This window comes from Opisthorchis viverrini, assembly GCF_000715545.1.
Source record: "Opisthorchis viverrini unplaced genomic scaffold opera_v5_19, whole genome shotgun sequence".
NCBI lineage: Eukaryota > Metazoa > Platyhelminthes > Trematoda > Opisthorchiida > Opisthorchiidae > Opisthorchis > Opisthorchis viverrini.
In genome coordinates, this window is record NW_008751675.1 from 851,707 (window position 1) to 923,654 (window position 71,948).

Genomic DNA, 71,948 nt, shown 5'->3' on the forward strand with positions numbered 1-71,948 from the left:
AGTGAGCGTAAGTCGGAGACGTAACACATTTGCATCAGCGCAATTGCACAACTGCGCATTTTTATACACGAGTCCGACAGAGATTTGGCTACTCCAGTGGTCTGTCGTGCAAAACAAAACATGATATGAGGCTGACCAAAGAGATTGCGTAGAATCTCCCGAGCCCTGGAGTATGCCACTTCCTGCAGGAGCATCACACATTCTTCAACGGCCGCCTTCGCGTTACCTTGACAGTGGTGGATCAGATAAAGGATCCTCTGACCGGCGTCCTGCACCTTGCTTTCAATGTATAACTCTAATTGGTGGGTGAACCTCCAGTAATGACACGAATTGCCATCAGAATATGACGGTTCCACCTTTGGTAGGTCCATAGTGGCTAACAATGGAGTGAGAGAAACGGCCGGTTTTGGCCCTCGAGATGGCCCTTTGATATCACCAGCATGTCCTAGAGGCCTTTTATCTATCTGGCATTGTTTCACGTACCCCGTTAATGGTTCGTTTGAGGCCACTGCTTCCCAGACTTCATCAAGTGAGTCCTCTTCAGCCTCTAGCTCAATTTTGGCTGACGCGGTTTTGCTGTGCCCCTAAGAGAGCTCGCTGGTGCTCGACCTCTTAACCCGATACTCCTAGAGATGAGCGACCCTTAAAGCTTTCGTAGCTACACTACTTTTACGACTAGGCGCACAAAGTGACTTACAAGAACCGGGGCGCGAAGCTTAATGCATTGCAATTATTTCCTCCGCAGCTTCAATCGTATCCGCGTACATGGATCCCATTTCCTTCACCATCAGCGTCCTGCTGGAAAAATCGTCCCTCTGCTACGAGGGCCTCAACGGTCGAGCGGTATCTTCGAGTGACGGGTAACACCGGAACCTCCGGGTAGGCAAAACACAGTCGGAGTTGGGTTTCTATACGGCATTATTAGGGTAAGAGAAATTCACAATTTATACAAACCTCGACAGTAGACACGCGTCCAGAACAAACAGTCTGCTGGGACCGCAAAAGTGCAGAGCAAGGGAGCGAACAGGCTCCCACGTGCGACAGTCACACGTGCAAGGTCAGATACAAGTGGCCGGATGACCTCGAGGCCAAATGGGCGAAGTGGTAAGGGCAAACAAACATCAGTTCATATATACACACTAAACGCAAAAGTGGGGCGGGGGTTACAAATGGGGACATAGTGAACGTGGGGACTTTCATTGTGCACACAACAAATGATTCAAGGACAATTGTAAGTCGTTGTTGCTGCGCAGGGCAGCAGATTGGTAGTCCGGCTCTTGCCTCTAGACAGCTTGGCGGAGCTAGACTGGTCGTGTAATATTATCCCTTCACAAATCCCATTCAACTGATTTTTCGATGACAAGGTTCGGACGCAAACGCGGACGTTCGGAGAACGCTCAAAACTGCACGGCACTGCCACCATCTAAAGTTAGTTATGAACTATCAGGTGACTTTTGAGGCGTCTGCAGTGGTAATCATGAGTGTATACGTTTCAGATTGATGTCGCCCACCAGTGATCAATTTTGAATCTCCCATATTATTCGAACGCAGCCTCTATTACCTCACGTTCACAAATGTCCAAACAGGCCTTCTTGATCATCTTGACCTGAACTCTTCGGGGACGCTCAACGCCATCACAAAGGACCATCAAGTGTTGGCCAATGTAGAGCACGACAGTTCTGTTCCGACCTGGGGGCCAAGTTGCTCCCGAATTTCATGCAGTTTACAGTTTCCAAACTCCGCGATGCCCCCAATTCTGTGTGTCCTTCAATTGTACGCCGCGTATTGCCACATAGAGAATAGACCTTTTCGTAGTTTGACAGCTCGCGCACTTCAAAGACTCACAGAGACATATTGGGGGTTTCCCCGCGACACAGTTTATCATACTAGTTCGGTAAATGTGTAGAGACTTGACAAATAGTCTCTAGATCCTCCAGGTTTTGGGGTGAAACATATGACGACCTGATCCCTAGAAATAGTAATGCATTTCTCAACAAAAACCGCTGTCTTGCGGTTAGGCTCCTGAGCTTAAGGCTTTGGTCGGTGACCCCGATCGTCCTCCCGTCCAGGCGAGGACGCAATGACATACAAACACGCCTAATCATGGCCCTTGACACATCGGTCGTCGCGTGGCGCGATCAACCAGATCAACTTCCTCCTAGCATACTGCAAGATAGGCAGGCGTGAACGTGCTATGGCTAACGCCGCCCTTCTTACTCATTCACATACTTTTCCTCCCCCTCTTCTCATCCCATTGATAACTCCCCCTGTAGGCCAAGCACCAAGGATTGATAATTCAGTCCGGTTTTGCGTGCAGCATCTGCTCGTCAGATGGGGCCAATATCCTAATGTTTCTCGAAATCATGCTTCAAGCCTCGACGCCCAGTATACCTAGCCGCCTTTATGTCCGCACTCTGAAGCAGGCTCTTGCCCTTACAGCGGACTCGCCCAGTATTGATGTGTGCTGTGTCTCAGAAACGTAAATACAAGATCCAAGCGCAGTGATTGAGCTAACCGCTCCATCATTCTCCAGTCACTTCCTGCTACGCTCCTCTGGTGATCCAAAGGCTGCCGCGACGGGATATGCCGGAACTGGTATCGTCCCGAGTCACTGAGCGGGATATCCTTGTTTGATGGTACCCGTTGATAGCCGTCCCTGTTCGGTCTGTCTGGCAACGTGTGTGAAGGAGTCTCATAAGCGGGAAGTTGGGAGATGTCTGTTTGTCGTGTCTGCCAACGTTCCAAATGACTGTAGCAACGAAGCCGTCAAAGACAGATTTTACGACCCCATGATTCCTCTGCTGAGGCGAGCTAAAATCTCAGATATCGTAGTGGTCTCACGAAAGTGGCCAAGTTTGGCGTACCTGAGACTCAATTAGGAAGTCGACGTGGTTTGGAATTTTACGTACGGACAATAGGGAACGATCTCTTCAGCTGTGTGCTGATCGCAGGCAGTTTTCACGAGGCACTAACTGATCTCTGGCAATTTTTATGCTGTGCAAATTTCCAAAATAGCCGAAGTCGTCTGGTCACATGGTGTCCTCTAACGTCGTAACGACCACAAATTCAAGTCGAGCACATTGCTGTCAGTTACCGAGGATGAAGATCAATAACTGGCTGTAGTCGTTCTGGAACACGCGCTTGTTCAAAGTCGCTTATGCCTACGTTTTCCAGGGCCACGTAAGGTGGGGACAAATCGCTTGGCAACTGAGAGACCGGCAGATCCGGATATTAGATGAATTAAGCAGAACCGCCTTCTGGAGTCTCTTCTAAATGCTTCACTTACAGATGCGAACGTATACAGGGACGAATTTGGCACCTGTTTGCTTAGCGCTGGTTATATCGCCTGTGGTGCGACACCTCCAGGCTCAATAAAGCACTGGATTTTAGACCAATCGGCTGCACGGCTTAAATCTCGAAGGACTATCATAACTAGTGCTCAACATAACCTGATGTGACAAATTACCAGACGCCAGGTGAAAGTAGGTGTGCGGGCCGATCGTGAAGAGTGGTGGCCGCAGAAGCTCAAAGAAATGGGAGGGCCAAAAAGGTGTGTACTACCCGAAGATTGATTCATGTGAGTGGTCCCAGGAAACCTTTTGTGAGCGAGACCATTAGGAATCGGGAAGAAATCATTATGTTGAACAGAGAACTCCTCGACCGAACCGATTGCTTCGAACAATAATTGTCATGGCCACCAGTTGTCACCCATCTGAAGCCCCCGGTTGACTTGGAACCCTGAACAGTGAACGCGGAACCGCTTACGGACTCGGGGGTTTGGTGACTGGGTATAATGATAATACTGACAATGATAATGCTTATTTCATAACTTGTAAGTGACATACCTCAGGTACGACAATAATTTTACAGTCAGAATGAAAGCATGAGGGGCAGGGATTTTGGCACAGGTAGTTAGGGAAAACGATAGCATCATTGGCGGTGTGAATCATACGAAGTAGGCATGATCACCACTAAACCGGCATAGGAGCGCCATGAAGCCCTTCGTTTTGACGACCTCCCACCCTCGTTGTTCGCAAAGGAGAGCCTGTTCGAGGTTCTCTCCAAAATGAGCATACTGACTGCGCTTCCCTGCCCATGCCGGTTTAGTGGTGGCTAGGTCTACATCAGATAAGGTCAACCGGCTATGACGCCGTCCCTTTTCGAAAAACTCCCAGCACCCACGATCCCCGTCATTCATTCTTTTATTCTGACTGTAACCTTATGATCATGGCTGACGTTATGCTTCCCACAAATTATGAATATACGTTATTATTATTACCAAAACTATGTTTCCAAGCATTCGGCAAAAGGAGTATTCCACATGCAAATGAGGAGAGACGGTGTTAGCGCCCATTTCCAAAAAACGACTCGTAGTAAGCGCGACAACCACAGAGGAATAAGCCTGAGCCCGGTCGTAACGAGACCGCTGGCGTCAATTTTGCTCTGCCGCCCTATGGTTCCTCGTGAAGCACTGACTCCATAGCTGCAGGCAAGATTCCGAACTAGTAGGGGTTGCGTTGACTAAATCTTCGCACTTCGTCATGTGCTAGTACAACGCCATAAATATAAGTGACTTACTGTTCCAGTATTCCTAAGTTTCTAAGGCGCATTTGACTAGATTGACCGGTGTGTTTTTCTTGACACGCTTGCTAACCAAGGAATTCCCGGGATGTACGTGAACACAAAACGCTCCCTATATTGTCAGACTCCCGGGCGTTTGGGTATATACGCTGAGCTCCCCAAAAGCTTCCGTGCATAAAATGGTTTACGTCAGGGATATCCACTGTCTTCATTGCTATTTAAATTCGCGACCGATAAAATCATGAGGCAAACAAAAGAGGGTCTCGAAAACCCCGCTGATCAAGTAGCTTGTGAAAAACTTCTTGATCTGGAATGTACAGGAAAACCTTTCGTCGTCTTCAAAGAGGAGGGGAGGCGCAGGTGTTTTTGGATGAGCTGACCAAAACGCTATCGTCCTTTTGTGTGCAATCAGTGCTCAAAACGTTCACTGCCATGGTTCTGAACGTGTTGTCACTTAAAAAGCCTCTTACGATCCAGGGAAAGGTCCCGCTCCCCATTCGCACAATGAGATTGATTTCTCGAAATCTACGGCATGTCCAGACTTGCCACTTCATGGTGTAGGGTGTCTATGTATAAGGTATATGTTCCGGTATCATTAAAAATCATTTACTTTGACGATTTGTTTAAGTGAGCGAATGCTCAAGGTCAATAAACACACTGAAGACTCCCGGCGGTAGTTGTATATATCCTGAGCGGTAAGAATGTTGCCGAATTCGTCTGCCACAAAATGCAGCACCTCATGTGACGGCGTTCCGTATTTCAGAAGGGCTTCGCATGTGCCCAACTCGTTTTCAGTTAGGCATCGATTTACTGGAAGCCGATCATACAGAAACTTTGACAATTTGTGGTTGTGTTCAAGAAAATGAAAGGTCACTGCCAGTTGGTTGCTTTACCTCCGTAGACAAAGCCGCACTGGAGAGCTAGTGCTACGCGCGGAGGGCGTCTGCAGCTTTTTTAGTATACCCATTCTTAACGCAGAACAGCGTTCGTGCTTTGATTACTCGGTGAACGCACCAATACCACAAAGTTGTCCTTCATGTATTGATTCAAGGCCTTCTCAAATGCCGTGATGGATGAACACGCTGCTCCTACAAATATCTCAACAAACGATTGTGAAGCCACTTCCAAAGCCATAGCACACGAAGCTCAAAGCTGGATGTGCGCCGATAATTTTCAAAAGAGATCGATTAAAACAAATAGCAAAATGAGACGGCAGATGAGGGAGATTTCTGGACTGAGCACATGCGAAGAAGTGCAACATTTTGACGTTAAAGTTTGTATTTCACCCACAGGGGTTTTGCAGAAAAATGCGTCGTGCGTCGAAGGCGTTGTGGGAGAGACACTGCCCGTTGTGGAGCATTTTACCAACCACGGATCTCCTCCCATACCCTCACCTTCCCAAACTTTGAACTTCGGAAGTGCCCGCTTTGGGCGACCTGGTTAGCTTATCTCCACTCCAGCTGGCCTACGATCTACAACTCCTGGATCACCAAGCGGAACAAGAAGACCTACAATCCCATATCGGTTTCGTTTCAGCTTGTTTCCTCCACCAGGCTGAAATGAATACAGCTGCTCTATGAACTGCACACCCCCAGCTGAATCATCTCAAATGTGACGTCCGTCGCGGGGCTGTCCAAAAACTGAAACATGTCAGGCCAATGATGGCACGGCACTGCTACACTCACTTTCATGGCACACCCGCAACTGTTCCATTCCTCCTCTCGTTCGTGCTCTCTTGCCTACTCGTCTCATTGACCCCGACGACCACCATGACATTCATTCCAGCCTATTGGACTACTCGTTCGAATTCAGCCACCTCTGTGTCCCCAATCAACCTCACTCCTACACCTTCCCAGCAACAGTGCAACCAGTGAGTCTGATTGTTCTCAGATTGCACCATGTTTTTGATACTAAACTTGCCGTGTTCACCCAATTCGAATTATCCCATCTCCACGTCTACTTTTGCCCGCTATGACTCCGGCCATTTATCCAACCGCCCAAGGTCACTTATGGCCAACAACGGTTTTCCAGTTTTAGTTCATGTCAGCCGACTGAGTCTTTGAATTAGTCGGACCTCATGCCTATTGTTCCCTACAAGTTGCAAAATAAACATATTATTATTATTACTTAATCGAGTACCTCCCACTGTTTATGACATTGTCCCCTTTTCGCGCAATCACCACTACCCGCAAATCCCTCTATCAATCCCCCAGCCTGACTGTGAACGCATGATCATGCCAGACGGTATGCCACCCACAAGTTGGGAGTATACATTACTATTATTATTATTAGTAGCTCTGAATGTGGTGGGATACATGAGGTCGATGTACGAATTTGCAAGGCCTCGGGCGTGTTTGTCAATTTAAGAAACCTATGGCATCAATTGTTTGACAATCGTTGTGGCAGCAAATTCGTACAGATGCAACTGGAAACCAAGTTTTTGTATGTGCAGAGGTACTTCTAATAATAATACTAACGTTTATTCCCAATATATGGATAGCATACCGTTAGGCATGGTCATACAGAAGAATGTGTTTAACATAAGAAGCTACTTTGGTTGAGACATGTGTTGCCCATGACAACTATTGTTTGCCTAAGAGTGTTCTGTTTTCCGTGCCCAAGCCAGAGTGGCGAAAGCTGAGTGGTGGCCAGCCCTTGACCTAGGAGAGGGGTATGAATTTGATTACGAAGCCTTTGAGTTGTGTCGGTTTTACTCACTTTTCAGGATAGAGACTGCGTGATTCCCGCTGCGCTTGGTTGGCGACGCCGCCAGATATGGCTGTCGGACGATGTCAGTGGAGTCGTTTTTGTCGTTTTCTATCCAGATTGCTTGAGTGAGTGGCTGGTGTAATAGAAATTCCGCGATGATTGTGGTAATCCGGTGCTAATTCCCTTCCCCATCCCTATCTTTTTTCCCTTTACACCAAGGCTTTCAAATAAATCACGGTTGTACCTCAGCTAAACATCGGTGTTTAACACTGACGCCACAGTGACATATGATGATGATTATTATTAAATCATCCCTCATAATTTGTCACTAACTACTCAAGTCCTAAACACTCCTCACCCGCCGGCTTGCAATGCGAGACGTGGAGCCCACTCAGATCGTGCCCCCATAAGCAGTACTGGTGTAGACAATGCAGGAACTCGAGCCACAAAGGCGTTTGATATCGGGTACGCTCACCCGGCATGCCCCACGCACAATGAAGCGGCAGTCACGCCTCTCGAATTCAAAACCGGTGTGCTCCGGTTCTGGATCATTTCAACAGTCTACGTCACACCGAAACTTCCTCACTGTCTCAACTGATGGCCTCGCACTCCGCCTGTAGTTAGATACTTTTTCAAGCGTTGCCATTATGACAAAAATGTTTTGGCACATGCTTGGTTAGCTGTCAGTCCGACAGTCCCACAAATCCACGATGAATTTCGGCAGCTGTTCCGCAAAGCTGGAGCTGGCTTACTCATTCCCGCAAGTGGAAGTTGCGCCGGGGTCTCAATCTGTACTGGCCATCAACATGCACAAGGATTTATGCGAATAGAATTATCTAGCACCATGCGTTATGGTGGCCCTGCGATTTTCCAACAGCCGATGGATATTGTCCTTTCGGGCATTCAAAGTGTGGTCGCCTACCCGACTTGTGCGCTGAGTGTTGCCGGCCCTCTTCATAGGCGGTGCGAGCAGACCGTAATGGTGCCTGAATGTGTGCAGGACGATTGCCTTCGCCCCCGACATGGAGATTGTTAATCCCTAATGACAGCCGTTAAGCGCCTCAGGCTAAGCTCTGATGCCTCCGGCAGGCATCCAGATCCCGGAAACGTGCGTGAAATTCAACAGATCCCTCCCTCACAATCCCACTACGCCTCGCTCTCTCTTAAGCCTAGTATGCCACTATCAAGGATCTCTGCCGGTTGCGCACAATGCCCCGCCGTTGGTGAATCGCCTTCCGAAGTAGGACTTTCCTTGGTTGTGGCCAGGGGAATGCAAAGCTGCATCCCGTTAGCTGACGTCCGTGCTGATCTCCGAATTGCTATTGATGCACCACGGTCCAAATCTGCCGTGATAGCTTATATTTCCGCTTACGGTGTTGGTGCTGCTATGCTTCATGTATTTCCCGGCGAAATTGAGAGGGCAAACACGCACGCGCATCATCAAGCATAACTAACCTCAGCGAAATCGCGCTATGACCAAACTGAGGAAAAAGCGTTGGCGCCGGTCTCTGCCTTTTACCGTTCCGATGCCATGAAGATGTCGATCCAATCTTTTGACCGATTACGGACGTATTTTCAAAAACCATACTGCGGAGGAATAAGACTGCGTTATTGTTATTCTGTCCGACGATGACCACGTCAACCAGCAGCCTTTTCTAACAGCCCAGGTCTTACCGGTGAATATGCGGAACAACCGGCTTACGACTTCGGCTGACCCAACACTGCAACAGGCTACCTATTTCTCCAGGATGCACTAGCCGGCAAAGTTCTTGAACGACAATTTTCAACCTTTTCTCATCGTCGGGATTCCATGTCTTTCTTTGGCAACTGCCTCAGCATTTGAGAACGTTTTGTAGTGCCGCGTTTGGTACGCCTTTGGTTCCTGAAACGGTTCCATTTTGAGCACCGTTGAGTAAACCGTAGTTTCGTTTACCGGCAACACACTATCATGACATCTCAGACTACGTTAAAGTCTGCTCGCAATGTCAACACTTTGAAGGAAATTCTTTACGCCTGCTGCTTGGCTATGACCTGAACAACATTGGTCACTGGTGCATATTGATAACGGTGGCTCTGGCGATAGTATAACCTACTTCATCTTGGTTGACGCTTCTTCTGAGTGCTTGTGGTTCGGCGAACGATTGCTAACATCCTGCTTGCTGTGTCTCAAATCTTCAGCCAGCATGGTTTGCAGGAGACACTGTTGGATAATGGATCATGATCTATGTCCAGTTGCTTCCGGGAGGTCTTTAGAAGAAATGCCGTCAAGTCGGCTCCTCAATTACCGTCCCACCCGCAGTCAACCCTTATGACCGAAAGTTTTGTTGATCCGTTAAGGCAGACGCTGCTAAAACCCCGTAGAAAGGAGATATCCATCGAAGTTCTCCAGAGTTTTTTTGATCAATGTGACCGATCCCGACGATACTTCGTAAAAACCGGAAGTCACCAGCTGAAGCACTCCTGGAGGAAATATTACGGACCACTAACCGGTCTATTTCTCCCACACTGACAATTCGTTCTTGGCTATCGGTAAATGCATAACAACCCGGTTCGATATGGGTGTTCAAATATTTTAGAAACTATTGGCCAGCGCACGAATGCTAGATCCAAGTCTACCTTATACGAAAATGCGGGAGCACAATGTATATAGTTTCTGTCGGCCAAGACGCCCCGATGCTACGCAAACAACTCCGTCCCCGCCATCTTTCGGAACAACCAGCGAAGCACAGTAGCCTACAACTGAGCATTCTTGTCGACATTTTTTAAGTACAGCCAATCACACCTGAAGTAACGCTGCCAAAAACGACAAACAACTGATCAGTCTGGGACTCAAAACTTCTCATAAGAGGATGAACCGATCGCTTCCGACGCCAAACGGTTCATTCCAAGACTGAAGCTAAAATTACCCGCTACTGAATTTCCATCACAGGTAGGTATTGGGGTACCGTTATCTGCAAAGACCATTGACTTGCCAAGGTTTTGACCGTTTTTTTTGAAAATTTGGATTTTTTTCACTTTTTGTGCCGTTTGCTGGGGCATGAGTAACGCATGCTCAGGTTGCGCCTGCCGAGCCGCTTGTCGTTTTTCGGAGTGGCATAAAACTGGCAGTGGACAGGATTCAAATTGGCGGTAGCGGATGAAATTGGTTCGAAAAATTTTGGGCGTTGTTGCTGCAGTTTCCCACTAACCTTCGCTGTGCTTTGCTGGAGAAAGTGAGAAATACGGTAGCTATTCGTCGTAATGGCGTCCATGTTGTCAGACGCCACCCATAATACTTGCCTGAGGGCAGGCATGTTGGCGGATGTAGTTTAAACGATTGACTAGATTATGCACGTGTGATGCGTGCGGAATCAGTACCTATAAAATAGGCTCGGCAGGAGGCTGCTTCCTCGTGGGACCCGGGATGTTGTGCTTTACAGTATAGACTTCATCAATACGGATACATGTCGCCTTAGTTTCGTCACCATTTACCCTACCTAAATGACAGTCGGCTTGATTTTTACGGAGTCAAAAGTTGAGACAGAACCTTGTGAGTGGTATGATAACAAGGCAAAGTATACTTTGCTCTGGATCACGTAGGGCTTTTTGTGCGTCCATTCTGTGTACCCAACGCCAAAGAGCCTGGGAAGTTGCGAGCACATTGTGCCTGCGAGGGATTGGATTCATTGTTGACAGATACCTCAAAGAACTAGGTAGCCCAAATTTACTAGAAGAATTAAATCTCAATTAGTGCTCAACTAAGCTTACTGTCAACTGTTGTGATCACAATTTTTTAAAAAAACATAGACTTTCGACACAAAGATTTGCTTTTTATTTGTTCGTTTGATGTAGTGTTTCCTTACTCAGAGCTGCACACCTAACAGCTAATAACCACTGTAGATGTTGTCACGTGTCTACTGTTCGGCTTAACCCTTTCATGGCACGTTGTACCGCCAGTGATTTTGTCCACCTCTGGAGAAGTGATGGTGCATAATTGGACAGTGATGACTATAAGTATGTCAAAAGGGATCTCCTAGACGTGACTTTTCCTAGTCGCGTGTCTAGTACCATACTGTTGCACTCTTCACTAAGTCACGCCATCTCAGAGCTGAATGTATCTTGCCTTCAAAAAGTTAGAAGAAACGCTTTGCTGGTGTAAGGCCAAATTTTGCGCGCTCTACTGGCATCACCATCGGAGATAACTTGAAGAGTGCTTCACAATCTAGTCCTGCATTCTAACCGGCACTCGGGACCTGACCAGACTAAACGCATGATATTGAATACGCTACAGCACGTAGGCTTCGCGTTTATGGATGTAAATGGAAAAAAGCGTAATCCATAACAGTAGTGTGTGGAAGGGGATAGTAGCATCTCCGTCAGGCGACCTGAAAATGGATCGAGCTTGGTAGACCCAGTGCAGAATATACTTGAAAGTTACGTGGTTTTGGCTGTTTCTGAGTAAGCTAGACCATTCGCATTAAATACGGCTAGAAAAAGGTCTGTTTGGAGGCTGGTAAAGCGGAAAAAACAAATGACTGCTAAAACACCATGGGAACTTTCTGAAAATTATCGTTTACTTAAATAATTAAGTGACCATTAAAGGAACCTATCGTGTTGAAGGAAACTAACAGCGATGCAGGGCTTGTATGCTTGATATGGGAAGCAGAAAAATGAGCAAAAGAGGGCTGGGACACAACTTGGAGAACTGGAGTCACGAGAGACCATGGTGCACAATAAACGACATAAGTGGCATGCAAAGTAAAGCTTTTAATGACCACAATGGCGTTTTAGCGATACGTTGAACGTTACTGAGCGTGGCCACGGCCCTCTCCGACAGCCTTCGCCAGACGTTTTCTGATGACGTTGGCAAGGTGGCAAACCTAGCGTACCTCTATAATTCTGTGGGTTGTGTTGGCTCCGGCACCGATCTTCGTGGTACAACAGTGTCACGGGGTCAGAAGAGAAATGATCAAGCCATTTACAGCACGCTTGTGGCATTTCACCCTCAAAACCCGGGGAGATGAACCTCTAACAAACTCCGACCGAGGGATGTCGTGGGTTCCCCATCACCTCAGAGCAATGCATCCTGACACATCATTTGCATAGCCTACTTCATTCACTTTATTTCTAGATTCAAAAGCAGGAATAAAATACAGTCCGAAGTAAACCGACCCTCACCGCGGCAAATTAGGGAATGTTGCTTGTGAAATGTCCTCTGTAGTTACAAATAAACCACCGTCATCTTTTTCATTACGAACTCTCAAACTGGAATAAGCTGTCAATGTGTTGCGTGCAACTAACGATCCTCATTCCTTGTGCTAGCTCTACGGTGGGCAAGCTTTATTAAGGAAGCCTTTCACTTCAATACAGGGTGCTGAGTTTGGATCAGTATGGATTGGTAAAACTCTGCCGGTGTACACCGTTGAACTCAAGACACAACAATATCCTGCCCCACTCCTGGGCGCTTTTGCTTATCATGCGGTACTAACAGACAACACTTAATAAAGCTGTTATATTGAGGAGGGATGCGTCAACGAGTAAGCTACGGCCGCAAGAACGACCTCAACATGCAGTCCGTACCTGCCTGCATCGTTAAAACACATCACCTGGCTCTAGAATGCAGTGCAATTGGGAAAAGGAACCTAGGGAATCCCAGTTTTCAGCATTAGAGGAGATCCAATTGGCACATAGTTACACTTGGCACTTACTAATCTCTTAGCGTTTAGTATCAAAACTAGATATATATCGCTCACACGTTCTCATCTTTAACTGTTCCCTGTGCTCATCCATACGACACCAATGGACATGAATACAAGCGAGAGCCTTTATACGACTCATACCTGAACGTCAACTGTGAAACTGCTAAGAACGGTAGCTAAGTTTGGTGAAACCAACGATTTGGGCACCAAATAGAAGACAGTCGCTGACAACGGATAAAGAACTCCGTCGTTGAAAGCTTTGCCCACGTCCTACTGATGCACAGGTTGCTTGCCAGCTGGTTTGGTGGTATGGTGATCCTTCTGACCATTGTACATTAGTACTTTCTTTGGAACTTATCATTACTCAAATTGTACCACTTTCTATCGCTCACTAAATCTCAGCTTATTCCTCTTCTCTTCATACCGAATAACTTTTGTTTAAGTGAAGGCAAAGAAGTATGAATGCATACAGACAATACAAATTCTGTACTTCGTGAAAGGCGTGTTCCCTTCTTACTGTGTCGAGTTACGCTGTCAGTGAATTAACGAGCGGTGATCTAACGTGCAGACTACGACGGGATAGAAAGCATCTAGGAATATGTCAAGGAAGATTCCAGGAAGGAGCTCGACTTGGATTTATTGTGGTTATAATAAGTAACTGTACCAACGAACCGTAAGTTGTATCATCTCGCCCACTTCTACTCAGTTGATTTAACTGCTTTGAACTGGTATTTGCTGGCGTTATCTACTACAGTGGTATTTCATGACCTTCCATAGTACGCAGTCATTTTTGTGACATGGCTGACCATGTCAAAAATCACGTACAGTTGAACTATGGTCTCTAACATCACATCACGGACTTCCAGTTCGACAGCAACAGTCGCCGTGACGATATCTTCTTCCATGCAATTCTAATCACAATTGTCAAGGTTAAGGAGAGTTATCCTCAGGCACCAATCCATCGACGAACCTTGCTGATAAACCCTGCGGAAACTTGATTGGCAGCCCACAGAAGGGTCTGATGTTTTAGAGTTTTGCAGCACATCACAGCCCAGACCATTCTGGAAGGAGTGCCGGATCTCGGTATGTCGCCCAAACCCGAGTCCTGGTATGAGGTGTTATCCATAGAACCCTCCGGTGCTCTTTTACCATTCAGGCTGTCGCACATTGAAATGAGAGCGAAAAGACTGCAAGCTTGGTTAGTTTTAGCCTATCGATTTCAGCACCTATTGGACATCTGCAACCTGGTGTTACGAATGGAACCTAGAATTGAAGTCAACTTGGTCTCCGTGAAGGGAGAGGCGTGGGGCATCGCATCACTTTTGCGCTGGTGAAAGTTCCAACATGCACTAATGTTCATCTGTGTACGCAATGTAAGACTCCCATACATCCATGCTCAACCAGAAACTGTCTTTTTCTACTTATGCACCCTGGAAGCTGGATAGATACCGCATTGTTAACTATGTATTATGCCAATTTCGTGTTTAGCTAGCTGAGCCCATACCGCCCACTAAAAATGTTTTCATCCGGCCGCAGGGTTACTTTCGGTGACACCAATGAGTCCATCCTGTTCTACTATTCCCCATGATTTTGTACTGCTAGCTGTCATTTATCCCAATTTGCAAATTCCTTCACCTCATCAAACCCACTTACACTTTCCGTGACCCTGGCTGTTAACACAAATGTCCAAAGCCATGAAACCTTAAGACGGGTTTACAGTTTCAGTCCACGTTTGCTGGCCGGGTCACTCCTGGTCCTCCAGATTTTCAGTCCTGTTTTCTGTAATTTGCAGTTTCCACGTGGTAGACGGAACACCATTGTCTAGCCTTCCCTCTGCCTCGTTACTGTCCACCATCCTCGAATTGTTACTGGCCGATTTCGCTTTAATTTGGTATGTTCCGGCGCGTGTTGGATGATGCCTATTATATTTTGTTACTGCTCCTACTGCATTCACAACTGGTGCCAGTGTTGCCTTTATGCCAAATGTACCATTATGATCATGCCTGACGGTATGTGACCCGCCGGTTTGGAATTGCAACTTCTCAGATTGGATATCGTCCCAATCCACCAGACGAGACCTTGCGCCAAGCTGGTCTAGATCTTTAGTCCACGTAAGTTATTTTTTATTTTGGCACTTGGACAGCCCAAAACTGCTGTCGAACCGAAATTCCGTGCTGGATAAAATGAACATTCCGCCAAAGCATTCAAATACGCACAAAGCACAGTCCAGCAGTAGCTATTTTTAACTGTAAACTGCTTTTAGTTCCCTTATCTCAGTACCTTCGAAAGCCTAACGTGAATAAAATCCAGGGTGTAGGTGCTCCCAAGAGGATAAGCATTGACAGCGAAGTTATTTTCATTTCCTGAAGTCCTGGCTTTTCCAGCCGAGGCTTCATTTAGGTGGTGAGGTAAGTCTAGGCCGAGAAGCTGACTATTTCCTCCTCATGCAAACAGTAGCCACTGAACGAACACAAACCTTGGGAACGCACAGACCTTGGGAATTTGTACATTAAAACAACCTCTGATGTAAAAGATGTTCCAAACTCTGTTGAAAAACTAAGGTGAAAACTTCGAACTCTAATAAGAAGACTTCGTTTCCGCATGAGACGGCTTTGGATGCACCATAGACCCAAGGGTATAGGTTATTGTTGTATGTGTCATGGAAACTTTGGCAGCTGCAATTAAGGGACGCGTTTATTCGTGCGGAGCACATCTACCTGGGATCTGACTTGCTCCGCGTGTTGGCTGGGCGCTGCATCACTGGACTAAGTGTTTACCGTGGATGGTATCCATGGTATCTTACATCGGTTTCCCACTTCCACGAAACTGGTGATATTTTCCTGCCGTCTTTGGAAAGCGATGCATGATCACGGGACTCAAACTGACGTTTTGTTGGCAGTCGCCGTCCGAAAATGCTTGTCAGAGCGGGGTAAAATGCGACCGCCACCGGTGGGGCCTCTCGCGAGTGGATTAACCTTTGTGCTGAGTACATTCCAATGCGTCAAATTTCAGATGGGATATTAGTTACCATTAGTTGGTCAAGATGTCCTTCCCATGGAAGTGCGATTGAATCCTGTAGTTGTTCAAGTGAGATGTCATTAATGGGTTGCTTCAAAAGTTTGAGGTCACTGCTTCGATCCAGGCTCCGGATATGCAGATCTGTGTAACCGTCCAGGCGACAGGCACTACTGGCCTAAGCTTCATTTGATTTCGCAGCTTTCCGGCGATTGTCCAAATGCTACCAACCTCACATTCTGTAGTTTTAACTGAGAGATTTTAAATCAAATTTTGGATTAGTCTTGAGACGAACGTGCTGTCATACCTACACAAAGTTAGAGGCGGCCAGCCAGCTGGTGCGTGCAGTCATGCAGTTGTAGTTCGGGCGGCCTCAATCTGATTGCAGCTGTAGTAGCAACCAAGGGTTTTTTCATCAGATAAGCGGTTGCTAGAGCCTTTTATCATGTCTCCGCGTCACTTACGCCCGCGCACTTCTTTGATGCATCCGTCCATTCTGTAGTTACAATGGGGACGTCAAGCAAGGGATGCCATTCCTTACAAAACCACAAGGGTTATCCAAACTAAGTTCTAACGGGCTTGTAATCCAGCCGTTGTCCTGGTAAGCACAGCCTGGTAATTAAGAAGAAGTATACCAGGATGTGTTGAGCGCATCCAAGGGATGCCCGGCGAAGGTGAAAGTAAAGTAACATGAAAGTGATAATTCCTTGCTTTAGATGAGATCCGCCAGAGAGAGCGTGGTGAGACCGCGATTGCCATTTGAGATACCCCGGTGGCTAATCGGAATCGCTGGCTGAATGAGGAGTGGAAGCGTTTCTCAAAAAAGTGTTTACCAGGTGATTAGCTGTTGAGAGAGAGACGTTGAAATCGTTTGTTATCCAAGTTATGAATGCTTCATTGGTAAGACAACTCAGAGTGTCTCTGTCAACTTGGAGTAGTTAGTTATTGGGCTGCGTGGAGGATGGAGAAAGCTAGCAGCTGAGTGGTTTTTTCGTAAGCTAGGAATAGGTCACAAAATAGCGTTCCTTAAACGAGGTTGTTGCTGCAGTTTATTGCTTTAGTGTGAAGTAACTTCACCGCTTTAGGTTGTTTACGATAAAGAGTGGGCAACAGGCACACTTGTGCCAGGGGTATCTGAATGTCGGCAGGTTTCGTCAGAAACTACTGGGGTCCCGGGCGATTCACTAGCACGGTGTCAGTTTTGTAACCTGTGGTGTGCTGGGCGGTCGGGCATTGGGAGGTGGGAACTCTTGTGCGACTGAGATCAGCTGGCTCTCTGTTGCTGAGCCAGTAGATGCTTGCTTTTGATGTCATGAAGTGAGTTGCTCACTGGTGGGTGGCAGTGGTGATCTCAGGGCGCCATCGGATAGTCTGCACGAAGTAATTTCATACAACTACCGAAGCAGATTCCATTGAGGAAAGACTGTATTGTAAGAGCACTGGCTTTTTGAGTCTACACCACCCCTATAGCACCGCGCTTACCAAGTTCTTGAACGATAGGCCAAACCACGGCTTCGTGGCCCGCTGTCATTATATTGGGCCGATGTTCGGAGGCACGAGTAATCGTTCATTTTATCTGACTGAGATCTCGGATGAGGCTTCGCTTATCGTGCTTGTGCTGGCTGATCAATTAGGATTATTTTGCTAAAGATGGGAACGGATCTCCTGTTTACTTCTATCCTGATTTAGGGCGTGATCCCCCCTTACTAGCTAGTAAGATATCGGGGAGATGGGTTGTAGTTATGTCAAGATCAAGCCACAACAACGCGCTAAAGCACCACACGAAACGGCCCCGCTGGAATACACTCAAGCTATCTGCCGTCTGCAAAACTTCTGCCCGCATAAGATTTGAGTTCTCTAATCGGTGAAGCAAGTGTCTTTTCAATTTTAACACGATCGGAGGGTTGTGTCTCTTGGTCTACTGGTAGCTGCTTTGGGAGACAAAGTGTGGGGCATAGTGCCTCTCAGCTCCGGAGGTCCACTAGCAGCAAAGAAAGGCATATCTTTCGAGCAAATTCTGACAAAGCAATTGGCTGTGGAGGCTTCTGTGTAGCGCTGCTGCCATCTATCCTTGTGACTGTTCGCGAGGAGGTCGCAGTAAAATATAGCTGTATTGGCACCGTTTGTCCAAGAGTCAGTGCTGCATTATCCTGAATAAATTGGGAGATCATCTGACTGGTTTTGTCTTCAGCATTCTCGAATTTCTCTTTGAGGTACGCAGTTAAAGCTGATATATATATATATACGGTTGACTGCTTTTTAGGTAAATATAACAGAACAATGAATTTCTGATATGTGACAGATTTGTGGAAGTCAAACTGCTCAACATGGAATGAGGCCATTCCATAAATTGGGGAGACCCGAACTTGATTGCACCGCCATTTTGCTGGGGCAGTGGGTGGTTTAGTTGTAGCTGGACACTGCCGGGTCCTGTGGTGATAGTACTTGGCATGATGGCAATAAAATGTCTTATTTTCTTAGAAAGATGCATTTAGACTCTGTACTGGAGGCTGGTTGAGCTAGTCAGCTATTTGTACGGAGTTGTTTTTTAAAACTGGAGCCCATTAGCCGAGTGGAGTAAAACTTTTTGCGCCAAAATGTTGCATTCTTTTGCGTATGTGCTCAGACCCAAAACCATTCTGATCTACATTCAAGGTTTTGCAGCTCATCAAATTTCATCGTCCACTAAAACAATTGTACCTCTGGTGGAAAAGACTGGTGGAATAAAATCCCAGCATCGTTGAGACACCGCGATGCCTAAATGGGGCTTACAAATTCGGACTGGTACACTCAACTCAATTGCCTGATTACTTTAGTTCACCAGGGACACGTCATAACCTTCGAAAATTTCATTCCATTGTGTGAATACTGAGCGCCATTTTTGGTAATTCGTTTGGTTGTAGCGTGGGACGGTATTCGACGTTCGAGAGGATGTAGCGACAGTACACGTCAGTTCTGAAATGTGCAGATATACGGACTGGTATTAATGAGTTCATACGGTATACACAGCGCACATGCGCACACGTCGGGCGGGATAGAAGAGAACACCAAAGTGTGGTAACGACACACGCGTATTCAACCGAAACCGAAACCGGAAGTCGGGATTACAAAAAAGCTAGGTCAAGGTCAGTAGGGGGTGTACAAGCGGCTACTGTTTCTTGTCCGGGGCTCCTGGTGGTTCGATTATGGTACCTGAAATAGGGGGAGAGAGGGGGAAGAGACACATAAGCTCGATAGATAGACGTGCATGCAGATACAGTCGAGTTTTAACTGCGTTGCATGGATATAACTTGATTGTTGCGCCACATCTTCCGGGTTTAGTATTCTTAGTTCTTTTGAGATCCCGTCAGCGTTAAGCAGCGTTAATTCCAGTCTTGCGTCCATAACATCTGATTTAACGAACAAGATCTGTAGGTATAGAAAGCATCCACCACCGAGACTGTTATCGCTACTGAGGGGAAGGTTGTAAATTCGTCAGCTGGCACCAGTGCACAAATTTCCGCATAGGGAGATTTTCGCACTCAGTCCGCGTATTCCTGCACCCAGGTGCAGACCCACCATGGGGTTGAAATAAGTTGCTGATCTCAATCCTTACCTCAGAGTGAAAATGGTGCAGACGATTCCGCACCAGGGTCCAGCAATCTTCCGAACTCAGTACATGAATTTCTGCGCCCAGTCCGCACTTAGCGAAAATCGTTCAGTGCGCAGATTTAGTCCATCGTAGGCATTTATCGATCCCCTCAGTACAATTTTGCAAACTTCTTGAACAGTATGCTCCCGAGCCCTGATGAATCAACTGCCCGCAATGCCTTCCGTCAACATAATACCTGTCTGGTCCGAATTGGTCTACACTACAACTTTTGGTACAAAAGAGGTAGAAAAGTTTTACTGGAGATCTGGTAATCGGTCATTCTTAGTGACTCTCCGCAACCGTTTTCGAACCTCCTGCAGTTCGTTTTCAAGCCAGTGGTGGACATTTCCCACACCTGCAGAGAGCTTGAAGAGCTTGGAGTGACCGCTTCTGCATTCTACTCAACTAGATCTTACGTCGGTCCACGGGTATGCGGAATAATCGTAAGTTCTTTCGCCCTAGAGGGAAACAGTCTCCATGCAATTTAGCCAAACTCAAGTAGGAACCGTATTGCACAGCCGTATACCCTCTTACCACCAAATATTCAATTCCTGGATTAATTTACTTGCTTTAACGTTATACGTTCCACTAAAATATAGCGACCAGTTGGACTAGATTAAAGATTAAAGACGCTGAATCCACCCGTGGCACCGTCGGCAGTCTTTTGCCCACAGCATTAAAAAACATGGACGTCGAGGAACATATACCAAAAACGATCAGAACGATGGGATGCAGTGACCCTTTTCCCACCCCGAATTGGAGTGTACAAATCAATTTATTTGGGAGTGAAGTTGCAACAGTACAATGGAACTGAAGCCGGATGCTTGATTTTACCAAAATGTCAACCTGAAGGACCTTGCTTGTGGTTCCTACCCATCACCATATATAAATCAACCAGGTAATTGAATAGAACAAAATGTTATAAATGCCTCTTGTAAGAGTTGGATTGAGGCGGATCAGCATTACAGAATAATTTGACTTCAAACATTGCGACACCTATGTTAAGTTCTGTGGTCCGGCTGACCCGGCATTGCCGTCTTTAAACATCAGTTCCACTGAGAGAGTAATTTGGTATCTTCTCTCATTTGCCTCCAGACTACCTCGGACCTTAATTCCTTTGGCGCTGAATGGTATTAAGGGCTTTGGAAAGCCATGTCATTTTTCAACCGGGCGGCGTCCCTCCGAGGGAAATTTCTGGAAGTATTAGAGAGGGCAAGAATCCCTGGAACCGATCTCGGTGTCTGCTGAGGTGTTGTCTATTTAGAGGCATTTAACACCTTTATACCCACCAACTACCTAAATGTGTTTGTTATTGGTGACGTTTACCATACTGCGTGACCCCGGTGAAAATGTTGAGTTTTCAGTGAAAGCATGCACCGGCAGTGGGATAAGATACTGCAACATATGGTTGCAGCTTGTACCCGGTTGTGTTACGATCACGTTGCCTGTGTTTCAACGGTGCCCACCAGAGGGCTGAGATACTCATGGGATGCTCACGTTTTCTAGCTTTAGACGATAGGTTGAAACGTCCCATAAAGTTTTAGTTATCCCTGTTCAGCGTAACGCATCCATTTTACGCGCACACCTATTCTACAAATAGAATGCAAAGCATAAATGAGAATGTCTAGGTCAATGGGCAACCGCTAAGATCCAAAAGCCACCAAAACACAACAAGAACTGAAGCGGAAAGAAGTCTGGGCGTTTGTATGAAACCTTTTTTATTGGCCCGTTGGTCAACGGGACTTAACCTTGCAAACCCGTGTCATTTTGTGAACCCAATGATCCTTTTACACTGGGATTCTTCCCCCTCGCCACTTGCGCATGCTATCGAGGATGTCCCCATTAAGCCTTATGTTAGTCCTCCCTGTTTATTTTATCCATGTCCAACCATACCATAGGTTCGCTGGGTTATCACTTTAGCCCCTCATGAAATCTCCATGAAAACAGGAGTGACTTGCGCATGAACTTTGCTCCAAGGTGTGAGGCTGTTCAACAAAAATGACACGGGTGAGTCACAAACGGTAAACAGAATCCTGTTTTGAGGCTTTTATGGCCCTTGAACTAAAGAAGCAGTCGTGGGACTGCCACCAAAAGCCTTTCCCATCATAGACAGATGGAAATTGTACACTAGTGGTATGGTGATTCTAGCCAGGACATCTTTTCTCAACGCAGACCAATTTCGCACTGGTTTTTGGACAGATAATATGTTAAGTGACATGGCCGAGGCTTCCAGACTCTGTTTCACTTTCATTATTTGGAGTGAGGGCAGTGGTCATTTGTGCATCGCTCATATCCGTTCCGGCCGGCCTCTCCCTGTCCGTTTAATATATCGATCACGCCGTCGGGCTTGGAGGCGAAGCAACTCAGAGGCTGAAAATGAACCGTGCACTTGACCAGATGATCTACTGAAACCTCACTGACCAAAATCACTTTAGCAGTTGGCAAGATTGTGGGTAAAAGTCAGGTAAAACTGTCGCTGTCCGTTTAATATATCGATCACGCCGTCAGGCTTGGAAGCGAAGCAAATCAGAGGCTAAAAATGAACCTGGTACTTGCCTGGATGATCTACTGAAACCTTCTCACTGACCGAAATCACTTAAGCAAGATTGTGAGTAAAAGTCAGGTGAAACTGTCAAATGACGGTTCATCTTCCGTTCTTTTGTAAAACATCAGTGGGACTTGAACGTGTACTTCTCCAGGAAGATCGTCTTGAAAGACGAAAAACGATTTCATTTTCCCAAGAGACTGCATTCTAGGAATTTAATAGTGGAGTGAACTGAAGGAACCATCTAAAATTGGTCTCCTATGTGACAAGCAGGTTGAATAGCTGACAAAACTACAATTGATGTCCCAGAAGTCGCGATTTGAACGTTTGCAGATCACTTGTTTGAAATCTCACCGGCAGTGATTCAAGGCGATCTCCGTAAATAACTGGGCACATTTTGCATTCAATGAACTCACATTGAGTGAGGTCAAAAACTTTCAAGATTAGAGTTGTGGGAAAAGTCTGGAAAAATATGTAAAAGGCAGACAGCATGAATCTGTACTAAGGGTTTACAATATCCTATATCTTAAACTGCAGAAAGTTATCCCCCAAAATAACGTACAAACGCGTCCCAGCCTCAAGAAACTCTAAGCAAAAGTTTTGATTGAAGAGACTGCCAGGATAAAAAAACAGGGTATTACATAATCGAATCACCACGATTCCTTCAAGTCCCCATTTCACACGGATGAATGGTCCTGTTTATTTACCTATCAGAAGAAGAGGCGCTTGTCACTTAAAACGCAAGTCAGTAGTACAGAGCGGCACATAGCAAATTCATTCCTCATCCTCACTCATGTCTCATCCGGCACAGTCTATTTTCGGATGTTTCCGTGTTTTCCAAGCGTTCCAGGGCTCGATTCAAGTAGTCATAGCGCAAAGTTATTTCCATATTATGTCCCTTCATCAAATCATTAGTCAAATGTTTTGCTGCGACAGTCAATGAGCTTGTTTAATCAGGATGTTTTTTTGAAAAAGAAGCTAGTATATTCTCGCTGCAACAGATAAAATGGAGCTTGGTTGCGGAGATTGCGATACAGTACATATGTGCCGTTATACCAATATGAACCTAAACATGTATCGATGTATATTGGAATAACTCTGTTTTTTTAAATTAAATTCTGCCTCAAATGAAGACAACATGTACAGTAAGTGAGCTTACATGGACGTTGCATTTAAACTTGTGTGTGAAGCCTGGTGAACAGATTTGAAGAACGATTCGGCCATGGAAATATAAAACTAGCCATCTCTAGTAACTTTGGTCACGTGCAGAATTGAGGACTAACCTTAGCGAATTCGGTTTGATGTGGCTCCTTGAACGATTTTCTTGTCATTATTTTGAACATTTTTTTACCGGGGTTGGTTAAACAGTGAGGGAGAAAGGAACAACTACCTTTCACAATGTGCAGATGGAACTTACAGTCAACAACAGGCCAAGAACTACTCAACCGAGACTTCCGGGAAGCCAGCTTGCACGTTGTTTGGGAATGTATTAGGTAGTTTGTCACTTTCGCTATTGAAATTATAGGTCTCGCTCACACCTGACGTTTTATCTCCGAGCTTGCATATATTGACGTTCTAGGGTTAACTAAATTTGATGTTGTGTCCTCAGTGAAAATGAACCTGAAATCCTCACAGACAGTAGGCAATTCAGGATAGAGTTCGAGGGTAACTAAACAGAGAAAATTATTCAATCTAGCTAATCTTTAATAGCTTTTGGTGTTTTTTCCGCGTTGGAAGGAAGATACTACAGAACAGTTAGTTTATCTTGCAGGAACTGTCGTCATGAAGGAGTTGCAATTTTTTTTTTGCAGGATAGGTATTTTGTTCAGAGCCACACCACTCTCGTTTGAACAGCCGTNTGTTCCTGTTCTGGCGTAATTATTCCGGTGAGTCCACACCAAAGGGAAGCACTGGACTCGAGTTTCGCTCTTATTAGAGCTCATCAGCAGTGCATATCCAATGGCCGCGCCGAGATTTGAACCCCGGACATCTGACAGTTACTGGATCGTCGTTCGATGAGTCGGGCACACCAATCACATCGCACAACTGTGAACACGTTTGCCCGTTCAGAGGTGCAAATTCAGATGCATCCAACGTGTGTTGGTGGAGTAGTGATTGCACGCTCGCGTCACATGTCAGATGTCCGGGGTTCAAATCCCGGCACGGTCATTGGATATGCTCTGCTGATGAGCTCTCATAAGAGCGAAACTCGAGTCCAGTGCTTCCCTTTGGTGTGGACTCACCGGAATAATTACCCCAGAACAGGAGGACGACCATTCAAACGAGAGTGTTGTGACTATGAACAAAATACCTATCCTGCAAAAAAATTGCAACTCCTTCTTTATCACGGCACTTCCTGCAACGACACTTCCTTTACAACGCGAAAAAATCACCAGAAGCTATTAAAGATTAGCTAGCTTGAATGCCTCTTCCTATTTGGTTACCCTCAAACTCTGTCGTGAATTACCCAGAAAAATTCTGCGTCTCAGGGCAGTGCGCCGGCCAAGTTAAGTCAAAAAGTGTACACCGCTATACTGTGATATTGTGACTACCAAGGGATTACGAAGCCTGGAACCACGAATGTGTGTGTGTGTGTGTGTGTGTGTGAATCCGGACACCGTTGGTGAAACCGAAAATTCAATGTGATCATAACTTAATTACAACGCCGACTGTTTTAACTTGGTCAGAGATTGTCAGGTCTCCGGGAACTGATAAAAATATCACTCAGAAATCATCGAGCCATGAGGAGTACCTCTTCGTGAGGTTCTGAAGGTTTGTTTCTTTGGAAAGACCCCGATCGACAAGTGGTCTTCTCCACCAAATTTGTTTCCGTTTGCGTCTTTCTCAGATGGGGGAAGCATGCTTCATAGTTCCTGATTATTTCGCATCTAACGTCGATAAAATTGAAAGGTAGGAATTGGGGTGTTTCAGACACTTATGAGGGGCTTTCTACATTGTAGTCAGTGGTGTGGTGATGACAGGCAAAAAACAGTTAGTAAATGCTTGAATTGGAGTGACAGCTGTTTTGAGATCGATACGGCCAGCAAATAACTCAAAGAATTGTTGAACTACTCGGTTAGATAAGCAACGAGCATCGAAAGTTCTACTGATTAATCTAAACTTATGCGCTACACCTCAACCAAACTTTCCGAGATCTTAGTTACTAAGCAACCCTCGTTGTCTCAGACAGGTTAACTATTTTGTAACCCCGACGAATTATATCCATAGGGAAGATAGTAACTGAATCGTAATTTCAGTGAAAAGTCGCATTTATGTCCGAAACCCAGTTTAGTATCCAAACCCATGACAATGAATGGTTGTTACTTCGCCTGATGTGACTATCAGGTTGGTCCCCACGTGTGGCATGTCAGTATCATGTCTGTCAAACTATTTGTCTCAGAACCAGGATCAGTGACTTTTGTGTGGTCGCATTATTCGCCTCATAATGATTTTACATTTGTCTTGAGGTAATTCTGAGCACAAAACCACACGTCAGACGTTTTTGTCGGTTGCGCTGGTGAATGAGCATTCAGTTCAGCTCCGGAATCCTTATTCCCGACAAAAAGTAACCTTACAACTGTAGTTTACTTGAGCTCAACAGATGTGTAATTTGCTGATTCTATGAACACAACTAAAAGGAGTATTTTGGGTAGTCAAAACAGATGGAAGTTGAAAACAAAGATCTTTCAGGCTCATCTTGAAAAGTTTTTGAAATAAGTCACCTCTGGTTTGGTAAGTCTTTTGGTTGAGATGTTACGGAGATTGGTTGAGAAGTCGCGAAATAAGCACACAATGATGGTCGCCATAAATCCGTGGTGGCTTCTCATCATCAGGTCAGATGAAACGTCGATTGACAGTATAAGGTCGAGACCAAGTAGTGGGAGGGGAGTTCGTACGGGAAGAGTCTACGGATAGATAATCAAGCCGTAGATGTGAATTGTCGTGAATTTTTTTGCTCTGAAATGACTCGACACTACCAGTCCCCAATGGCAGTATCCAAAATCAAGGCAGACGAGAAAGACATTTTGTTAGGTAGCTAGGAGAGTCCAAACTAACTGTTTTATAACATTTGCTATAGCACGATCCGAATTCATAAATTAACGTGGTTGTTACTTGTACAAACCGTCTAGATGTGGCCCAGCTTACCGCATTGGGAACATCAAATTTGGAGCTCCGAAACGTGTTTTGGCAGCAAGAATGTAGTTTACAGCTAGAAGTATACTTTTCAAGGACTTGATTGCTATTCCTGGCTGATGATTGTTCACATTCTTGTCTTACTACTGTGCTTATCACTATGTGTATTAAGAACCACTGAGTTTTCTCCACGAACTTCAGGTGCTTTGGATACAATAGTTGAAGGAATATCTGGAAATTTCTGACGATAAACGTCAGCCAATCAAATAACACCGACATTAAGCGGGAGGATTCCGCGTTTTGGAGATGGATGTCTAGTGCCAACAATGAGTCCATCTGACCATCGATCGCAGTTTGTTTCTGCGGTCGTAGAATTGATTCCCATACGTACCAGGGAGTGGAATTCAGCAATTTCAGCCACATTAAAAGCTGTTGTGAAATCAAATCAGTCAAATTAAAGTTTCGTGTGTTCCACAACGAACGGAAAATAAATGGCAAACTTCTTTTCCGATAGAACTAGGAAATGTAGCTTGCTTCTCATCAGAAAGATCCCTCTGCCTTATATATCTTATTTAAGTTTAGTTTAAGTTTATCGTGAACGTCTCCAACAAAGGAATCTAAGTCGAATACCTCAAGACTTCTCGCAACTCCCTCGAGATCGGATGTAATATTCAGGAGGAGTTGTAGACAATCCCATCTTTGCTTGCTTCTCATCAGAAAGATCCCTCTGCCTTATATATCTTATTTAAGTTTAGTTTAAGTTTATCGTGAACGTCTCCAACAAAGGAATCTAAGTCGAATACCTCAAGACTTCTCGCAACTCCCTCGAGATCGGATGTAATATTCAGGAGGAGTTGTAGACAAATATGTTCCATCTTTGTTGAATTAAGATTAAATGTCGTACAGGGTCTTGTGGGCCTGCTAGATCAAATCTAAATACTTCATACGAAGCACAAACGTTCAGTTATCCACAATCACTGCAGCACTTTGTAGTTTTTTTTAATGAATGATGTACATGAATGAGAACAACTCACTGTCGGAGATGTCTTCGCGACGAATGAGCAAACAGACAATAACGAGAATGAAAGACTAAAATCCTTTGAGTAAGGTTCCACAGATCGATTTTTAACGCAGTTCGCAGACTCGCCGTTTTCTTAAAAGAAGGCTGACAGAAGCTAAGATTGCCAGGTCACAATGGACTGCAATAAGTCGGACTGATTGGCTAACTTGGAAGTGGACTTAAGAGATCCTCTGTGTCTTCAGTTATCTGCAAAAGTACACATGAACGTACGTATCAAGAACGCACATGGCAATGACCGTGTCGTGCCCAAATGAGCCAAAACGATCAGAAAACAACCAGCGTAATTTTTTGAATAAGCCTGATGCGATCAACTTAGATGCCTCATCCAATTTGAGAACCCACGTCTTTTTCTCGTTCACATGTGCCTTTTCCAGTCTTTCTTCAGGTTGATTCGTCTCCATGATTCACTGAATTACTGGAGGATGTTCAAGTGCCCGAATTATGTCTTGTGGGCCTTGTTCGGGGCTCTCATTTTTGCCTGTCACTGAGTAGGAAAACGGATTAAAGCCTACACAAAACCTACGTTCTGGCAAGCAATGCTCAAGTTTGTGGATAGCACATCCATACCACAGTTCTGCTAGGTGTACCGGAGTGCGGGAGTGAACGGGCGCGGTAGCTCACTTCTTCGTTTCACGGATTTGGCTTTGTTGCACACGGATTCTGGTGAATCTAACGCATCTTGGACAGACTTTGTCCATCGCTGGTAAGAGTTGCGACTGAGCACTTCAGTTTCTTGAGAATTTAACGCATCTTGACCAGACTTGGTCCACCGTTGGTAAGAGTTGCGGCTGAGCACCTCAGTTTCTTTAGGGAAGAGAGTAATGACATCCATAGTACTGAGACCTTTTGTGCCAATTTGTACAGATACTAGAATGGATGGAAGCTGTCCATAGTGAGGGCATTGTGTGTGCAGAATGGTCAACCGGTCCAGTTAGAGCCCACGTCATGGGGCTCAGTTGTTTGCTTGATTGTACTGACCAAGTGATGTTGGCCATACAGGTGTGTTCAATTACATTCCTAGCATTTTCTGTTTCTGGTCCAAGTGACAGACGGCAATCCACCTTCATTTGTCGAGTTCGCTTGGAGTAACAAAACCACCGTCTGTTTCCACTCCCCAGCCTCATTACCTGGATTTATATCACAGTATGGTGCGTTCATATAGATTCACACAGAGCTCAGTATGATCTACCTTTGTTGTGTCTTGCCGTTTGCGAGATATCTGGCTTCGGAGCTCAATATCCAACACGACATTGACTTACATTTTCCAAGCGCTGGGTTCTTCTGCACGCGTTACCTCAAGACTCACAGACAAGGTTTTCATACCTTACAAAGTTGACTCGCTGACTGACAGGAATGGCAACTGTCAGGTGCCACTAATTTGGGTCATTGAATAAAGGGAATTTGATAGTCACAACGGTCCAACTCACGCTTTGTTCCGACGGAAATCGTGTAATTTGTGTTAACATGGAACATGAGGTTGATATGCCCTAAAAAGGGTGAAACTAGTTAGGGGGTGCCATAGAGATTTCACGAAACTTATGAGTAGTGTTCCCGTAAACGAGGGATTCAGCTGGAATTCAGATGAGTCCCCCCTTAAAACCAGGTTTTTCTGAAGACAAATGTTTTTTCAGATGTTAATTTACTTTGATCAAAGTTACTTCAGATGATCAGGGGTAACTCAACTTGAATCGGTTAGCTGACTTTGTTGACTACATACATTGGACATCCTTGTCAAGCAATTCGACTGCAATAAAACGTAGTTGAGGGGTACTAATGAAGGCATTAGATATCTCAACAAAATATACAATATTTTTGCTTTGAGTGTTTTTGATCCACTTCTAACTGAAAGGGAGCTTTTGATAGGACCATCGGTCTTCGTGTGGTGCGAGCTCCCAGACTCGAATCTAATCGGTTGATAAATAGGCACCGTTTCCCATCTAGTCCAACAACTTCCGTGGCCTTTCCTGTCTTTTTAAAATTACACAACACTAAGTAGGATTCGAACTTCCTATGAGGCCGAAGAATCATTTTCAGAAATAAATTTGCGTTATATTATAAACTGAAGTTAGCATTACTTTTTAAGAACAAATCCGAAGATGAAAAATCCCAACCATCTTTCATAATACACGAAATAAAGATATATTTTGGGTCTACACTGATGAATTGTATGACCGCGTTTTTCTGCGTCTTATTCAGAAGACAAGAAATTCAATCTTTGCCCGCCATTTTGAGGAAAATCGAATGGGTGCACCCCAAATGTAATCAATCATCTTTGCTTCACTGTGTGTCGCATCTTGATACGGCTGTCACTGCGCAGATATGCGGTTGTCTTTTGAGTCTTACAATCAATAATTTAACTGAATGCGAATGAGGGGAAAAATAATGTTCGGTTTCATTTTGTCATCCTTTGCAGTCGATATTCGCGCTTGATTTACCCAGCGATATTGTCGTTTGAATTACGCACAACCACCTTGTGGCTTCCTTTTGAAAAATCAATACCTGTGTTTCTTCCAGTCGTAAGTTTGCAAATGAATGAAGATAGGGGACAACTGCCTTTGTGGGGAAACGTGGATGACTGAGGTTGCATGTGTTTCAGTTGATTCTGTCAATCAGCGACTCAGAAATGCAACAGCGAGACAGTTTTTACAGTTTATAAGTGTAACGGGAACTCAGTTGCTTCCTTTTTGGTGACACTCCACCCTACTTGAATTGGCAACTTTGTTCTTGTTTCTGGATATGCTTGATAGTGGTTTTACAGCAGAAGTAGAAAATAAAATTTTAGATTAAATGCTGGATTTCATATACAATAAATTTAAAAAAATCCTTAATTGTTTGAGAAAGTTTGGCGATCTTCAGTCCAAACTTTGTCCTAAAATTGAAATCGATCTACACCGAAAGACCGATCAGTACTGCAGAGCTGTTTCATCTTTGTTGGGAATAACCACCCTCGCACAACTCGAGAAACTTCAAGGAGTCTCGAACCCGTGACCTCCCATTTAGTAGCCTGAACATTCAGCCGTTTGACCATGAGTAGCTGAACACCAGTGTGAACCGCATTCAGTCGGCATATTGCGTCCTTCGTACCCCGCTGATCAACTGCTCGCTGCAGAAAGGTTGTTTTTACCACCTGACCGGAAGGTCACGGGTTCAAAACCCCTCTGTGTTCACTGTTTTTAATAAGGATGAAACACCTATCGCTGGACGTTTGGCACAGATTGACTTCACTCACAGAACGAAATGCCGATAGAAATTCGGGGATTGTTGGACATGTTTACTTACTCTGCATGAAAAACATTGCAAGGACTGACGTTACAGCGATATGTGCAAATAGTACAGTCTTGTTCTCGCCTGAACTTGGTTTGAAGAATCCATTTCAGGACGCCAGAGAAACCAAGATGTTCATAACAAAAACATGGCGTCATGAGTTTTACGGCGTAGTCATCACCGAGAGGGCTGACTTAGTTTAACTAGACTTGTCGAAAGTGTTCCATTCAGGCACGTGAACATATGTGGAAGGATACACCGATATTATATCCGCTGTTGGTTGGGAAAAAACTAACTGAGAGGCTGACGTTCCAAATTATTATTTTATAAACGTAGCCGCGGTACTCATCAGTGCAATCCATTATTTGAAGCTATCCAATCGTGTTCGCTGACATACTAAACAAAGATTCCTTTTGCGTTCACAGTCACTTTGTGGAGGAAAAACATATTAGGATGGGGGAACAGATGAAAACAGATGGTTGTAAAAGTGAACTTGGGGAATCGCCGACAGGGCTACGAAAATAATTTCACTTGTCAGTCGCTAGCAAATACTATAGTTGTTCAACCGGAATCTTAATAACAAACTAAAAAGCAATACTATTCATTCCAAGTGAGCGTGTCACTCCTAACTCTTGAAGTAATCTTCAGTAATCTGAGCAAAGGTAAAGAAATCGACCAACGGTCAAAGATTGAAACGGCGCTGGACAAACTTCTGGCAGGTAGACCCAAAGATGTTTCAGAGAATATAAGACCGCTGGAATCCGGCTTCAGATGGGTCAAATTACTTATCGGGTTCGAACCCAACTCCGGTATCTCGACGGCTTCTGTTTGGACTTAGGCAACACTGCAGCTACCATGCCCCCGTCAGGTGGTGTGTCAAGTGGGCACAGAAAGTGCCATTGCTGAATGGTTAGTATTGCTGTTATTAGTATCATCATTATCTTTATTATTAAATGAAATCAGCTGAAAGGAGATGATCTTATCTCACCTCCGTGTTGCTCTGTTCATTGGCATCAGGAAGGTCAGATTCCTGGAAGCAACCTCAGAACGCCCGGAGCCTACTGCTCCACCGAAAACTCAACAGGAAAGCCGGCGAGCATCCAGGCCAGTCAATCATTCAATCAATTCAGCAAAATCTGATGAGTGTTCTTGCACGCTACAGAACCACGACCGAATGTGATCAGCGTTCAGGCTTTTCATAGATGCACGATCGATATTGATGGGTGTTCACTAGCGCCTATCAAACAGCCTGGATCAATGTCAGAAAGTCTCCTTTAAATAGCGTGGAGCCATTGTAATTTTTGCTCTCGCACTCGTCGGTTCGGAATATGCCGGTTGTGTTCCCTTCTGTGAGTCTTTTTTCTCCGGCATTAGGCACTGGAGCGGGTCAGTAGCAGATACCACAGATTGACGAATCAGCAGATATAACAATTGGCAATAGTTTCATCTTGTTATCCGGTGAACTGTTTAATGATCCAGTTTTCGTTTAAGTCACTTATCAGAGTAGCACCGCTGGACCATGTTGTCCTTTGTGATTAAGAATCCTGTCAAAACGATCGTTTGTTTGAAAAAACCACGTGAGTGCGCATGACAAAACATGGTATAGTTTGCTCTGCGTTCTGAACTACGAATACATGTCTTATAGGTCAGAAATGCTTCTTTTCTCGGAAGCGATTTCAATGGAGTTGGAGTCCAGGAATGGGTGAAATGGTCCAGGAAGTAAGGAATGCCTTGCCCTTGGTGTGACTCATCTACACTGTATGTTACTGACATCACGGTGCTGAGATTGAAAGAGTCATATGGGAAAGTCTATCCATTCGAGTTCATTGGCTATCCGATGCAAGTTTAGGTTCACATTAATTGTACACTGACTTCAAGTGGTCCATAAGCAAGAGAAATGGTAAGCAACCATTTTACTCCATTTTAGACCAATAACTGATACACCAGGTTGAATAGCAGGTTGCTGGCCACTCCCGCCGCCGGACTGGAATTCTCTGTAAATTGAGTGATCTGGAAATATCCTTGAGGTAGCAAGGAAGTATCTTTCTACATCGGACCTCAATCTGCAAGGCAGCACAAGAAGCGTCGAGAGCAGGAGGGAAGCATTATTGTAGCCACTGGATTCCCAGAGTGACCTCATCTGTCATCCGAAACTGTCCCTGTTTCTGCCACTGCTAGTTTGGAATCAGAGTTTAGCCAGCCTTTCCAAACGGACAACCAGTGAACCATTGACCAAGCTCTAGAGTGCGATACCTGTTCCTGTCATTCCACTTTAGTGAAAACAACTCCTCCAATAGGTGGTTGGTAGGATTTATGCATCAGAGACCATTTTAGCTGACTAAGAGCAAAGGATGACTGGTAACATTTCCAGGACCCCTGGCACATCCCGTATCGTTTGTAACTGGTTGTTCACAACGACGGAAAGCTGAACAATTTCTTGGATAATGTGGCCAACATTCAAAATGGTGTACAATGGGACGCTTTTCATAAGAGCATGCGTGATTACCAGAATCGCCCAGTCCCTCTTTCTAACTCTGTTGAGAAATTTTTCATAGATATGGCCAGATTCACTATTATTAGGGATCTAAAAGTCTTTGAATGCGTTTAATCGTGATCCGAATGTTGTACATCCTGATGAAGCAATCAACCAAGTTCAGCCATTCTCATTTGTCCAGTCTCTGTGCCCTTTTGGCTTCTATCGGCTGTCTCATTCCGGTGTTCAACGACAAATTTTCCCAATATTGGTAGAGTGGTGAGAGGCGGGTACATTTGTGCGTATTCCAACTTTCACATAATCCCTCAAGTATTACGGATCGCAGTGAAAACAGGGGATTCAACCGTACATACGTGACGAGACATATACCTTAAAGCGGGTCGTCATGGTTACTAGTGTTAAAAGTACTATATTACGTCCAACTTCACATCACTCTTGTTTGAACAGTCGTCCTCCTGTCCTGGCGCAATTATCCTCCACACTAAAGGAGGGGGAAACACTGAACTCGAGTTTCGCTCTCGTTAGAACTCATCAGCAGTGCATATCCAATGGCGGTGCTGCATCTGTGGCGCTACCTGACTTGGGAGACCTGATAAGCGGGCCAATCGATCATCACAACCAGAACAGATATTGGGGGTGTCCAATGTCCGCACAATGCTCTCAGCTGCAAGACCTTTACAAGTGGAGTGAAACCTTCTAAGCCCAAATCTTGCATTTTGTTGCGTATGTTCTCGACATAAAAACCGTCCTAATCTACATATTTTTTTAGCTCACCAGTTTCATTGTTCACTAAAGCAATCATGCCTCTGACTAAAAAGTTTTGTGTGATAATTTCCCAGCACCGCTGAGACCCCAGGATGGCTAAATCGGGATTAAAGTTTTGGAATCGTACTCTCAGCTCAATTGCCCGATTGCTTCAGTCCATCAGGGACACATCATAACCTTCAAAAATTCAGTTCCATTGTGCGAATACTGAGCCTCGTTATTGGGCCGTCGTATCAGTGATGATGTGTCGGTCATACCGATCACACGTTCGCCTCGCATGTCAGATGTCCGGGGTTCAAATTCCGGCACGGCCATTGGATATGCACTGCTGATGAGTCCTAACAAGAGCGAAACTCGAGTCCGGGACTATCCCCACCTTTGGTGTGGATTCACCAAAATAATTTTGCCAGAACAGGGAGACGATCGCTCAAACTAGAATGATGTGAATCTGAACAATACACCTCCCGCAAACCCCCACATACTATATTATTATCGAGGTTAAAGTTGTTCAGGTGAAGCGGTTGGTATATTTCTGCTACAGTCTTACAAAAAAAAATTGTAACATCTCGAGGTCTGCACATTATATCCTGTCCTACTTCGAATTATTCACATCATAACGAGAAGACAGATGGGGATATTTTACTGGTTGCTTTCAATCGTAACAGTCGCAAACTAAAATCAATCAAAACTTGCATTTTAATTTAACCCATACTGATGAACGAAACCAAAGGCAGGAAGTTTCTTCCAACCCAAAGTCAAGTTGATTTTACGTTTGCGCAGAAGCTGGGTTGCTGCTCATCAATCATCATTGACTCATCGGACGCTATCAGTTTCTAGTTAGTGTTGCAGCGCAAGAATCAAAAGTACTTTTTGGCCGACTGTTTAGCTAAGCCTGTCGATCGATGAGTCGGGTTTTTGGGCGTGTGTTTGTACTCCATTCAGTGAACTGTCTGAGATAGTGAGATGCATGTACCGAGGGGCATTCCGATCTGTATTACCAGCGGCATTTTCACAGCAGTTGCGAGGAAGCTGAAACAGAGTTACCAGACGAATACCCCGTTCGAGCGCTCAAACAAGCCATCGTGACCGATAACTAACAGCCAAACTCGTGTGAGCACGTTTAGCAGCTACGTCTTGGGATGACGACGGGTCGTGACGGTTTTTTGTATCGATCCATTGCATCAGTCGATTTGTGTTAGTTGAATTAAAAATGACCGTTTTCGTGTTACAACTGATGAAGTGAAAAAGTGTTAGCAAAACGTCTTCCTTACTACGTTAATTCGGTAGATTAAATAAACCATTTTCAACTGAAATTTCGTCCTCCAAGTGAAATCAATCTATGGTAAAAAGCCTACTAGCTATTTCTCGGCCCTTCATCATAGACTGGCATCACTTACAGGATAGAAACCCAACTGAAAACGACCTAATCTCCTCACACTACGATCACTCTATAGGCAAATCAGAGGAAGAGTAATGTCACATGCCACATCTGAGTAGTCCTCACTCATGGGGTTCGTCAATACGTGACCACGTGATGTGGTGAAGAATGAGTGGAGCCATATCACGTCCGCGTGTGAGTTAATCACACTGCTGATCAGCCACTGGTGGCGGGGGGATGTAGGCTTCAGTTTTACCACTAGAGTTTCGTGGGATGTGCACCGCTGATGATTCCCAATAAGGATGAAACAGCTGTACAGTGCTTCTTGGCTTTTCAGTGCAGACTGGCTTCATTTGCAAGACGAAAACTCAATTGGAACTGATCAAATCTACTCGCGTTACCAATAAATGTACTGTTAAGCTTACATTAACCACACCGGGCACTAATGAAAGTGCGATATTTAGTGCGCTGCACGTGTAGAATACTTTTTTCACCCAGAATTGGCTAGCTAATCTGTAAATATGAACCAGTGCTAGTGGTGCATTTGAGTCAGCTTCGATTCATGTGCCAATGCAAAAAAAAGCTTCACTCATAAATTAAGGTAAAACTGATGGAGGCATGGAAACCCAAGTCACGGATTCGGAATAAGCAGTGGTGAAATTAAGGAGGCACTTAAACCTGGATGCACTCCAGGTGGGTATGAGGCAATCATTTGGCCCCACAGAAAAACAGTGCTACTACAAGCCGTTTGTGTTTATCACAATGAATGCTTAATGGTGCGCAATTTATCGGTGCCCAAAAAACCTGATCAGGTGTAACCGACTTTTTTTAGGTAGTGGTGGGGTTTGTGGAATCCGCGCTCATATCGTTTTCGTTCGGTTAGCACTGCTGTAGTCCTGGGGTAACTATTCTAGCCAATCAACATCAGGAGGTAGTAAGCTCTGAACTGGCGTTTAGGTCCTACTAGAGGTCATTAGCAGTGCATCTTCTTGGTCCTGCCAGAGTTTAATCTCCGGATATGAGAAATGCGAGACAAATGTGTTGCCACTACTCTATGCTGGACATATCTGTATAATCGCATCTGAACAGGCGATGGCATTCACGCTTCGTCAAGGTGATTGGTTCGCTTTGCAGTTCTACCTCTCAGGCTGAATCCACTATTAGTCTTTGGTTCGTTCGCTGAAGTGAGTAATGTGGATGCAAACGTTTCATCACCAAACGGGGTGCTCTAATTTGTGCGCTGTTAGGACGCGTAGTGAAACTTAGCGATGCGTCGGTGCTCGTACATTGATCAGTGTCGCGCGTGTGTTAATATATGTGCTGTTAGCCGGGGCTGACCTTCGATCACGACTGGTTTTTCGGTCGGGTAGTTCCATTGGTTAGTCTGTTTTCCTGTGTCCTGATTGGTCGACGACCACGTGAACCCTGAGCTTGACCTTCGCTGTTTGTGCAGTTTGATCGGTGTTGGCGTGACCTCTGCCCCTGATCTCTCTGGATTCTAGTTTATGATCTCTGTTGATCTGACCCCAAGGACTACAATGCAATTTTTATGTTACAAGTATGTTAGGTTACTTGTTTGGCTGGGTCTTGAGGAGACACAATTGATCAAATATCGGCGATTGTAGCGATTCCATTCACAAAAAATTGATGAATCAGGCGCACGCAGACGTAGTTGTCCGCCCTTTATGGAAAATTGAAAGTCCTTGGCACAGATCTAAATTGTTTATCCTGGAGAGACCGTTCTGTTGAAAAAGAGTGACTAGGTCGTGGTTTGGTAAAACCGTTGGTAACGCCAACATAAGGTATTTCATAGTTTACTAGTGCAAAGTAATGTTATATACAGGTGCCTCTTGTCTAGGTATGAGCTTCTCATCTTGGGATTAATCAACTCCGTTAACTGGAAAAGCCAAGCTGTGTCGCTTAGCGACCGTGGGTTGTGCATTAAATGGTAATTTATGAGGCTCCAGCAGGCATCTTATCGATGTTGTCTGGTTTGTTTTTATACGCACTTTTAGTCTAACCTTGGAAATAAAATATCTTCGGCAACTTTCTAAGAAGTCTATCCACACGGCGCTTTAATTAAAGGATCTCAGCTTAAGTTCAGTAACCTTTCGCGGAATACTCAAACCAACATAGCACGCAATCAATTCCGCTGCTTTGGATTGCAATCGATCAATTAGTGATCTCTAATTTAATTAGATCCCTCGAATGCAATTTCCTGCAGTCAACTCATTCATTCTCAAGTTTGCCCGCAATACCGCGATCACCGTAGCCGACGCTTTATGTTTAAGAAGTTGTGTTTTGTACTATGTGTATGTCATAGGTGAGGATATGGCGGCCACTTGTTTTAACCGGTTAAATGAACGTAACTGCCAAAGCGCAGTATACAATATTAGATATTCATGGAGAAACCCAACCCATACGAAACGAAATCCCGGTGGCGTTCTGTTCTCCCCTGCGCCTCATGGACGCAGAAATATTGACGAAAAATGAAACAACTAGCCAAACTAAAGTCTGAATATAAATCAGACAGCCAGGGAATTGCACACAAGAATCGGTGAGCACAAGCGCTCCCTTAACAGACCACCGAGAAACGCAAAGGAATACCAGGCGTTAGTCAGTGATTCAGCAATTGCAGGGCATGCTCTAGACATTGGGCATAGGATAGATTTAGAAAATGTGGATATCCTGAGACGGGGTTTAAGATTCACACCATAGCGACTGGTTGCCGGGGCGGTGGAAATAGCCAAACATCCTAGTGTGAACAGAATAGCGGGGGTAGAACTTGCAAACGTGTGGAGTGCTGTCTTAGATCAGCCGAGATGACACGAGGCGGTGTGCAGTTATCAGCGAAATGGCCTGGGTCTAGAAGTACAAACTTCAAGTAGAGTTAGATCCGATTAACCACCCAACCCCAAACCGATTGTCCCAGCACCCTTGGACGAACACAGGTGAACAAAATATGTGAACGACCCCAAGAGGGGTCTGATCGATACAGACCAGCTGGTTAGTTAATTCTAACGGCCTAGTGCAATCTTTCAAGTGCCTAGTATATTTGCCCTCAGGATATTCGCAAAAGAGTGCTAAAAACCGTTAAAGCCATCGCATTTGTGATCGTTCCCTCTCTGCATAGATAGCCTCCTTGTGAGACAATGATGTGCAATGTTTGAAACTAATTTCCTTTTTTGCCAACGCATCCGCCCACCAACCGGTGACCGAAAACCACCGTTTTAGAGCCTCAGGTATTAGTGACAAGATGTTTAAAAACATTAAAACCTATTGTCTCCTTCGAAGGGATTTCTAGAGAGCCATTTGCGCCACGATAAGAGAAGTAGAACCACAAAGATGTGCCACAAATTTCGTGGAAATCATACTTTACCTCTTGAAGAGTTGAAACGCAACGGTATAAAACGAGTGTGTCTTCGCCGATCCAGCCAGCGTTCCGGATAGAGCATAAGGCAGGTGGATTTAATGGCATGGAGTTTAACTCGGTGAAGTTTGCTCGTGCTCATCCGAAGTTTTTCCATACAGAACGCCCCACCAAGCCATGTTTGGAATTTCAATTCATACGTAGTTGTTTAGTTGAGTGACATTTTGCCAGGAAATCCGAGTAGAGCTTACGTATTCAAGTAGTTTTCTGTTTTAATGATTGACGCGAACTTGAGTGAGCGTTCCACCTTCGAATTCCACATTGACTACTCAGTACAATAGGCAATTTCTATAATGAGTCCACATAGTATGTGGACCTCGTGTAATTCCTCCTCATCATTTGGTACTGGTTGACCAAAATTTGATGTATTTTTACGAAATTTTAGTCACGATAATGGCACGTGATTTTACTCATCTTCACATGTGCACTGCTTGTTGAACCAGATTTCCATAACCAAGTTATCGATCTATCGTCCACACGGATCTTAACGTTCGAAATACCAACTCTCCTTGAAGTTGGTTCGTAAGCCCTCACTATTTCCTCTGGTCAAAGAAACGTTACCTAAAATGTTAGTTTGTGTACTATTAGCGATTTTTTTCTTTTCTCAGTATCAGTATACCTAAATGTCGACCGGTTTGATAATTTTACTAGATTTTTCTCCGGTGATCGCTAACTTGTCCACCGACTTTGGGGAATGGTTCGCTAGAGCTTTGTCAGCATTTGAGGAAAAGGCAACAGCTTCGAGGTCTGGTGGTGCCTTCTCGATTGACACTTGCAAGCCTAATTCTAGGCTATCCGATCGACATGCACTAATATTATCATCGTATTTCACGTTTTTTTACTGTAAAGTATGCATCGAGGAACCTGCGCACAGTTTTTGGCCAAGCTGCTGTAGAGATCTTGTTTCCGTATTCCGATTCATTTCTCACTACTCGCAAACCAGTTTGAGTGTTTTTCAAAGATAATTTTGCCATATTACTAAAATTCCCATACATGAATGGTCGTTCTAGAATCATAGCTCGGAAATCGATAGGATCACAAAATCAACCGTCGACTATATGCAATCAGGGTCAATCTAGTTGAAATCCTACTTAAACCGTCGTCAGTTTAGTTTAATTAATTTTGGGCTTTCGTATAGCAGAATAAAATATGCTTCACTTAAAATGTCTTAATAATCGTTAAATGAGCTTACTAAAAATTTGGAAAAACCCCATTCTACCGTAACAAAACGTAATCCGGACCCTATAGTTTCAGCTCGAAGAGCCCTCCTAAGTTTGTTCCTATCTCGACTACCATAAAGCACTTGGCCTATGGTTGAGAAGTCTCCGAATTCCCTCAAGATGCCTCAATAAAATTCTTGAGGCGAAGTACCATGAATCCATATCTGACGTGATGTATATCTGAGGGTGTATTGAAGTTAATTTAGAATGTCGTGAGCTGGAGAAAGATGGTTCATAGTACTAAGATTAGACATTTTAACTTCACATCTTTTTATATCAAGATTTGTATTTAAACATCCTAACACTTATTCCCTGTTACCAAACGAAGGCTTTCGGAATTTCTTAGGAAACTTCCGAGAAGTCTGCGAACGAGAACAGTTGTGAGAGAAATCCATTCTGTCCCTTCATAAATACACCGAAAATATGTTTTGAAGGCTTATCTGAATCGTTTGAACTAATGTGACTGAGTAGAGAACACTGCTCGAATGCCGTAACAGCAGTTTCTAGATCGTGATCCAGCGAAATCAATGAAAAACCACATCACGTGGTCAGTTGTTAGCCGGCTCCTCGAGTGACGACTATTCACTTGGTGGAGGCTTTACCAAGCCGGTCAGTACGTGACCATTTGATGTGATTTCCGTGATTGAAGGATGAACGGTGCTGTATCCTGTCTGTGCACCAGTCAGTCACAATTGTGACCAACCGCTTTTGGTCTAGCCGTTAAGAATTCAAACTAATAAGTCTGAAGGTCAACGGTTGGAAACTCGGAGATCCGTGAATTGCGCACTGCTGACGATTCCAAATAAGAATCATACGGCTGAACAATGCTTCTTGGCTTTTCAGCATATACAGCTTCAATTATAGGATAAAAGCTGAGTTAAAAAAAATTAACAAACATCCTTCCTTTACTATAGGTAAAAAATCATCAATCGATTTTTGCGAGACCCCGAATTCAGCTGTTTCGGCTAACGAGCTATCTCTATCGTCAATCTGACAGTACTTGTTACATGTTGACCAAATCGATGGACTATACGAATATTCCTTCTGGGGGTGTGCACGGTATTTGTGAAAGTAGGGTAGAGTTAAGTGTTCTGGTTCCCGCACCAAGTTTCTCGACCAATATGCCCTTCAATGCGATGTCACCTGCTCATGAGAATGCATGTGTTGAGCAGCATATACGAGATCCTGGTGGAGTAAAATCAACTCAGGTATGGTCGTGTGGAGTTTCATTCAGCCAGAGAAATTTAGAGTGGCACTATCACCATCATCATCGTCATCATCATCATCATTGACATGATGACATCAGTGTTCAACACCTATGCTTCACTGCCGTATAGAGTGGTAACACATGTAGGTGGAATGATATCTGCCACTTTAAAATAAATAAAACACTGAATATATTCATCAACGTGTGTTTTACGGAAGACGGTTGAGTGGCTTGAACCCCACATGGAAGTCTTCACTTGGGATGCTGAATCCTGTCTTTTCAATCTGCTTACATTTTGTTCCAGAACTAAACACGGAAAGCACTGCTGATCTACTTAGCTTCTAAACAAAGTAGTATATCAACCAGAAAATGAGCCAGCTCAATATTGAAATAATTCCGGCTGGTATTCGATGCGAATCTTACCGGATACAGACTCCTTTTTATAGTTAGCGTGAGGAAGCAAACTGAACGTTCATTCAAAGCGTAATCAGTAGTTATCTTGAGGAACTATGCTTGAAAACGCCCGTGAAACCACATTCAACTGACTGTAAATACGACGTTTGTAAAGAATACCAGATTTTTCCATCTTTGGGTCTGTGTAGAATAAACTCATTCAGTGGATCTTTGACAGAGCGAAGTCGATGCAACCCAAACTAGCTGTATACAGTCCGAAAGATAGCTTCCATTTCGTTCATCAAACATGAAAAACTTAACAATGTGAGGGATTCATTTGAATTGTAGTCACGTTAAAAACGCTTTGATACACACTACTTATGATTTTGTTAGTTGCGTAGGTCATGGAGAATTCAACGACTTATGATTTTGTTAGTCAAAGTGAGTGAACTTCTGTACATATTTTGTTTAGCAATTCAATGCTGCATTAAGATACCCACTAAAATCCATAGAAGAGTGCGCAAAAGAGGCAAAGTAGCTTTCTCGTTGTATCTTACTATGAACACGATTAAATGCACTTTAAAAGTCTTACTCCAATAAACGAAAATGGACTATTTTAAAGGTCCTGTTCTGCGGACTTTACGATACAGCCAGACCGCACGACGTTATGCAGGAAGTTCATTAGATCAGGAGATGTACCCGCGAACGGTTGAGGTGACAGTCTATTTTTAACCGTTTCCAAAAATTCGGTGTCAGGAACGTGGTATGCAATCACTGATCGAAACCAGCAATAGACTAGCAATCGGTCAATATTGTCGCAATAGTCGTTGCTCAACACACCGCTTGTATTTCCAGGAGAACTCAGTAGCTCGACACAACTACATTGATTTGGATACACTGGGAAAACCACAAACCAATAAAAAACATGAGTAGGAGGTAATGTTTTTTAGGAAACCATCATATTCAAAACTGATTTTTGAACGTCGTAGTTGCAACGCATTTCTGATAGTAGACAAAACGTAGTATTGCTGAGATATATGCGGATCCAGTATGATGTGTCATCGTAAGATCAGAGTGTCAGAATCTTTCAAAGCCCATGCTCTTGTCCAATAAAGAAATCTTGTGGTTACTCACTGTGAATCACACCGCCACTGACAATGGATAAGCTTAATATACTAATCGTGAAGTTCCTGAAAATCTTTACCATCGCAAGAAGGGCTTCGTCCTTCTTAGACATGGACCCCAAACTTTCCTTAACGTTTTGTTCCACTTGAATCCAAATTGCACAAAATTCGACTTATAAGCCCATCTGCTTCCCACGTCAAGTCAAGTCAAGTCAATATTCGTTCAACTGTGACACCTTTTCGGTGCCAAGCTGCCACACCCTACGAATGAAGCACGAGTTTCGTGATTCGGCCGGGGTGCCCAAGCCTAGAAAGAAGTCGGGATGCAGAGATAGGGTACGAACCACGGACCTTCCGGCCAGTAAATTTGCGCTCGAACCACTGAGCCATCTCGATGCACTTACCAGCTTAATTTTGACAGAAGATTTACCTGAAACCCAGCTAAACCTCTCTCAATTTGGGTTCAAGTAGAGCCTAAAATTGACGGGAACTTGCTGAGTGTGCCTACCTGATGAGCTCCAAGAAGACGAAACCGATTGTGAATAGTCGGAGAAGTAACCTCTTGAGTAGTGTTCTGCCATACAAACAAGATCTAATGGAAATTCTGTTGTCCATACGCAGTTGGAAACAAGCCTTCACGTTCCATACATCCGTGCATTTTTTTACAAATAAAGAAATCTTATCCAAAATCTGATTACACAGGGAAACTCAGAAGCCAGTCATCCCTAGAATTTACTCTGTACGGATAAAGCAAGTACGTATTCAGGCCCACGATGATTTGCTAAAAACTGCCCAGTATCTGAAAATCAGACTAAAATGATCACCTCTAGTGAGCACCCTGTGTGGCTTCTACTGTGTACCATGCATCAATTTCTTCCAGACGCCCACTGGGTTTGATTGACCTATCGGATTAAGAGATAAACTAGGGTGGTGAATTGCCACACCAACGCAGATTCATTTATCACTTGTCTATGTGTATATAGGACAGGTATTCTTTCATCTATCTCCTCTTCGAGATTGAAATTATTAGTACGTGTTATTAGCCCGATCACACTGGCTTGAACGTGCGGTGGATAGTTGAAATGACGCCCAAGAAAATAAAAGTACAGTCATTTTTCAATCGCCGCAACCAAGATAAAGGTATCTGAACTATGGAAAGACCTAGAATTCTTCGGGAGAGATGCAGAGGTGGAACGAGAATGGCCTCGTTGGTTTGGTAGTAGTCGACAAGACGATCGGCTGCAGTTATCAATCAGTACTCGAGGAATCAAAGCGAAGCAAAGCAATCATCATAAATGCACCCACATTTCTTATCCGACACTATAAAGGACATCTAGATCACCGAAAGCTTTCTGGGAAGAAATTCCGTCATTCTCGAAACGACAAAAAGCAGAAGGCCGCTAAACACATGGTGCACATCTCGTAGTCAGTGTACTCTCCGTATGTCGGTCACTTCGTCAAACAAGGTGACAGAACATCGGTTCATCGCTACGGTTACAAAAACAAAACACAATCTTTTCATAAAAGAAACTAATTACAAGGCCGCTGAAAACTCCCTGATCAAATGTGATGTGAGCAGATTTGGCAATTTTTATCAAAGATTTTGTCTTTTAGTTGAAGTCACTCTTCGCCAAACGATTAAGTGTTTTCGAGAAATACACTCATTTGCAAATCAATTTGGTTCTCATGAGAGACTCAACTGAATCTCTCGTTTATGGTATCCTACAACTGAATTTGCCGCACACAGGCCGCCTCATTTTACAGTTGGCACGATATTCGAGATATCCCAATAGGTTTCCATGAAGGAAACTACTCACAAGTTTGCTGAAAACTCTTCGACAGTCCATGACCGGTTTCGCCCTTCTTGGGATTCATCAGGTAGGCGCACTCCCTGAGTTTCCATTACCCAGACGTTACTTACTAGAAGACGAAACATCATAGACGAGAGATTCAGCTGGTTCCAGGTGTTGTCTCTCGAAAACACCAAATTGATTTGCAAATGAGTGTATTTCTCGAAAACACTTAATCGTTTGGCGAAGAGTGACTTCAACTAAAAGACAAAATCTTTGATAAAAATTGCCAAATCTGCTCACATCACATTTGATCAAAATTCTCCAGGACATTTCAAGCATCGGCCATGATGCTAGGTTCGAGGCTTTCGGCAAACCAGTCATATCCCTGAAGCGTTGTAAAGTTCACCCGTTCAGAGGTGATAATCCGTGTACTTCCAGTCTGTGCCAGTGGAGAAACGGCAACATCCACACCTCACATTTCAGGTGTTCGGAGTTCAAAATTTTGGCAAGGCACTACTGATGAAGCCTACTAAGTGCCGAATTCGAATCCAGTGCTTCTGTCCTTCGGAATGAACTCCCCATAATAACCATGTAGGAGAAGAATTGTTCAATACAGGGGGGCATGAGCACAACCCAATCAGAATCCACCTACACGTACAACTTTTTCATAAAACCGATTGGTCTGATAGCGCCATTCTCACCTACCGTCAGTTTTTTTTGGTGAAACGGATGCTGAGGTTCTAACGAGGTTTAACAGCATGAAATAGATCCTTCCACTAAAATATCATGTTAAGTACTTTTATCTTCCCTTGCTTATGAAAGAAATTCGGAAATTGTGACTGCGATACACGCAATATCGTTCAGCTGTAACACTCTTCTGGTGTCTAGCTGCCGTGCTATCCAAAGGAAGCACGAGAGCTGGGATACTGCCAGGTTGCCCAAGCCTAGACACGCAATACTACTGAGTTAGCGAGCCTTCGAGAAGAACTGGCACCTACCAGTCTCTCCTTTTCTGTTCAACTTTGGGTCAAACTACTCAAAAGACTCAAAAAACTGATTAAGCACCATTTTTATGACATGTTACAAAAGTTGTCATGGGGAAACACCGCTGGAATTGGAAACAAAATAAACCGGGAGCACTGTAATGCACGACTCGCACATAGCCTCTTCAAAAATTCTATGTTTTGAATAACTTTACCTAGGTAGTGTATTGCCTCTGCATGAGCGCCTCAATGAAGCGTTCCCAGTCGTGTCCCTTGGGGACATGTTCAGAATGCTAGAACTGTTTCTCGCCTGGCCGAGATTTGTGTAATAGACCGGACATGATGGTTTGTGTAAATTCCTGGGCAATGTGTTGCACAAGTGTTTGTCTCTGCTGGGTTTCGCGTCCTGCGACTTTCCGTGCAGCGGACATGCTGGCTCAATTGTTGGATTTGGTCGTGAATGAACCACACAAACGGGACTAGATCGTTTGAACTTCTTCCGTCGAGTCGTGTCTGGTGGTTGATCCGCTGGTATCCCATGAACTGGACATAATAACTCCAAATCATCTGTTAACATATCTGATCCAGAAGATGGACTGTCCGACGACCGCGTGCTGACCATTTCATCAATTTCTTTTAGACACAGAGGATTGACTATTGTTTGACTGGGCAACGGGGGCGTCCTGTGATGTGGTGTACTACTCGGAACGTAGATAAGTTCACCAGGTAGATGATTGTTGTCTCGATGTACAGTTAATTTATAGAAGGGCGATCGCACCTGTGTTTGGGAACTCTCTAGTTGGAGGAATTCGTTCGTATTTGTCTGCTCGTACACGAGGGGGGATAGATCGCATTGCTGAATTGAGACAGAAGCAAAATCACTGCTGAATCGGGATGGGGATGATATTGGAACAGTAAAAGGACTTTGTAGCAGTGGAGAAGAGACGCCTATTCGGTGATGGTGCGGTGTTGGAGGGCACAGAGTAGATGTGTTGTGTAAATTCACAATCTGTCCCAGACTAGAATAGTCTGGGTGCATATTGATTCCAAGGTCAGTACCAAGTGGACCGGAATGGTTGATTTCATATAGTCCCTGAGCACATGGATTTTGAACGGCCGAGATAGGACTGGAAAATGCCTCATGGCGTTGCACGTGACTTCTGTTAATCATATTGTCATAGCAACTTTGAGTGGTCCCAGACCGGCCGGGATCCTTGCTACGAACAGGTGTTCTTGTTCGAATACAACAATAAGTTATAACACCGGCAATAATGAAAGTGATATTTGCAGCCATGATAGCACCAATAATTAGAATATACTTTCCAAATTCAGTTGGCCCTGACAATTTTGACGTTTCTTTGGTCTGTTGGTTGTTTTTGTTTCCAGCTGCATCGCCATTGGCCAGTCCGTTTTCCACTTTGAGCACAAAATTGGCCGCGGCTATTCCCTTCTGATTGGCTGTCTGACATCGATATAGCCCCGTATCCAACTCATTATCCAAACTGGTGAAATGTAAGCTTGTTGTAAACTTGGTTCCCGCGTCTGTGACTTGTTGCAACCTTTTCCAGTGTGGTTGAATAAGCACGCTGTTCTGGTACCATTCCACCTGCATTTTAGGTTCGCTGATAAAAGTACATGCTAAGGTCAGATTGAATCCGCTAAATCCCACGACCTGTATTGGACTGGATGCATCAAGTTCAGCGCTAGGCGGTACAGTGCCAACCAGTTGCGGAGCACACTGTAAATCGGTCAGGTTTAGTTGGAGTAAAGATTGGCCCTTGAACAGAGGCGGTGTTGCACATTCGCCACCCGGATGTGAATCGGTGAACATTGCCTTTCGGGGAACAAGACTCAGCCAACGTCGAAACCACAACATTTGACAGTCACAGTCCCATTGAACGTTTTCCAGACTGAGCCGCACAATATATTCTGGACGGAGACCATCAAAGCTTTGTTTACCCAGATCAATAAATGCATTGTGCGCCAGATTCAAGTGATGCAGTTTAGCCAGTCCACTGAAAGCTCCTGGTTCAATGTGTATTTTCAAAGTGCTTCCGGCCAAATCTAACCTTTCCAAAGTAGCACCCATATTTTTCAGGAATCCAGATGGAATAAACCCGATCGGGTTTCCTGATAGATCCAATCGTTTCAATTTTATCAGACAAGCTAGGGCTGTCACCGGGAATGGTGTCAAACGATTAGAAATCAAGTGGTTGTTACGCAAATCCAAAAATTCCAGGGTTGGTCCCAAAGGCAGGAAGGCTCGTTCGGTTATTTTGTAGATGCGATTGTGATTCAGCGACAGACGACGCAGACTGACAAGCCGACTGAAACTATCTTCGTGTAACACCTCGATGAGATTGTGAGATAAATCCAAGTCCAGTGTATTTCTATGTATGATGGACGGTACATCGGTAAGTCGAATGTGATTGCACCGGAAAACAGAAACATCCACTTGTGGCGTACAGGTACTACCCGCTTGTGGAAGAAGAACGTTGATGATCAGGGCTATCCGCAAGGCAGCAAGCATCAATAAACCGGGATTTCATTTGCTCCCTTGCTCTGGGTGAACCAACTCAGCAACATTTGTTCCGATCACGTGCCCGGTAAAAGTGGGAAAGCGCAAGTTTGCGCACAAAGCATCTCCTCATTTGGGAAGGGTAAGACAAATCGATCGGTAGTCACTGAAGTCTGTCGCGTACATATTCGTTCCGCCTCTGATTGTCCATACTTGTACATATGTACGTGGCGTTGAGTTGTTGTGACGCTATTTCACGCACGCGCATCAGATACCGGACGAACCAGGAATCCGCTAGGTATTTGTTTGCAAATGTGCACGAGTTGACGTGCGTACGTGCGTCGGTGCGACAATGCGTGTGCGTGTATATAGGTATTGTCGCGGCTACTGATTGGCTCATAGAACGAGGGCAGATGAAAGGCTTAGACCAATGGGAAACATGCGTTGTACCGTCAATTAGTCAGTTCCTTATTGAGCTATATGACACAATAGTGTTCATTTCTGCTTGAATTTCTACTCAGATTCCTCCCTTCCCTGCCGACTAAGGAGGAATTTGTTTACCAACAACACTTGTGGGTGAATGGCGCCGCGGCAACGCCCGAAAACTATTGACAAAACCCCTTAATTGTGGGAAATTTGTTCGATCCGATATGTCATTTGTGCATGTTCTTCCAAATCCAGCATTGTGTCTAGCAGTGACACTTTGTAAAGTGGTTTTCTCTCTTCTCAAAAGAGAATATCTGAGTAAAGATGTCGGCCAGGCGGACCAAACTTGAGAAAAAAGGATCGATGAAATTTCCAAAACAGCTTATGTGGGAATCAGTGATTGTATAAAACCGAAAGACAGTTTGTTGTGTTAATTAGATTATAGACTGAGATTCACAGTTGTTGCATTCACTCTCAAAAAAGTTACCTGATGAACGTTAAGCATACAATGCCTGGTAATCGTAGTAAAAATCTATAAAAAAACTGTCATATATGGTGAATCCAAAACGTGGAACTTAATTAATCGAGATGAACTAACCACACGAGATTCACAGCCAGGGTATCTGGTCTTCAAATCTAGTAGGCACTTGCGGTGGGTTTTAGTTAGGGTAGAAAACTTTCCGTAGTTGGGTTCTGATTGGTTTTTGCACTTTGTGAAGTGTTTTGAAGCGAAGATGAACAACTATTCGTCACTAGTGTAGTGAATCTTCTGAAACGATATGGTGGAATTTTGACATTTTGATGGTTCAATATATTGAAACTCAGACTCTATGTATGAGTGGCCCAAGAACACGTATCACGGACGAAAACGTGAATCTCTTTAAAGGACTGGAATAGCAGTCCTATCGCTTACTGGACGGGTGCTGTTTCAAGTGAGCCATCGAGGACGCCTTCTTTCCGCCACGCGTAAACATATAAGCTCCACAACCGATTCGCCACACCTCCGTCTGAGGAACTGGCGACTGATATCTGTCGGCTCAATTAGTAGACCATTGCGTGACTTGTATTGGTCCAAGATGACCCCCTTGGTAGCGCCAGAGGTCCACCGTGGAAGATTTCGTTGGGCTTTGGAAGACACAACCACTGGCTCTTAATTCTCTGATGGCCCTCCAGCCACATTCCCGGCGTCGAAATGCATAACACTGGGACAAGTGTGTAATGTACGATGGAGTATAGATGGGGGAACGCACAAATTTTTTTCAGTTCAGAGGAAATTACTCCACATATCGGATCTCGTAATGGCTCATGTAAAAGTGAACAAGAACAACCCTATTTAGGGCTATATACGGTGATGGACATTCTATTCGGCAAAATCATTGTCGTGTGAATGCTTACGGGGGAACAAGGGCAAGAACAAAACAGGTAACATTGTTTAGACGCACTAAAACCGTTAGAGCGATTTCACTATAATGCTAGATTTCCCGATAAATAACATCGCTGTGTTGTGCACCACACCTTACATCATTCCAGAGCGTGTACAACAGTATCACATCAAGCAAGAAACCATCAAGAACGACAGATAGGTAGATAACCAACCATCTGGCCACAAAAGCCACCACATCACTGGTAGGTGGGGCTAATCAATCTAAGATATCCAGGACTGGGATGATACCACATTGTTGTAGCTCACGGGTAGACTTGACAGTTATTTGGGCATGGTTAAAAATTGCGACCACTGAATTCGTCCTAGTCGTTGTGAATTTTAAGACAAAAATATGATCTGTTTAACGGAGGAGAGAGAAAACCGAAGGATTGATTGTACTAACAAATATATTTTAGCGCGACCACAAGCACTTTTAATTTTGAGGGCTGAGTGATAAAATCGTTGTTACCTTGCCCCCAGTTTATCGGTACAGGTCACTGTTGATCCTGAACCGCATATTCATGCTACTTCGGAGCAAGAACTCTTTCAGAAACGTAACTAGAAGAACTTCTTGATTTTGCTCAACCAGATACTCACAGAGGGACTCAACGGTCCCCACAGTGCGTAGGTTCGTGAGCAGGGGAGACGAACGAATCGAAAACGTATTTTCCTCCAAAACGTCCGGGTCATTGGTTAAATCAGCAAAACGAAACATGTTGCGCAGACTATACTGGGCGAATTCTACTCCTGTAGGTTGGTCAGACAAGCCGATAGTATGAACCCCACTGACGTCGATTAAACCCCATATCGTTTAGCATCTCCAGCCAAGCACAGATAGGGTCACAAGAATCCCCTTTTGAAAGGTAGGCAACATCAAGAGCACTTACATTTCACGTGACATGCTTAATTCCCTTCTACCCTGTCTAGTTCTGTCCACCTTTGGATCTGCACCGCTTCGAAATGGGCACGAAAAACAGCGCTCACATCAGCAAGCGATAACTCGGCATGCATAGCACATGACACAACCGCCTACGCGATCGATATCCGGGTTTATGAATCTTAAGTAAGGCATGTCTTATCGAACTATTTGTGTCTGTCGGATTATGCTCTGGAGGTAAAAATTTTTCAAACAGCTGTTCATCAGCAGTCCCGTTAGGGTCGTTTCATCCTTGGCGTTTGCTAAAAGCCGGAACTGAGAACATCCCTCCATTTTGCGCACATAGTCCCTCTTGGACATGACCACTAGCCCAAAACGTTTGTCGGGCTTAGAGACCACTGTGGTTTTGCTCAACTTTCGCAGAGCATATCTGCGCTCTCCACAAAATGAATATTCAAGCGAACCTCGTTGTAAGTGACACTGGTAATAAGTTGCCACAACAGACGAATTAAACTCTTCTAGTTTCATACCTGCTATCGACTGAAAATCCTGATGTGGTTTCTCAAGATTCTGAAACTGAGTTTTCAACTCTGACTGACTAATCTTGTTTTGTTAGTCAGAAAATTTCACTTTCACAGACAATTTTCAGTTTCCGTCATTCTTCTGTTCTACTTGAAACCAAATCACACTAAATTATCGAAATACATCTATTTGCAAACAAATTTGGTTGTTGCGAGAGACTCACCTGGAACCCAGCTAAAGCTCTCGCTCTTCATGTTCTTAAGCAACTGAATGTGCCGTACCAGACCGCCTCATCTTTTAGTTGTTACGATATTCGAGATATCAAGATACATGCGATACATCTGTTCTATCCGCCTTTTAAAGAAACCACCATACTTTTACTGGCAACCATATATGATAGGTTGGAAAACTCTATGTACGAGAGGGAGGAACGCAAAAACATAAACAAATATAGAACATCAAATAAAGAAGGACAGCATCAGAGAAATATCCCATGATAAGTGGTTGACCTGATAGCTTGGCATCGAATGCGTGGGCTTACCTTATCTCAGATGGTATGTGAATATCGTCCTGTCCAGTTATGACGAGTCACCCGATGGTTATCACTATTCGCGGGTAAAATTATTCACAAGGAAGTATAGTGTGGACCGTGTGGGTAATTGGGAAGAGGCCTCGTTATTTGTGAGAAGTCTTAGGGAAAGTGGACGAAGTACTTGACCACATGACTCTTTTAGGCACATGGTTTCGTCCACGGGGGTCAGCATCCGGGAACGGTAAAATCCACCGCCTGTCTGGATGTTTCCTGCAAATGGCTAATGTGGCTGAGCCCGAAGCAAAAACCACAGTAACTTTCATCTACTTGTGGCGTGCGAGTAGGTAACAGTTTATAAGCATCAGGATGCGCCTTATTTCCGCCAAACTTTTTTAGTTAGATCTTTCTTCTCCATAAGGACTTCATGGTGCCAATTCGTGGGTACAAAATGCACGACTGTGAGTTTCCAGAACGTCTTTGTTAAAACCAGTCACCACAAAGTTGCCTAGACCGAGCACATCTCAGATAAGCTTGATTTTCAGACTTAGTAGACCAACCGATCTAAACAACAAGCGATCGCAAAAAAGGGGAGATTTAGTTGGGTTCAGTTCAATCTCCTGTGAAAATCAAATGTGTGCGAGAATGAGAAGATTTGTCGAATTCTTCCAACTCCTGGTTCAAGCAGAACATAAAGTTAAGAGACAGAACCTACCAGACGAGCCCCAGGAAGAGCCGAATTTTTTGTGGGATAGCAGGTTTTTAGCGTCTTTATGTATAGTGTGTGTTGCGTTTATACATGTGGTTTGTTCGCTGGCTTGTGACAAACAATTTATATTGCAAGTGACCACATCAGAGTTTGGACACCCTGATTGTTTATCTAGGAAGTTTGTTTTCCATTTATCTATGCAGCGCGTCAACCGTTTCCATGATACGTATTGACTACTCAGATTTACTTTTGGCCATGTGGTCGGTTTGAACTGTCTCGACACAAGCGCCAGTCAGAAACTGTTGTTATATGACACAACCAGGTCAGAAAATTAAGGGGGTATGTTTTGGCGGATAAAGCTTCCATTTTTTGCCGGCCTTGAAGTGTGCGATGAATCGGGGGAAAACTGTGATGAAATCTAAATGAGAACCTTTTGCTAAGGGGGAAAAAGACCCACTCAACCCTGCACTGACGATATCACTTCCATTGGTGATGAAACGTTCGCAATCCAACTGCCAGGGTCGGCGAACAGACCAACAACCAAGCAGCGCACCCGAGCTACCTACATTCCACAACACTGCTGACTCTCGAACTATTGCAGTATATTCTGCCGTGTGGCATTTACCATGAGGTTGATGAACAATCCTGGTAAACCCACCATCGGTTTGGCCATTTAAAACTCACTAAGTAGACCCTTAGTTAAAGTTGCTAAATATATTGGTGCCTGATAACTCCAAGCTTATTTTAAATGAGTGTTTGGCGGTATGTAGTAACGCTAGCCGGTCGAGTCCTTGGTTAGCAGGTCAGGTGACTGCAGTTGGTTGGCGGACGCCTTGCCATCAGACTAGGGGGCGTCGTCAGTGCGTGGTAGCCGCACGGACAGACATATTCCACTATCACTCAGACTGGCACATTCCGATGTACACATAGCAATAGGCAGTCACGTCGGTGATAGTCTGAACAACAGTCACAGGAATTTCATAGATCACACCAATGAACAATGTCCCGTTTAGGCGATGGCACATCGTGATTTGGCCGCCTATGTTAAAGTTATGGTCCGAATGGTTGAAGGTTCGTTATCAATGAAAAAGTGAGACTAATCAGCTAGACTTCAAGTCCGCACACTGGGAGCAGAAAGCCTCAGAGAAGTTAAATTCTAAATTTCCCTTAAGTTTCATTGTGACTTGTCTTCCTGATGAACATTCCAGCCCGATTCGGGAGCTGGAAAGCATTCTCTTACCAGTTCATTCCTGTCCTTTTGGAGAGGGAGGATAACTTAGCCACCTTTGCCTGGATATTTTTGCTTGGGAATTCCGTGGAGGGGATAGTTGTACTTAGTTTTGAATGAAATTGAAAACTATAAGTGAATTGTAGAGGTCTTACATCACATCCTTCATACATACAGTCACCAAAGATATTGTTTTGAAAAAGCAATACATTAGTTAACCGTAGTATCCAAAGTTGTGCTTGGTGTGTGAAAATGGGTACCGGGCTTCAATACGTGCCTATAAGCAAATCTACTAATCGATGTTCGCCTAGAGAACCAGGGCCAGATTATCCAAAAACGAAATGCTTTTTGGCTACTACATAAAATTATAAGTAGGTAAGATGCTGCTTCTCGGACAGCGCACGTAAGGGGTGGGGGAAACCTGTCAAAGTCATATATCACGACAAATTGAACATTTAACTGCTAAGAATAAATGGAACCCCGTGATTTTTCCAGGCGAAGGCCATATAAATCGGGAGACGTATCTGCAGTCTATAACGTCACCTGGCACGAAGTGGATAAGAAATGGGTGCCATCACATAATACGTACTATCAATAGATCCCTGCTCTAGATAAATTCAAAAGATTTCTGCTGGTTAGTTTAAGTCAGAACACTTAAACACATCTGTCAAGTTCAATTTTCCCACTCTCTTCTCTGCCAATATGAAGTTTAATCCCCCAAATTATGAATGTACATAAAAGCACCACATTATACGTTCCTTTATCTCATGAAATACTGAAGCAGCGCGAAAGTTCTTCTGTCCGCTTCAGTAGGAGGTGGACAGTAGGTTGAACAACTAGGCGAAATCTACAAATGAAATATTGCCGTTGTGAGACGGAATTTCTGTCGGATCAAGATGTGTAAAAAACACCCTGGAATAAATTAAGTAAGAACTACGAATAACGGCCTTCGTTGGCACGTCAGAAACCTGACCATCCCTATGAGAAATGACTTGGGCGTCAAGTAGAATAGAGGTTGCATCTTCATAAGTAATGAGTTTACAATAAAACGATCTAGTACTCCAGGTAATTCGATAAGATTTGTTGAACAGCAGGCGATTCAACTGAGGGATTCGGTCCCAGTTGTATGCTGTTCCACTCTGCACACGTCCCCATTTACACCATTCAGAATTCCTACTCAACTGTTAGATAACTTGTTGTTCATATCGCTCCCAAATAAAAGGACATAGCTCACTTGTCTCCTGAGTATTATCCAAACCGTCGGTTCTTCCAGAAATTGTTTGGAATAAAAACGCGTCAGCGTTAAAAGGAACTAGCTTGGGAATTATGTCTTCTCACCAATTATGCGTGCTTTTTCATAGCGAAGCAAAACAGGAGACGGTTAATTTGGGACCATACTCGCATTCATGAACATCTGAGAATACGATGCTTGTTAAGTCATGTGAATTCATCTTCAGGATACCATTACTGGTTTGGATCACAGAAATGGCCTGGTAAATCAATGAATCTGTCAGATTCATGCTGATTGGACTAGCTGTAGCACCGTTTCGGATCCTGGCTGCTGACAGGTTGCCCAAGTCTAGACAGTATCAGTTGAGATGCAAAGATAGAGTTCGAACCACGGATCTACCAGTCAGTAAATTTGCTACTTAACTACTGGGCCATATCGAACTCAACATTTACCATTCGATAATCGAACTGATGGAGAAAAACTATTTTATTGTGCTTTATTTCCGGCGATTCTCTTCCGGTTCCCATGTATCTGTGTCACCTCATAGATGATGCCTTTATTCCATCCGTCTGATCGAATTCAGTGATGAATTCAATCAACACTCGGATATGCGTGAGCAAATTAGTGTATTCTATTCAGCCTGGGATATCTGTTCACAAATGTATGTTCACCGGTTGTACAACCAAATTGCTCCGTAGATTCATCGATCTCAAATTAAAGTGAATAACGATCGTGACTCATCCTGCCTATCTGTCTTCCATGTCTCTGTCATTATCAATGAATCGTTCTACAGATGAAGCGAAAACTAAGGCTGTTATTTCCGGGACGATCAGATCATCAGGATTACTTGGCTGATGACTTGTTGTATTTCTATCCGGCTCAGCGTCTCACTAATAAGTGACAGGATGATCGGGCTTCATTACAAACAGATTGGTGTACAGTCATGTGAGCTCAATGATGTCCGTACTTTCCCTTTCGGTGTATGACTAAGTGGTGACGCAAACACCGCCCAGTTACTTGTATACTCGGCGTCCCAGTGCCTATACAGAACTAAATATGTGCGAACCATTCCTTTTCAAACTGAGCCTCCAAACGTTTTGTGCAACGGACTCATCCATCAAGGAACAGTTCAGCTGATCTGGCCTGATTTGACTGGCTAAACAACCGGGGAAATAAGTCTGCAATGGATCAGAATAGCGGGAAATGCACGTGAGATATTCGGCCAAACGTCATTGGTTTTGGAAAAGTATGAAGCTATACAAAACCTCTACCTGTCACAACAAATTCGTCATGCTTCCTGAAGCAGCGAGCAGCTACTGTTCAAGCACTTGTCTGCTGTTCTGAAGAGCACACAGCATTGTAGATTAACCCCTTTCATTTTGTCGTATGACGGACGCATAGGAATACTACGAAAGTGTGAGTGAATGAAAGCACGAATGGTGTTACTGAAAAAATTTCAGGTCAACTGGTTTCAACTCCTATATTTTCCTTTTTCTCGTGTTCTTATGCAAGTATCTGTTGAGACACCATCCGACTCCACTGCTGACCAAACTCAAACGAAACCATATTGTTTGTTTCAACGATACTCGTCATGTGTACGCAACTTCTTGGGGGGAATATTCGTGGTAGTATTACCATCCGGATAAGTTCATTTGTTTGACCATCCAAATCGCTGGGTGTGGGAGCCCTGGACGTTTTACTCTGGGGCTATATGAAGTTCTCTGTGTGTTTAGGAAGGCCAAGTAGCGTCCGTGAGTTCTGGTATCCAGCAAACTTGTATGGTGAAGGTGACCTATAAGAGACTAATCGCGCGGTTACCACTATCTGTAGACTCGTGGATTCCTATTTGTGACTGCGGCGTCAAGTAAATGAGTGGTACGGACCCGAGCTTAGAATCTTCCGGCTCAACAATCACACAATAAGGCAAAAATGTTGAAGTGAAAACATTAATGCGAACCGAATCCAAATGGATGACATTCTCGTCATCCTAAGCTGTCTATGACGCGAACGTTTCGGAGTACGACCCAGCCGCCAAAATGTTTGTGCTATATAAAACTCGCCTCATGTTTTTTTTTGAGTTTTTTATTCATACACTTCCTTCACAATCCAGGAGATTCTCGACCACATAGCTATTCAGCTGACAGTGTTCAGTTAGGTTCTCCCGAACAAACGATTACGTAGTGATGAATTCGGAACAGATAACCCACTAATCAGCGCTAAAATGCGCATCAACTTCAGAAATCCTCACCATCATGAGCTCTGGGCTCCCAAAACTCACCAGACCCAGATTAAACTGACTCAGAACCCCGTTATGCAGATGCCATTCTAACAATCAACGAAAGTTGTCTTTTACAGAATACCAAGTTGCAGCAGCGAGGGCCCCGGAACTTGTCTGGAGCAATTATCGCCTGTTAACGAGCACAGAATCGCCCTGTATTGTTTTCACATCTATAACACAGAAAATTCTATACTGTGTATAGGCATAAAATTCAGCTTTTTGTCCGATTCCGTCCACAGTAAACCAGCCACATTCAATTTCCTCAGGAGGCGAGCATATACGGAATCGATGGCATCTGGACCGATAAGGAGAACTGTGCTGTCGGAGCGTAGTACTAAGCAGTAGTTATTTGAGGAGACAACCAAATTAACTATATACTTACAGTATCAGTAAGTATCAGTTAAGTAAAAATAACCACCTGTCGACAAAGACGCCGGACGAATTATCATACGTGCAAATAGAATGCTTTCCAAAACCTATAGTGTTTTGCGCTTGAACACACAATCCGGTTCTGAGCGGCACTCAGTAGACTTGCTAGGGCCGGTAAACTTATGCAGTGGATATAGTACCTGAATCAGCTGAATATGAACTGCGGGACACCATTCTGTGTCAGTTGCGAGACACCAACAGGCAATTTGAGGGCAATATACTCTGAATTCTGATATTGAAATTCGGTCACTACAGCATCTGTAAAGCTTGTTTGTCCATTACGGTTGGGCAGCTCCGAACAAAAGGGAAAAAATCCGCGTATCCATTGAGGCTTTGTCGTACGACAGTTGAAGCAAAGTACTCACATCGCTCTGGCTTGAATACGTCAGCTTGTTCGAACACGATAATTCAGAAGCCTCGTGCTCGAACTTGTGTGGTAAATACAATCCGCTCGTCTCGCATGTTAGATGTCCAGAATGCGAACTCCAGCAAGGTCGAGAACGCTGATGGACTCTAACGTGAGTGAGACTCAAGCTCAACGTATCCTCCCTTAGTACAGACGCTCCATGAAAACTGCACCAGGACAAGGTGGGTACTGCTCAAACTACACAGAACACAGGCAGCTTTCACGCGTGCTTACCAATGCCAGATTAGTAGCGAATCCAAATAGATGCCCTTTCTCTTGGTTGATCACCATTTATATTCCTGTACCATCTAATCAGCAATCACACAGTAGTTTGGCGGCTTTTCAGCTTCGAGGCAATTTATGTACCCCTACACAAGGACTCTCCAACTGTGCGTTGGTTTTCGGTTCCTTATGTAGTATAGTGCCCAAAACACTGGGAAGTCTTCTCCTCCTTTCATAGTACTCGCTCTCTTTTTTAAGGAGGACATTAATTTTCCCAAGATGTTACTCGATAAAGCACTATCTAATTAAGTTGCGATCATGTTCGATTTGGTATGGACAGCACTCTTGTGGAATCAGGCTGCATTCTAAAAAAATAGCTAACGTTTATTCACTGATTCAAACGATTAATGGAATTAAAGTGCACTCCTGGTACGCTTTGCGTCATGTGATCATCGCTGAGGTGCTGCACCGTTACTCAGTGCTGATCGTCTTCAGCTATAACTGCATTATAAATTTATCTGAGTTGGTTGAGAGCTAGTACTCTCATTCTTCTAATCGCTGACGGCCGTAGGAAGCGGTTGTGCATAGGAATACTTAAAATCATTATAGTTGTTACATCTAACTGATGTCCAGGCTCCTTAGTGGCGGAAAAGATTCGCTAACAAGGAGCACAAACAAGCGAGTGTGAAAGTTACCATCGCCTCGTGCTACTTAAAAGGCACTGACAATGTTTCAGGCTGTGTGATCGCTGGTTAGTGAAAACCGATCAATATCGACCGTACTTCTATGAAATGCCTGAGCACTTATCATGGTCGGTCTGCTTCTGTGGGCGTGCCTGAACACTCATCAGCTTTTGCTGAACTGATTGACTGGCCTGGATGCGTACAGGCTCCTTAGTACAGGCCCTTATTCAGATTTTGGTGGAGGTTTAGGGTCTCCGTCGGGTATATTGGGGTTATTTTTCGGAATCTGACCTTCCCGACAATAGTGCATTACGAATTTGTCCATTTTATCTTCTGGTTACTAACCCTTTGTCGGTTTCAAGGCCCGTAGGCGACGCTCAACGGGGGCTGTTGGCAGCCTGGTAACTTTGTATAGTACCGCTCAGGGATGGTATCAATTTACATTGGGTTTCGGATCGAATCACACATGCCTGTATAGTAGTTTGTTCTGTTTATCTTTCCAGGAAAAGCTGTTCTTAAGACTTGAAACCAGAGCTGGTTTTCTAAACCCAACTGAGCACGGGAGCTTTGGTCTTGCCTCCCCAAATAACGACTGGTTAGGGCTACCCTTCGACTTCGAACGTCTCACATGGTCTAATCAGTGTAGTTTGATGTCAGTCCGTGTATGTACGTCTGCTGGGCAAATTGACTTTTCGGCATTTGGTCTAACCACCAAATACACCGAATCTACCGTTGATGACGCCAATCAAGAAGTCGGACGTAATGATCTCATGCGATGCTTAATTCCGATATATTGTTGCGGTTTCCCGAATGCAACAATAAAACGTTTTTCGGCTGTTGGCGTGATGCTGATATAGCATAATTCACAAGGTTGCTGAAAACTTCGACAGCCCACGACCGGTTTGACCCTTCTTGGGTGTCATCAGGTAGGCGCAGTCCCCGAGTTTTCATCAACCTCATGTTCTACTTGAACCTGGACTTGCAACTGGAGTGTTTTCGATAAATACACTCATTTGCTAATCGATTTGGTTTCCACGAGAGACTCAACTGAATCCCTCGTTTATGATATTCTACAACTGAATGTGCTGTACAAAGGTTGCCTCATGTTTCAGTTGGCACGATATTCGAGATATCGCAGTATATTTTCATAAAGGCAACTACTCACAAGTTTGCTGTAAACTCTTCGACAGCCCACGACCGGTTTCGCCCTTCCAGTTTGGGCTCATCAGGTAGACGCAGTCGCCGAGTTTCCGTCAACCTTATGCTCTACTTTAACTCAAATTGCACTGTTTTCGAGAAATACACTCATTTGCAAATCAGTTTGTTTTTTCCCTTGATTTCTCTTTATCTGCCATTCATTCCTGACCTAGTACACGTGTGGTGTAGTTCTTGTTGCTCGGAGTTCCTCTTGGTTTGATCTCGGTGCAAATGCTGATGAAGATTTCTCAAGTGGAAACGCATTTTAGCACTGATTAGTGAATCGTCTATTTTTCATTCAGCACTGCGCCGTCGTTTGGTGAGGAGAAACTGGTTGAACTCTCTTGACCAAACGGCTATCAGTGAGATATTCATCTATAAGACGATGATAGAAGTTCTTGCATCATGTGGCTCTTGTCTCATAACGAACGGTTTTCATTGGATGACCCTATAACCTTTATACGATATTCATTGAGTAATCTAACTGTGAACCGCCCTTGCTACATACAGCTATGACGATCAGACTACGGCGTGGTCATCTATCTGGATTCTTTGTAGACACATATTATTCGTTTAACAGTGCTCTCCAGTTTTGGGGTTGTTGACTTTAACTTGTGAAGCAACTGTCACCACTAATAATCCGAGGCTCCACTGGGGTCATTGGAACTCGGGACTGAGTGAACCATGCTATGTGGGTCGTTTTATGCTGATTTCTTGCTAGATTCCCTAAGTACACCTTTTCTCATTCCGTTTAGGAATGTGTAAAACATCATGATCTCACTTTCGGAACACTAGATGATATCCCAGGTGCAGATTCCAAGAGCTTAGGAATGCCATTTTGAACGTAGGATAGATGGATGATTGTTGAACTTTACAAAATAAATTCTATCGTTTGGACCCCATATTCCTGAGGAGAGTGGACCAAAATTAACGGAAGGGCGAAATGACTCCCTGAACACTTTATTGTTGGATATTCAAGGTATTTCTACAAATTCTTTGCTTGAATGCTCTAGATAAGTACGTAGGTAAGTTCGTTTTGTGGTAAACCAGTCGCATCCAACAAAACATTTCCGAATTCTTTGCAGAAGAGTTATTGGACACCCTTCGACTTGAATTGTAAGGAAATCCACCTTAGCGAGAGGGTTCTGGCTCACAGATATACCAGTTTGGATGAAAAATAAATTTTTGTTTTTGAAACCACTGCTTGCTTACAAATCACCGGTTTCGTGTCGCTAGTATGTTGTGATTGGCTTGCTTGCTGAGTTGGGTAATTTTTCGCAAACTTCTCTAGGAAAACCTGACGTCACCAGTGCTTCATATTGTAGAAGGGTGGAGTGGTCTACTTTTCTACTTTGGGTGTCTTGAATAATGGTTTGTACGGCGGTTGCTTAGCTCGTTGCCAACGCTTCACGACAGACCGATATTATGTCGTTCGTACGCGGAGGTGAAGGCGCCTAAATCGGATGTTTGTATGATTTTATTTGTAACCCGTCAACATGGGCTCATCCTGACCTACCATTGGAGTTTGGATGACCACTCCCACTGCGGCAAATTCCTAACGCAACTGATCCAATTTTATGTTTGCCTTTTGGAATGTATGGCTCCCTGGTTGGCTGTTTTTTTAGCCTGAGTTCTGATTGACCAACAAATACCGACAAAATCCATCAGTAGTATGTGGCGGGAATCGCGTGCTTGAAAGATGAATGGTACTGTGTCCCGTCTAAGCACGGATTGATCACAATGGTGCTCGGCAACTTGTCGCCAAGCAGTATGGTCTCGAACTGCTAGCTGGCATTTTACAGCAAAACACGAGTGTTTTATTGAAGAGTCGTAAAGAAGTAATAGTTTCCAAATTAACGGAGTGTTGAAGACGGGATCGGACTCAAATAGTCCAGTCACAAAGGCAACTGTCAAGTGATATTTCAGACGGAATTCCTCAATAGTTCCCCAGCAGTTTCATCTTTCTTCGGGTTTATCATGTAGGAATGGTCCATGACTCTCCATTAACTCAAATCCTCTATACAAAACCAAAATGCCTTGTCTGAGTTTCCGAAAATCCACGTGGATAGCCTACTAATAATAGCCATGAAAACGAAATTTTAACAGATATTAAGGATGAAAATACGATCAGATCGCGACAATATGGTGAGTGTGAATCAGATCCAGGGTGCTCATCCCGACGCCTCTGCTCACATTCCAACTATATGTCTTAGCACTGATCAGGTCTACCATGAGGATCGATGACTAATCAAGCAAGAGTTGTATGAACTTGGCAGAGGAGTATGAAGGAGATCACGAAACGCTTGGGTGCTACGCTCTGTGCTACTCGCCTTCCAGGACGGGGACCGCATGATCCTCACTGTGCCTGGCTGGAGACACTAAAAGATATGGCTGCCAACCGATGTCAGTGGCGTTCTTGTTGTCAGTTTCTATCCAGATCGCCTGAGTGAGTGTCTGGAGGTATAGGCACCTCGGAATGATTGTGTTAAGCTAGCACTAAGTCCTTCCCCTGTCCACATCCACTCTTTTCTTTACAATAAGGCCTTCAAGTAAATCATGGTTGTACGGCAATCAGGTATTGGTGTTGAACACTGATGTCATGCTGTCAATGATGATGATGATGATGGTGATGAAGGTGATGATGATGATGATGATGATGATGATGATGATGATGATGATGATGATGATGATGATGATGATGATGATGATGATGATGGTCATGAATCAAGCAAGACATTCCGGCTACTGATCGTGCCAAACGAAACATGAGACCACCTGTGCGCACCACGGTCATAAGCGAGAGGATCACGTGGAATTTATTTGAGCCTCCTATAAAAAACCAAACTGGTGTGTGAATAAGCATAGTTGTCAAAATATGTCCAATCCGGGTTCAATTAGAACATAAGGTTGACGGAAACTCGGGGACTATGTCTACCTGCTGAGCCCCAAGAAGGAAAAAAGCTGTCATCGGCTGAGCAGTGTCCTACTGTGTCACCGTGCGTGTTTCACTTCCAAAGATTAGTTGTGTTATAAAACCAGTGGTTTCTGATCAGCTTTAGACATAATCATTCTTCACCACACAGTAACATGAATTTAGATTGTAGTAACCTACGCATAAAGAATTTGACACATGAATAGTCAGCAAACTAACGCAAATATTCCAGCCAGCGAAACCTTCCGAAAGTCAGTTTAAATGTATAGCTAGAATCGGTACACATAAGGAGAATAGAATCGGTTGCCAATGACACGATTTCTCCCACCTTGGTTTTTCGAGCTGCGTCTGGTTCGTTCAGTTTGATTACTAATATGATGTTTAAAGGACCTATTAAGTGCTTTCTCTCCTGTTTGGAGAAAACAAGGTTTAGGGTCCCAGTGCGGAAGTCGAGAGTGTCAACGTCAGAAAACAAGGTTTAGGGTCCCAGTGCGGAAATCGAGCGATGCGAACGTCACGAAGGCTCTTCCCAAACACTGCTTCAAAGTCAAAAATTTTTCACCCGGTTGTTAAGACCAATCTGAACTTGATGAGGCAGACGCTGCTTATTTTGGCAGATACCTTGAACAGTAGATATCATACGTACGTCAGCCTGACGAAGAACTGAGCGTAATCCCAACCACATACCCTTTTAACGGAAGTCAGAGGATAAAACTTTACGTAAGCCCGTATTCATGCGGTGTATTATGAAAAAATGTCATCGCACAGGGTCTGGTCGGTCTAGAGTATGATACAAGAAAAGGATAATGTACAGACCCGTACGTATGGTCTACAGATCATCAATGATTCGTGATCAGTATGGGTTTATCGCAACTGCGCATTTAGACACCAATTGAGTCGACAATCCAAGGTGCGAGCGCATCGCCGTAGAGTAGCAGAATCACGAGCAGACAAGACAACAATATATTGTAGGAATCCGCACCAGGGTAATTTGGAATAGATCTCCACATCGCATTTGTATCGTTCACAAATTGCTTTGATTCGACGATCGTCCGGATCGGCTAGAATAGCCTCGATGTTTGCACTTTCGGGGATGTAGAATTTTCGGCGAACCGGCTTCTTCTGGTTCAACGTTGGGCTAGGGATAAATGTGTGCAGGGGCACAGAGACAACGCTCTCATCTGACGGTCTACGACCACCAACCGGAATTTGAACTGGTGGATTGATGAAAAACGATTTCTTCAATTTACCGGTTGTTGAGGTAGACCGGTTTGCATTTGTGTCTATTCTACTTGTGTTTGTGTCGATACATTGAATTTCTAGTTGCTTCTGTGGTGCTGGTTTTAGTGTTAGGTTTAGACAGGAACTGGTGGTAACGAAACTTGAATTTGAAGAAAGTGCCGGTTGTTCCCCTCCGACTATAGTGCTTTGTTTCACGTTTGTGTCGGGACTGACACGTGAATAAGGTGGTGGGGAAACAGTAGACCGGAGTCGTTCAAGTGGCATCAGTCGTGATTGGACGGAATGAGAATCTCGCTTCTTACCAACCGGTTCTTTATCGTTCTTTTCCGGAGGATCGCTCATGACTGACAGACTTGGAGTATTAGGTCTTCTTGACTGTCTTACAGAACTTGGCACTGGTCCAGTTTGTGGTGGTTTTTGGCTCACTGGACTCGTTCGACTTTGAGATTCGGTGTTCGATTTTGCTCTGGGCATAGTAGTAGACGTTGGTGTAACCGGTTCTGAAGATTTGCTGTCTGATCTCATCTCTTCGTTGCACTGATTCGTCAGACTGTTAGTCATGTACTCCACTTTCGATGCGTTGTCAATGTCAGATGGTTTATCTCCTATCCCCTTAACAGTCACTGGCCGATACGCCGATGAAGGAGGTGGAAACTTCGGGGTTGGAAGACGTGACTCACTGGCGCATCTGGGTTTGACTGAGTTCCTTATAGAAACCGGAGGTGAATCTTCTTTACCAGTGCTGAATGTGCCGGACAGTCGACCTCCGTTCTTATCCCGCTGTTCATCACCACATGCGTCCGAACAGGATTGCCTGTCTTCGCGAAATGTTTCCTCCAAACACAGACTGTGCAACATTTGTCCTTTACGCTCCGAATGGCTGACTCTCCGGAGCTGATCTTTGGGAAGCTGCAATCCATTAATAACCGCTGGCTTCCCTTTTGGTTGTTGATGTTCCTTGAGAGCAGTGTCCAGTATTTTCTCAGGCTCTTCTTTATCCCCTTCCTCAATTCTTTGTTTCACTGTTGTTGAAAGCTGCATTGTACTCCTTTCTGGATGTGACTCTAATCCCTTTAATATTTTCTCTTCCTGTTCAGAACAGTCGAAATACGACAGAAGCTGTGGCTGTTCTAGTGAGCTAACGGATGAGGTATCCTCAAGGGTCATATCTGAAAGCAGACTGAAGTCACCTTTAGCTCGAGAATGTATGTCTTTTCGGTCTGATGTCTCTGTCCTACGGGTTGAATCTAAAGCGTCCTCCTGTTCACCTTCGATCTGTAAATGATGAGAATTACATGATATATTTGGTTCCCGTCTAAGGTGTTTTTGATGTGCTTCTGAAGGGAACATGCTTTCGCCAAAGGTTACAGAGTCAAATAGCAGAGGCAAATTTCTATCTAGACAGTTTTTATGGGTACTCCAAGCTGTATCAGGAAACCGTTTTAGTTGTTCGGTCGGTAAATCTTTTGTGCAAGTTTTAGTGGATTTACCGTAATGCTCGTGCCTTTGTTTTTTCAATGAGTCACGAGACGATGTCGTGGAAACAACTTCCGACATACTGGTACCGTCTTCATCTGTCTTTAGTATCCCATCTGAAGATAGTCGTACAGTCTTCCAGGGATCCGTCGTTTTATTCGCGCCATGTATAGGTGGCTTTCTTGAGTTAACAGTATCTGGTTGGCGCTGTATGGAAACTGAACTAACGTCCATTGAAAGTTCGGATGTTGACTTGAGTAAATTTGTACTTTCCAGGTTTTCTCTAGGCATAGTTGAGAAAGCCGGGGTTTTTTGCCTGTTAAGGTGTTTCGTATAAGAATCGTTTACAACGGAATCCGGATTACCACCAGATATTGGAAGTTCATGATAACTGTGGTTGTTAGACATTACGGCATTTTCCAGGACTGGTCGATCAGCGCATTGAACCACTCGAGAAATCACAAAGGTTCGATAGACCGGGATGTCCTCAGGTGTGAAATACTGTGCAGATTTTGGTCTTATTGCTGTATGGTTCCACGAGGGAGCTGGTCTGTCGGACATACAGCAAGGTGCATTCCCCATGGAAAGAGCATGAGACTCCGGAATTGATGGTGGAGGATTTTGTGGTTCAGATTGCTTAGAATTATCTTCTGTTTCAACAACTGCAGAATTCGACGACTGTCCCTGGATGTTCAGAGATTCAGTTTCAGGAGGCTCAATGTGATTATCGTTTATAATGAGTAATGGAGATGTACAGAGTTTCCGAGCCGCGGAATCTATACGCCTTGGATACCTGTCGTTGTTATCAGAACATTCGGATACGTCTCTTGAGGATATTGTTGAAACATCAGCTATAAATTCGACACAATATTTCGGCATACCTGAAACATGTTGTGAACATACGGGTTTGAACACACACCAAGACAGACGTGCGAGTACTAGGATGCCGATCAATTCTTATCTATTGATCTACTGCAGGTTTGAAAGCGTCGAACATGTGAGATGTGCACCAGCATATACAATGCGCCACATCCGTACGCATTGCCGTTACTGGTACCAGTGGCACCCATAGATTTCGGGTTGCGTCTGACGCATATAAACCTCCCGGGTGTTCATGACAATGGGGATGATGTTGGTGATAATGGTAGCCGTCAAGATGGTAGTAATGATGGCAAGTTGGTGACGATGCTCATGATGATGATGATGATGATGATGATGATGATGATGATGATGATGATGATGATGATGATGATGATGATGATGATGATGATGATGAGTAATTCGATGGTGACGTCGCTATTTGCGATTATGGTGATGGTGATTATAAGGACAATAAGGATGTTGGTGATGACGATGATGGTAGTTATGATGCGGTTAATCGTGCGAAACGTAGAGGCAGCTATTCATTTGATACCGCATTTTGTCATCGTGTAGTTTAATCTTTCTTTTCGGATCAAAGCTGATTAGAATAAACGAAACATCGAGGAAGACAAAAAAGCCGTCTTGCAAGGACCTCTTGAACTATAACCAAACAAATGCATGTTGATCGAATCAACTGAAAGGAGCGTGACTAAGGGACTGGAGTAAGGGAATTAACTGAGATGTAGGTGAAAGGAGGAACGATCTTCTTTGCACAAACTGTGCTCTTGGATTAACAAATCAGCAAAAATCTCTAAGCTGTTGTAGGAGGATAGAGCTTCGGGATGAGTTTGAGCCACGTGATTCAACTTCGTTGATACAGGGAGGGTATTTCACCACATCGGAGGCAAGCCCACATTAGGAGTGACTCTTAGGAAGTTCTCAGAAAAAGTAAGCTTTCGACGTAAGTTCATCGGCATTCCGGGTGACGATCTCATCTAAGTCCTTGCCTCTTACCCGTGTCTCCGACATCTTTGGGTTAGTGCGATTCACGAATTCACGTATTTTGAGAATCAGCAGGAGAACATTGTCGATATTATTGTCCCGATTTGATCACCTTTGTTCGGCTAAGTGGTTAAAACTTGTCCAAAGCAATTTAATCTCTGCCCTTTAAACTTTCTTTTGACCTTGGTAAACACATGTCACATGAAGTTTAACATGATGTTATGGTGTCGGTGGGATATGTACTGAGAGAACCTGTAGTTTTCTGCTAATTTGCAGCGCAGCGGTCTGACGGGGTCAGCAGCTGAGATGTCGAATTAATGGAAGTTTTTTGTAATAAGCTGCTACAAGATGGACTACTCTGAATCAAGAAGTCTTAGTATGATCTCGCGCTGGTTGGGCAGAATCCGCAGGAAGACCAGAAAATAAAACCTTGGCTTTACAATATTCTGGCACCATTTCAATATTTGGCCAGAGTTGCTCTTGATTTATGGGCCTCAAAAAATTTCTGCATCCGCGTGATAAATAATCAATAGTTCCGTTACTGTGGCAAAATCTACCGGAGAAAAGCGATTCAAGTGCCTAACCTGAGGAATAATCTTCCTGCGGAAGTAGGCAATCCTATGAAATGTACGTAATCAAGTGCGGTATCTCACCACAAACTTACACGCTGACACACTCCTTTGATCAGAAGCACGCTCAGAGGCTTCGTAGAAAACCCGTTGAATTCTGCAAGTAACTGGAACTCAACTCAGCCATATCTTAACGACAGAGTTCTCCTTCTATAGAGCAACACGGCTAGAGGTGAGATCACTGTTAGTGGGTTGACCCTCAACAAACATCTTGAGAGAATGGAATCACTTTCACAGGATACTTTTGCTCGGTCACATTGATTGCGGCTTCTCGACAAAGAAAATCGATGTTAACTATGCTGCCCGAGAGTGAGCGAGACTCAGTTTTGTCCTGTCAATGACATAATTTGGAACTCGGTGCGCTTCGCCACCAGCGTACGTTTAAGTAGCACACAAAGTTGACGGGAAGTCGGGGTTTATGTCCGTCGGGCAACGTCAGCAGTAGGCTGTCGAAGAGCTCTCCGTAAGCTTATGAGTGGCGCGCTGCCCCAAAGTTGGCCTTCTTGGACGACAAAATGACCTAGATGACGTGGACATCCTGAATACTGAATGTTTCTTCACCAGCTCGATTGACTCGTTGCATTATTCAAACAAAAACATGCATGCCAACTCCTACAGTTGTTCCCCGTCTGTGGTTGTACGTGGTTTTTCTCTCCAGCAACACCATTAACAAACTTCAATGAAACAAGTTAAGTACGAAAAAACAACATTGAAACTGTACCACTAAATAAAGAAACCAGTGATTCAAACGGTAGTCCGACAGACAGTGTGGTATAAGACACATTTCCCAAAGTGCATTCAAAAATACTATAAAAGGCAACTTCTCCGACGATAAGGCAAGCAGATTGCACAGTAGCTATGGAGAAGGAAGAAAGTGTCAACAGAAATGTACAAATTCGTGTTCATTTAATACAGATAGCGAATCACTTGGCATGGGCAGTCTTCGCCCGATTCCAGCGCAAACAAGGGAAGATTCATTTCAATTTTTTTAGGAATCCGTGTTGGCAGTGCATGATGAAAGCCTATAATTATCAGTAAGTAATCATTATCACAGCACACACTCAGCTTGTCTCACCTCTCATCGGGTCTCTCCCTTCAGCCCAGTCTATGTGCACCTCAACCAATCCCGACCTGCCTAGTCTCCGTCACCCTCGACCAATCACACGCCTTGGGAACCATACAACCCTCAGCCAATCATGTTTGTTAGTCCAGAAGCTGCTGACCCACTCTTACTGGTTGTTTTGCTACATTTCACGACGCATGCCAGCTTACCGGATACACTCCTATCTGTCCGGAATTACTGATGTCTTATGGTCCTCGACACTGCTGGGATTAAGACCCCTGGTTATATAGGGTAAAGCATTGTGCATAAATGACTCGTCCAAACCGATAGTCCCCCAGTTCCCCACCACCGTGCCTCAAGCAGACCAACTGCTCAGTCTGTTATACTGATTCATTCCTACTAAGCCCTATGAGACTATTCAGGTCTGTGGCTGATTTACACCCAGTAGCCCACGTCCTAAGTCATAACTGTTCCGAAAAGGTTCACTCACTTTTCACATTCGGCCTATATTAGTTCCTCTCGCTCGGGAGAAGCTATTCCAGGTTTACCACTTGGTAGGCCTTGCAAAAGGTGGATACTGCATCTCCCAACTCCCATTGGCGTACAACCTTAAAATCTGAAAAAATCTGTGCCTCAAAGCTCCTTAAGCCGTGTTGATGGCCGGTTTATAAGTTGCTGCAATCTCGCTCCCGTTCTGTCCGACTTTCTCGACAGATTCACTATACACAGTGACATTGTCTTAGTAGCCACTTTCATCTCCCGAAAGATTTTATCAACAATAAATTGGGAACCAAACGATGAAGGAGTCGTACTGAAATATGCTCAATGCCGGTTTGGTATCATCACCATCATCACGCGGTAAAGTGTGTTTGAGAACTCACCTAGAGTAACCAGTTATTAGAATGAGTGATAGCATTCTTCCCCTACTTTTTGGATTCACCGTTATTAAACACAAAGTGAATTTGCNNNGACGATCTCATCTAAGTCCTTGCCTCTTACCCGTGTCTCCGACATCTTTGGGTTAGTGCGATTCACGAATTCACGTATTTTGAGAATCAGCAGGAGAACATTGTCGATATTATTGTCCCGATTTGATCACCTTTGTTCGGCTAAGTGGTTAAAACTTGTCCAAAGCAATTTAATCTCTGCCCTTTAAACTTTCTTTTGACCTTGGTAAACACATGTCACATGAAGTTTAACATGATGTTATGGTGTCGGTGGGATATGTACTGAGAGAACCTGTAGTTTTCTGCTAATTTGCAGCGCAGCGGTCTGACAGGGTCAGCAGCTGAGATGTCGAATTAATGGAAGTTTTTTGTAATAAGCTGCTACAAGATGGACTACTCTGAATCAAGAAGTCTTAGTATGATCTCGCGCTGGTTGGGCAGAATCCGCAGGAAGACCAGAAAATAAAACCTTGGCTTTACAATATTCTGGCACCATTTCAATATTTGGCCAGAGTTGCTCTTGATTTATGGGCCTCAAAAAATTTCTGCATCCGCGTGATAAATAATCAATAGTTCCGTTGCTGTGGCAAAATCTACCGGAGAAAAGCGATTCAAGTGCCTAACCTGAGGAATAATCTTCCTGCGGAAGTAGGCAATCCTATGAAATGTACGTAATCAAGTGCGGTATCTCACCACAAACTTACACGCTGACACAGTCCTTTGATCAGAAGCACGCTCAGAGGCTTCGTAGAAAACCCGTTGAATTCTGCAAGTAACTGGAACTCAACTCAGCCATATCTTAACGACAGAGTTCTCCTTCTATAGAGCAACACGGCTAGAGGTGAGATCACTGTTAGTGGGTTGACCCTCAACAAACATCTTGAGAGAATGGAATCACTTTCACAGGATACTTTTGCTCGGTCACATTGATTGCGGCTTCTCGACAAAGAAAATCGATGTTAACTATGCTGCCCGAGAGTGAGCGAGACTCAGTTTTGTCCTGTCAATGACATAATTTGGAACTCGGTGCGCTTCGCCACCAGCGTACGTTTAAGTAGCACACAAAGTTGACGGGAAGTCGGGGTTTATGTCCATCGGGCAACGTCAGCAGTAGGCTGTCGAAGAGCTCTCCGTAAGCTTATGAGTGGCGCGCTGCCCCAAAGTTGGCCTTCTTGGACGACAAAATGACCTAGATGACGTGGACATCCTGAATACTGAATGTTTCTTCACCAGCTCGATTGACTCGTTGCATTATTCAATCAAAAACATGTATGCCAACTCCTACAGTTGTTCCCCGTCTGTGGTTGTACGTGGTTTTTCTCTCCAGCAACACCATTAACAAACTTCAATGAAACAAGTTAAGTACGAAAAAACAACATTGAAACTGTACCACTAAATAAAGAAACCAGTGATTCAAACGGTAGTCCGACAGACAGTGTGGTATAAGACACATTTCCCAAAGTGCATTCAAAAATACTATAAAAGGCAACTTCTCCGACGATAAGGCAAGCAGATTGCACAGAAGCTATGGAGAAGAAAGAAAGTGTCAACAGAAATGTACAAATTCGTGTTCATTTAATACAGATAGCGAATCACTTGGCATGGGCAGTCTTCGCCCGATTCCAGCGCAAACAAGGGAAGATTCATTTCAATTTTTTTAGGAATCCGTGTTGGCAGTGCATGATGAAAGCCT

The 71,948-nt window shown here is 44.2% G+C and overlaps 6 protein-coding genes across 6 annotated transcripts; 1 reads left to right on the plus strand and 5 right to left on the minus strand.

Moving 5' to 3' along the window:
* Positions 1 to 10,301: 10,301 nt before the first annotated feature.
* T265_01737 (hypothetical protein) lies at positions 10,302 to 23,502 on the minus strand (the record flags this gene model as incomplete). The annotated part of the gene is made up of 3 exons (XM_009165827.1): positions 10,302 to 10,493; positions 22,514 to 22,621; positions 23,443 to 23,502. 3 exons carry the CDS (start codon positions 23,500 to 23,502, stop codon positions 10,302 to 10,304), a joined length of 360 nt encoding a protein of 119 aa, XP_009164091.1.
* Positions 23,503 to 24,890: 1,388 nt separating this feature from the next.
* Positions 24,891 to 27,775, minus strand: T265_01739 (hypothetical protein; the record flags this gene model as incomplete). The annotated part of the gene is made up of 2 exons (XM_009165829.1): positions 24,891 to 25,047; positions 27,585 to 27,775. The coding sequence occupies 2 exons, from the start codon at positions 27,773 to 27,775 to the stop codon at positions 24,891 to 24,893; spliced, it is 348 nt and encodes a 115-aa protein (XP_009164093.1).
* Positions 25,473 to 34,333, plus strand: T265_01738 (hypothetical protein; the record flags this gene model as incomplete). The annotated part of the gene is made up of 2 exons (XM_009165828.1): positions 25,473 to 25,504; positions 34,135 to 34,333. The coding sequence occupies 2 exons, from the start codon at positions 25,473 to 25,475 to the stop codon at positions 34,331 to 34,333; spliced, it is 231 nt and encodes a 76-aa protein (XP_009164092.1).
* T265_01740 (hypothetical protein) lies at positions 27,952 to 45,202 on the minus strand (the record flags this gene model as incomplete). Its single annotated transcript, XM_009165830.1, has 2 exons — positions 27,952 to 28,241; positions 45,148 to 45,202. The coding sequence occupies 2 exons, from the start codon at positions 45,200 to 45,202 to the stop codon at positions 27,952 to 27,954; spliced, it is 345 nt and encodes a 114-aa protein (XP_009164094.1).
* A 434-nt stretch (positions 45,203 to 45,636) lies between these two features.
* On the minus strand, positions 45,637 to 47,955 carry T265_01741 (hypothetical protein; the record flags this gene model as incomplete). The annotated part of the gene is made up of 1 exon (XM_009165831.1): positions 45,637 to 47,955. One exon carries the CDS (start codon positions 47,953 to 47,955, stop codon positions 45,637 to 45,639), a length of 2,319 nt encoding a protein of 772 aa, XP_009164095.1.
* A 15,944-nt stretch (positions 47,956 to 63,899) lies between these two features.
* T265_01742 (hypothetical protein) lies at positions 63,900 to 66,707 on the minus strand (the record flags this gene model as incomplete). The annotated part of the gene is made up of 1 exon (XM_009165832.1): positions 63,900 to 66,707. The coding sequence occupies one exon, from the start codon at positions 66,630 to 66,632 to the stop codon at positions 63,900 to 63,902; it is 2,733 nt and encodes a 910-aa protein (XP_009164096.1).
* Positions 66,708 to 71,948: the final 5,241 nt, after the last annotated feature.